Genomic DNA, 69,276 nt, shown 5'->3' with positions numbered 1-69,276 from the left:
AGGCAGCAAGCATCTCACAGAAATCATCAGTATCAGATGGATTTTTGCTTCCATCTGTTTCTAACTGAATATATACAAGAAAGCATAAGCAGATATGAAGCCCCTTTTTTGCTGGCCACTGTGAATTGCCTAAACAGAGTGGAAGCAGAAAGAAATGATAGAAAGAGAGGAAGAGCCTGGATAACGTATCAGCGAGGGAGTTGAGGGAAGAAGCTTTGGTCTTGGATTGCTATTCTTAAATCAACATACACGGTGCCTCCAGAAGAGCGTGAACTTCAAGACACCTTACTCACTCCTTGGCCTTTGAAGAAACCGTGGCAGCTGTGTCTCCTGTACAGACACTCAGCACCATTCCCAGATTGCACAAAGCGCTTGGAAGCTTGAGATTCCCTTAAATGATTCATATTTCTTAGCTGTCTGCACATGGATTAAAATTCCTCAAATAGGTTTTGTTTCTCCCCCAAGCTTTCTTGCATTGTCCATTTCTGGGGTGCGATCCTTGGTGTCCAGGTTCCCTCTGCAGTGCCCTGCGTAGCTGTTGGACGTACAGATTCCCAGCTTTTTGAGCATTAAAGCTTGGCAGCTAAAGGCACGAGGATCAACCTCCCCAAAACGGAGCTTACTTAGGGAAAAAATCATCTCCCAAAGCAACCATAGAATCAGAGAACAGTTTGGGTTGGAAGAATCCTTAAAGCCCATCCAGTTCCACCCCTCCCTCTGGATCCAGTTGCTCCAAGCCCCATCCAACCTGGCCTTGAACCCCTCCAGGGATGGGGCAGCCACCCCTGCTCTGGGCAACCTGGGCCAGGGGCTCCCCACCCTCACAGCAAAACATTTCTTCCTAAGAAGAAATGCTCTTCTAACATTTCTTCTATCTCAGCCTTTCAGCTTAAAACTGTTCCCCCTCATCTTATCCTTGCCCCTCCTCAACCATCATCTATAGCAGCTGCCAAAACCTACGCCTGTCTTCCTCTCCCAAGCTCCAGCTCCTGTACCACCCTTCTTAGTCTTCTCAGAAAACAAAGCAAACCAGAAACTCCAGCAGCCTAGAAATATCAAAAAAAAAAATGAGAGCAGCCCTGCCGAGAAGGTCTTGGGGGTGCTGATTGATAAGAAGCCCAACATGAGCTGGGAAAGCATACTCGCAGCCCGGAAACCAACCGTATAATGGGCTGCACCAGAAGCAGCGTGGCCAGCAGGGTGAGGGAAGGGATTCTGCCCCTCAGTTCCTCTCTTGGGAGACCTTACATGGAGTCCTGTTCTGGAATCCTCAACATAAGAAAGAGATGGAGCTGTTGGAGCAGGTCCAGAGGAGGCTACAAAGATGATGTGAGGGCTGGAGCATCTCCCATACGAGGACAGGCTGGGGTTGTTCAGCCTCGAGAGGAGAAGGCTCCGAGGAGACCTTAGAGAGACCATTCAGTACCTAAAGGGGCTACAAGAAAGCTGGGGAGGGACTGTTTACAAAGGCTTGTGGTGACAGGACGAGGGGCAATGGGTATGAACTGGAGAGGGGCAGATTTAGACTGGACACAAGGAAGAATTTCTTCACAATGAGGGTGGGGAGGCCCTGGAACAGGTTGCCCAGGGAAGTTGTGGCTGCCCCATCCCTGGAGGTGTTCAAGGTCAGGTTGGACGGGGCTTTGGGTGGCCAGATCTAGTGGGAGGCGTCTCTGCCCATGCCAGGGGGGTTGGAGCTGGATGATCTTTGAGGTCCCTCCAACCCAAACTATTCTATGATTCCATGACTCAATGATCTTGTGGAGTTTTAGCAGCCTTGGGCAGTTTGGTGCTAGCAGAACCTACAGCACAATAGAAGAGGGTCAGTTCAGTATTTTCCATGAAACACACTGAGCCAAACCCCAGCAAAATCCATTATTTTTTTGAAGAAAAATTAAAAGAAAAAAAAAAAGAGGGAGAGAAGAAGATTTCCTGGCACTTGAACATCTGCTGCAAGCATTTGAAAAACTACAGCCCAGTGTTAATTTAAACTTCCTTATAACCCGGTTCAACATCTGGAGTGCAAACACTGTTAATAGGATGGGAACCAGCATGATGGTGGTTTGCTTACTATATTGGGAAACAAAGCCAGAGCAAAACTAGCCTGAGATAGAGTTTTTGTTTATATTGCTGACCCATCTGTCTTCATTAATGCATTATTTACAGGAAAAGCTAAAAAATTAGCTTCTGCTCCTGCAGTTTCAACAGCAACAAATAAAGCCTGAATGGTTGACTTGCCATTGACTGAAAATGGAAAATCTTATCAGCACCCTTTGGAAGAAGTTTATTATGAGTGTATTATTGTTGACTATTAGTGCTGGGATGAGGCATTTTGGCCAGAGCTGGGTGGTTCTAGCACAGGCAACACTGGGAGTGAAGAGGGGTCAGGGAGGTGCCGATGTCACAGAAAGCAGAAACCAGCATAAAACCTGGCCCATGCCTTCCTCTAAATCATAGAATCATAGAATCACCTGGTTGGAAAAGACCCATCGGATCATCGAGTCCAACCATTCCCATCCATCACTAACCCATGTCCCTCAGCACCTTGTCCACCCGTCCCTTAAACCCCTCCAGGGAAGGGGACTCAACCCCCTCCCTGGGCAGACTCTGCCACTGCCCAGTGACCCTTTCCGTGAAGTATTTTTTCCTAATGTCCATCCTGAACCTCCCCTGGTGGAGCTTGAGGCCATTCCCTCTCGTCCTGTCCCCTGTCACTTGGGAGAAGAGCCCAGCTCCCTCCTCTCCACAACCTCCTTTCAGGGAGTTGGAGAGATCAATGAGGTCTAAGTTGGCTCTTAGCCAACCTGTTTCATTTTCCCTCACCCCTGCCTTGCAATCCTTCATCCCTCTGTCCCTCTCCATCCATTTTTACTCAGGCTCAACACGTTTTTTGCAAACCCCCATCCCTGTGAGCCGTTCCCCGGGGAGCAGAACTCGAGGCACGTAGCGTGTCCACCCTTCTCACCAAGGAGCCGCTCACTGGGGGAATGCGAGGATGTCGAGAGCAGCAGCAGGAGCAACCACTGGAATTACTGCTTCTTTTCCCAGATATAAGTGGAGGGAAAGTCCACCTTTTGATACCCTTGCCAATAAGATGAATAGTGGAAGGGGATCCAGCTCTCCCTGCTGAGGTCTTGCTAACATCTCCTGCAGAAGCTGAGCCCCATTTGCTTCCAGTGCAGGCCAGTAAATGCCAGTTTGTCCTGCTGCCTCTCAAGCCACTTCAGACATCAACAGACCAGAACCAGAGCTAGCTGCTAGCTGTGAAAATTCCTGCTTGCAGCCCCGTCTTTCAATAGAGGATGGGGGATGATGTGATTGAGAGCAGCCCTGAGGAGAAGGACTTGGGGTGCTGGTTGACTGCCCCATCCCTGGAGGGGTTCAAGGCCAGGCTGGATGGGGCTTGGAGCCCCTGATCCAGCGGGAGGTGTCCCTGCCCATGGCAAGGGTGGAACTAGATGGGCTTTGAGATCCCTTCCAACCCAAATTATTCTATGATTCTCTCCATTCAGTTTGCTGCAAAGCTCGCTAGAATCTGGCTGCATTATTCCAGCAAATGGAGTTATTTTTTAGAGTGGACAATACCAGATGATATAGCAGAGCGCTGCTAACACGTCTGAGCTGTCATACATCCAGCTCTGGGCAGATGAGTTTACACTGGAAATAGGAAGTTTGTTACTCATTTTACACTGTTGGATACGTGCCCGATGTGGTTCTGTCCACGACACAAACTGATCAACCTCCTGCTTGGAATTTCAAAAGGGCTTAGCGGGACCTTTGATTGCACTTTTTAAGTAAACAAAGGAAATATGAGGGATAAAAGCAATCAACATGGTTGTAATAAAGGAAATTATATGAGAGGAAAGGATTTCCATGACATAGAGCAATGCTTCCTGAACAGAGAGTGGATTTTTTCCCTTGCTCCAAATATTACATCTTCTGTGGTGGCCAATAAAGGCAATATGCTCTATTTTATTTTAAATGGGCAGCTGCCCATTTAATTCACTACTAGCATAACTATTCTGCAGAAGTTGCTGCCTGTTGTATCTGCAGTGACTTAAGGATGAGGGGATGCTCACTGCAGCACTAGAGCTCCCCAGTGTCCTTCAGCTCCGTGTGGTTGAGGTTTTCCAGGGTGGGAGCTTCAGATGGTGTTGAAAAGGTATGTGTCGAGTTAAGTGAGAAGGTTTAAATACAGGGTGGTCTCCAAAATCAGAGCAGTAGCTAACTAGCAACAGGGGCTAAACAACAGCCCAACCTTCCAGAGCTCTCGGGTTTATGTTGGCTTTGCTGTAGCAACTCCTTATCTTCGCAGAGATTAGAGCATTTTAGATCAGTTGTTGTGAGATACGGTGGAATCCATTTCCTGACCTGTCACCGCTGGCTAATCAGGCAAAACTGAAACGCAAAGCTTTGGGAAAGTGGGAAAACATCTCCCCCCTCCTCCCTTTATTATCCTACAACACTGAACATGCTCTCTTTGCTCTCTCTCAGCATCTCAAGATGCTGACACAGAGACACCTGGAACACGAACCAGCTGAGCTGTAAGCAGAGCAAATATCTCATTGTAGGAAACTGAGCCCTTTTACCATTTCTACAAGCACTGGAAGTTGGTGTAATCAGTCACCCGTGATTGCTTACCATGCTTGCTCTTCACCAGAACTGTAGTATAATCCCAACCCGAGCTCCCCCATGGGCTACAAAGAAATTGGGGACTCATGGGAAACTTGCAGTGGTTGGTGGCTGCTGAGACAGACACACCACAGCGTGACATCATGCGAAGGCAACCGGCTACACAAAATTCCACTTACAGCTTCGTGCCAATTATGAAGTCAACTGGATTTCAACCACAGTTGCTTTCACACAGAATCACTAGTTCCTTGCTGAACTCCCTCCTTTTCCCCTGGAATTTCTGTAGCTCCCATTGTTCCTTGTCCTTTTGCCCTCCTCTGCCAATCGACAACTCACACCAGCTGCAAATTTGACCCAATAATATTGATGGCACGTCTTGCACTTCCTCTGTTCCCCCTCATTAGCGCGTTAGCGATAAGCAGCGTGCCCTGAGCAGCGAGCTAGAGGCAGAGGGAGCAGGCCATGCCTTGTGGAGCTTCGTCCTTCCCAACGGGACTGCCACACACGTTCCTCCCTGACACTGCTCAGGGCACTGCCTGCAACACTAATGAGCTCCAGGACAGGCAAACAATCTAGACAAGGGCCTCGGCGAGCTCCCCCAAGCTGAATTAACCCTTGCACTTACTGCAAGAGAAAGGAGGCATTTTAAGATAGAGCTGTTGGCTAAGTCGGAGCCTGGGGTCGGCACTCACACGGGAACGCAGCAGGGACTGGGGAGCCACTGGGGAAGCAACCTCTTTTACAAATAAATCACACCTCTATATCTATATCTATATCTATATCTATATCTATATCTATATCTATATCTATATCTATATCTATATCTATATCTATATATAAAAATTTTTCACTGAAAGGGTCATTGGTCCCTGGCAGAGGCTGCCCAGGGAGGGGGTTGAGTCACCTTCCCTGGAGGGGTTTAAGGGCCGGGTGGACGAGGTGCTGAGGGACATGGTTTAGCGTTTGATAGGAATGGTTGGACTTGATGATCCGGTGGGTCTCTTCCAACCTGGTTATTCTATGATTCTATGATTCTATGATCTGCTCTCAGCTGTTCTTCTATCAATTACCATCTGCTTGTGCATCACTCTCCCATTCTTGAACCATTCTCTTATTCTTGCATCATTCTCAGGGAAGAAACCAGTGCCTTCCCCACTGATACCAATGTTGTCAACACTTCTGGTCTGGAACCTCCAGCCTGAAGTTAATAAAGGAAGGGTTATCTTGCAAGCCTAGCAATCTAGTTATTATCGCTAATATTTATAGGGCAGATTGGGATTCAGGACTCCCAAGTCTTTGTCCAGCTCTGCCTCGTACGTGCTCTGCAGACATTCTCAATGGCTTCAGTACTTTTGTGTTGAGTTTTGTAGACCAAAAATCCATGACCTCGACAGCTTGACTTTCATCAGGACAGAAAACCTAATGAGTTTGACTTGAAGGGTGAGGGCTGAGCACTCTGCTCAGACTCCTTTGCCTTGACTGGCCAAGACACTGCAAGTCCTGCACGACTCCAGGCTCCATGGGCAGTGGACTCCTTGCTTGCTGGTACTGAAGCCCAAAGAGGATGAGGAGCCAGCCAATGGGGCAGGTCAGGAAAAAGAAGTCTAACCATATGAGCCCTACTACATCAATGTCCTCAAAAGTCACTATTGATGAAAATCAGGTTAAAGCTCCATCTCCATGTTGTGATGGGATGCTTGGGTGCTTTGTCCCAGCTGGTGTTCCTGCATGTGATTTCTTAACAGCCTTGCACAATGGACGACTCAGCTACAATTTTATTTTTAAAAGCCTTCCTGCTGGCCACCAGTGAGGATTTATATCTGAGGAGCAGAAGCGGGTCAGAGTGGATGACAGCAATTTAATCTGCTGTTACTGTTCCATAACTTCTTGCGCTATCCTTGACCCTAAGCCAACGCCCTCCCACTGCCATCTGGGGGAAAGATCCAGTCCTACGGAGCTGATGAGCTTCTAAATATGCATCCCAGGTCTTCAGCAAACTGTAAATGTGATTTATCCCCATTTCAGGTTTCTTTACACTGGATAGGAGGAAGGTAGAGAGGGAACAGGACATTCCCATTTCCAGAGTGTGACAACAATCCAGTTTCTAGAGGACATTTGGCCTTTCACTCCTCATTGCTGCCTGTAGCTGTTGTGTTGGAAAAAAGCTGTCCTTGGGGTGCTTGGTTGATGTCCTGACTTCTTTTGCATTGGCATTTCCATAGAGTTCATCACTTAAAATGAGCACCAGATTTTTAGTGGCATCAGAAATGTGGACGCATGCAAAGGGAACACTTGGCAGTATTAGAAAACGCATCCTCTGAGCCCCAGGAAGGGACACACAGGGTAAAGGCATCACTGAAAAGACTCAAAACCTGCACTGGACCCACGGATCAGAGCATGAGGAGCACGAGGGGAGCCTCTCCAGCTGGATGGCAGCCTGGGCTGACTCTTACCAGGGAACCAAAGAAGGGAACAAGGCAACGCTGCCGGGAAAAGGAAAAGTTTACCTCTCACATGCTCAGAAGGCAGATGCCAAGCTGATGCTTATCCTCATTTCTTTAGGAAAGAGGTCAAAGCCTGGCCCCTGCCTCGCTGGCAGGTTTGAAAATGCAGTCGTTCGGAAATAGCTCCCTGGATGCAGCAAACAGCATTTCAGCCAGCTGAGGAGATTAAAGGAACATTCCCCTGTTCCCAGTTCCTGTTATCGGTACATTGTGTTAAGAGGGCTGAAATATCACGTTGTGTTTTTACACATGATAAGGCAAATTTTCACAAGCCACACCAGTGGCCGCTGACGGTGCTGGGAGGGTCGTTCCCCTGCTCGGGGCTCCCCAGGGCTGGCTGGGATCGGGGGGGACTTTTGGACAGGGTTAGGTGTGAAAAGGGAATGGCTGTTCTTGAGGCTTCTTGACAATAATTTCTTGCCAAGCCTGACAATATTCCAGAAGCGTTTGGCCCTCAGATACATGGTGGGAATGTTGGGCTTGTCCTGTGCAGGGGAAGGAGCTGGACTCGATGATCCTTGTGGATCCAACTCAGGACATTCTATAATTCGATGATGTACTCAGGGGGTGAATAGGACGTTTCCTTCCCACTGAACTCTCTCCTTTTTTCACCTCGGTAAATTCTCTGATGTTTCCTAAAGGCCGAGCACACCCTCAAGTCCCACAGCAGCTCTACTCTGCCCCACAGCCTTACAGCTAGGAAAATTGCCCCCAGATTCCCACCAGTCCCTTGGCTGCTTTATTTGGCTGAAGTTCTAAGCCTAATTTTGTAAGAAAATATGCTTCCAGCACCTCTATGTATGGGAATTACCTACCGAGAAAAAGCTTGTAAAGGGAAATGTCAAGAAAAGTGAATTATGTTTAGTGGACATCAAGCACGCGGTGAGCTGGTGGTAGTGTGAACTACCCAAGGAAGAAACAGCCCCCACTGGAGCCTCTGTGCAGTATTTACCATGCAGGAGCTAAGGGCATTTATCTCATAGAATCATAGAACTATTAGGTTGGAAAAGACCTTTGAGATTGTCTACTCCAACCATCCCCATACACTACTAAACCATATCCCAAAGCACTTCATCTACCCGTCTTTTAAACCCCTCCAGGGATGAGGACTCCATCATCTCCCTGGGTAGACGTTCCAGTGCCTGAGAACCCTTTCAATGAAGAAATTTTTCCCAATGTCCAACCTAAACTTCCCCTGGAGCAGCTTGAGGCCATTCCCTCTCGTTCTATCACCTGTTGCTTGGGAGAAGAGACCAACACCCAACTCTCTACAACCTCCTTTTAGGCAGGTGTAGAGAGCAGTGAGGTCTCCCTTCAGCCTCCTCTTCTCCAGGCTGAACAACTCCAGGTCCCACAGCCGCTCCTCATATGACTTGTTCTCCAGCCCCTTCTGCTTGAATAACTCAGAATTCCTAAATCTGCAGGTCTTTGAGCTAGGAAAAACGAGCATTTTCTCCAAAGGGGAGCTTATCCAGACAGCTCCCATCCCTGCTACCCTGGCTGCCCCCACACCAGCTCTCACTTTATCAGGAGGCTCCTTTCCTACCAGGTTGATTGTCCTCCAGGGCAGTTTGTCCATCTGAGTTCCCAGCACCCCTGTGCAGCAGCAAGGTGGCAGGAAAGCACAGCGAAAGCAGGATAAGCGGGGCTGCTTCCAAGGCTGGAAGTCTGGGGACTCTTTTTTTTCCTGCCCACCTTGGTGAACCGTTATTCAGACAAGAAGTCTCAGTTTGGTAGGTTTATCTTAGAAGCAGCTGTTTGGGGAGTATCCGTCAGCTCCGGTGTAAAGGAAGGACGGACAGCATTACTCTCTCCTTCCTGGGGAGAACAACATGTTCTCATTACTTTTCTTACATTCATATAAGCCGTCCTAAATAATGGCTCGACTTTCCTGCACGTCCACCTCGCCTCCCAACACAACTTGCTATTTTCTGCAGTAGCCGAGCTAAAAAAGGAAAGTTCCTATCATGCCAAAAATGCAACGTTGATAAAATATGAGGGGAGAAGTCAGCATGAGCGTGTCTGGCTCAGGATCCAAAGAGAATAATGTGGGAAAGATCATTTTACTTTCTTGCCTCTCACGCTTACCAAGTGCCTGGATACGATTAAGGGCAAACAGCAATGATTGTGGTAAATACCTAAGAGGAGCAAAAGAGTTTTGCTGTAATGCAAAGAATGGTGGACAGTGAGAGCTGGACTAAAATCATATCCTAAAAGATGCCCTATTTGCACCCCATAATGCACAGTTTAACAGTTTCTGATGCATTCAGATCTGTGGGTTTAATTGCTCTGATTTGGAAAGCCATGTAATTAATTAAAGGGAGCTGAAAACCTCCTTTTGGGGGGGGAGTTTTGTGGGTTATCCTACCATCCCACCCAGAAGGAGATGCTTTAGTGTCCTCTGGCTGCAGAGTGAGTGTGAAGGATGGAAAAAAATGCCCTTTGGGCAGTATCCAGGAAAGGCTGAAAACGATCTTTACTCTTTATGACAAACAGCCTGTTGTACTTTTATACAACAGCAGTAGTTTCACACTTTCTAGGACATCCAGAATCAATGCTTAAAGCCTGCTGAGCTGAAAAGCAGCCACCAAACAACCCTCCATGAGTTCACAATGCCCCGTGCAGCACAGAGGAACAGCAATCCTTGCTGCAGGAGCAGATTTTTCTTGTTTCTCCTTCCCCAAAAAGCTTCACAGCAGAAAGAGATCGAGGAAGGAACCATCATGCATCAAGGAGTTTTCAAGGCTCTCATGTTCTGGCATCTCCAATGGGAGACCTGAAGGTTCATTAAATCCCAGTGCAGCGCGGGGCTTTCTATGACTGAGCCCAGAGGATAAACACTCAGGGCTGGAAAGGATGCAAGGTTTCCACAGGTCTGGCATGGACAGATCCATGCTTTTCTGTGTCTGGAAAAAGTTCAGTTTTTAAAATAGGAAAACTCTCTTTATCTTCCAGCACCCAACAGCGATACCAGCTCATAAGCTGCACACGTTACTCTGTGTTGCTGGACGCACTCAGGAATTTCCAGCCCACCTGACCTCTATTGGAAAGTCCATCTTTCAAATCCAACCTCTATAAACACTCTGAATTTTAACAGGCAGATTATCTTCAAAGAAGTTGCTCTGATCTTCACAAACAGTCATGGTTCGATAGAGGTCATCCTGCCTATCTGCAGCGGAAGCGGAGGAATGCACAGTTTATCCCAAAATAACGCGCACTTGCCCTATCGCGGAGACTTCTCAGCCTCAGCCAAGCCTGTTCACGTCATTCCAGTCTCCTACGGGCTGTGAAGGAATTATTTGTTTCTTCACAGTTGATCTTTGCAGAAGGGAACATGTGACATTTCCAGCCCAGATGTTCACGGTGTTTCTCCTAGAATTAATAGAGAAGTTTCTTCCCTAAACGACTCCCAAGCTTAGTAATGAGTTCCTTGTAAAGGTAAAAAATGAAACAAACACTGAATCAGCTCTGTCAAGGTCACCTGCAATCACAGAAAAGAATCGTGAATGGGACCAGTTGCTCTGAAATGATGCAAAATGCATCCCACAAGCAGTTTGGAAACCTCTTGTTGGGAAGATGTGTGTCCCATAGGTGCAAGGTGGGAACCTGCAGCTTGGAAGACCCTCAGAAGGTGAGAAATGTGTTGTTTTGGGATGATGTAGCACATGGACATGAAGGTGATGGGGCAGGTGAGGTTTGGATAGCTCAGCTTTGAAGAAGGCTCAGCCCCAAGGAGGTCACAATGCCCTGGGGGCTCCTCTCTGGAATGTCCTCTGCTGTGGGCTCTGAGCTCTGCGCCAGCAGGTTCAGATCCAACACAAGGGGGTACTGCAATCCGCACCGAGATTTTAAATTATCGCCTCTCAGATTAAAACATTTTAATCAGATTTGGTCACTGCAAGAGCAGAGGACTCTGCCTCGGTCTTCTGGAAGGTGGTGTGATTTGCAGTAGCTCCATGCAGGCTTCCAGAAAACCTTCATTCCCCGGTGTGAAGGTTTGTGGGCAGGACAGTGCGTAGTCCGGGGGATCCTATGGAAAGGAAATCTGCCTGGAGTCAGAGCCTACTTATCAAATGAGCTGCTTATGGGTTGGATTCTTAAACGCAGCTCCACTTTCACAAACCTTTCCTTTACCTCTACTTTACATCCACAGCTGAGCAGAGGTAGATTCAATTCACCAAACTGAACCTAAGCCGGAGACTCACGAATCTGGGCTCAGTCGAAGGGCTAGACAAGTCGTGCCAGCAAGTACTAAATACCCAATACTGATTTTTATTGTCTGATAACATTTTCCCAATCCCATCTCCCCTGTTCGCACACAGTTTCCTCTCTGTCCCTTCTCTCACCAGTTCATTTTTCTTCGCAGGCTCTGCCACACACGTCTGCAGCCTGTTTTGAGCTGAATGCTCAGCTAAGCAAAGCCAAATCCTCAGCAGCCGCAACCCAGTGGTCTTGCATTAACCTCACTTTGTCTGGCACAGAGATGTGTGTTTGGTCCTGGACACCTCACCTGAAACCCCCTGCTTTTCCCTTTTCTGCTCCCATGGAGGCTGCAGGCTGGGCTGGGGCTGCGTGCTGGTTTTGCCCCTTCTTAACATAAAATGAGGAGCGAAAGGTTTTCTTGCAGAGTTCTATTATTTTCTTTCCTCCACCAAAGGCTTCAGCAGCATCCTGGCACTGCTGGAAGGAGAAGGTGCTGGCAGCAGCAGGAACACAAGCAGACAAGTTTACAAATAACCAGCCAGGCACCTCGAGACCTTCAGGTCCCATCAGTCTTTATGTTGATGGCAGCAGGTGACAGGGAGGGATCCAGCAGCATCATTGAGATGCAAACCCAGAATTCCACTGAGGTGACGGAGGAAATCCTGTTCTGTGCTGATGAAATGATGAAAAACAAAAGAGGAGGCAGTAAATAAGTCCAGGTTCTTTGAAAACTTGTCTGTCAGGGAAAACGAAGGACCTAATTTTCTCTACCAGGTAAAGCTGCTGATGGACGCTCTGCACAAAGAGCTCTGTGTATGGATGGGTGAAAGTGCTCTCCAAGCCCCAGCAGCAGCTGTGCTGGATTTATATACACACGGCTGTAAGGAACAGTGATCTGAAATAACTGAAAGGTCACTTAACTAAAGCGGTTTTTGTGATATTGTGATTTTATACCTGGAGCCTCGATATCGCTGAGTTTGGGCACAGCACATCAAATGATGCTGCATGAGCGCTCTTCTCAGCAAACCCGATGGGCTGGGCTATCTGGGCTTCTCTTGCTCTATAAGAGCAGTAATCAACGATCTATGTTAACGTGAACACCTCAGCCGGGTGCTGAGAGCACTTGCTGCTCACTGTCCAGGCATATTGCACGATGGGCTGTGCCACCCCAGACCCTGGGGACCTTCTGTCTCCTCAGATCCAAGAGCTGTGGCATTTTTTTTCCACTCAGAAGTGCTGTCGGAACGTCCAGCATGGAGCCACCTCGCTGGCAGGATGGATGCCTGCTGGTTTATTTTTGTAAAGGCATAAGATGTCCTTAACTGAACTCCTGAGAGCAAGATATTCGATTGAGCAGCAAGAAGTCCTGGCCTGGTCTACAATGAACTTGAGCAGCTGAAAGAGGAGTTGAAGTAAACATCAAAAAAAAAGCTAAAGAATATTTTCAAAATGTCCTGTTTCAGAGCATAAACCAGCCTCTGACTTCTGGGCTCCTTCCTCTAAACCAGCCCACGAGCAGCAGCAGAACACCAGCTCTGATCCTGCTTGGCAGTCCCTGTGGATTCATGCAGCTGCATTTTACATCCCTGCACAGCTGGGTGTCTTCTAGTTGGTTTTGGCATCAGTTTTGCTTATGGATTTAGTTAAGTTTTTTATCTCTTCCTCAAGCATCTTGTTTTTCTTCTCCATATTCTCCCGTGAGCGCTCCGCGTTCATCAGCTTCAGCTCCAGTTCCTCAGCCTTCTTCTTCTCCTGCTCAATGTCCTGATTCAGCCTCACCACTTTGGCCCAGACTTCATAGTTTTCCTTCTGGAGACTGCAAAGAGAAACGGAGCATGAAAAAAACTGTATCAGTAGAGAGCTGGGAAGTCATCCTTCGGCTCTTAAGGAGCCTGTCCTCTGTGTCATTAAGCAATAAAATAAGGTAGAGGTCCTGTCCTCATCTCCTGACCCTCAACAGCCACAAAACACGATGCAATAACTCAGTACATGTAATATAAAATCTGATAACAATACATGAAGCTGTAACAACACTGATGTTTACAACTAATAATGTCAAAATGCTAGTGCTGGACTCTGGACAGTAAATGTTGTAGTGATACCAAGAAGTATAAAAGAGTAATTATTGCAGAAACAGATACAACGATGTAGTAAGAACTATGGACTATTAATTTTGTAGTAATATGACATTAGCAATCGTCTTATGAGAGTACACAGCACATGAGCATTGAGATAGTCTGTTCTAATCCTCTGTTTTACCATTAGCTGTTATTTTTATACACTGTACCATACTGGGGGGGTAATAACATGAGCTGAAGACTTCATACTCTCCAGAAAGCAGCATGTTACCTTTTAATTTGTTCCTCGTAATCCTTTTTCTGTACCTCCATTTCTTTTTCCAGCTTCAGGATCACGTTTTGCAGGAACTCCCTGCTCTCCTGGTCGGGCTTTGGGACCTCGATGGGGCTGCTGGTGGGACTGGTTCTTTCCTTCGGCTGCTGGCTGGGGCTGGGGCAGGGCAGAAATTCCTTCTCAGAGCCGCTGCTCGAAGGGCTGGAGCCGTCTCCTTCCCCACTTTCTGCCTGGGAGGTGGGGACGTCATCATAGGTCGAAGCCCGGTGAAGGTCAAGCAGCTTAAAAAGATCATGAGACAACGTTCTCTTATGTCCATCAAGGCCCACGGAGCGCGTGCTGCTCCCAGGGGAGCTCTTCCAAAAGTCACTGGCAAATATGTCACTTTTGTCCTTGGTGCCTTTCTCCCCTGGAGACGTGGCTGTCAGGAAAGATTTCCTGTTCGGTAAAGTCTGAGTTCTTTTCCTTGACTGCATTTTCCACATTCCCAGTGTATCTTTGGACTCGTTATCTACTCCGGCTGCACTTGAGCTCACGGCTGGTCCGGGGACGCTGCTGGAACTCAGGTCGTCTCTCTGTAAAATAGATCCCTGGCATTATCATTGAATCATCAGGTTGAAAAAGCCCTTTGAGATCATCAACTCCAACCATCCCTGTCCACCACTAAGTCATATTCCTAAGCACTTCATCTACCCACCTTTTAAACACCTCCAGGGATGGGGACTCCACCACCTCCCTGGGTCCCCGTTCCAGTGCCTGAGAATCCTTTCTGTGAAGAAATTTTTCCTAATGTCCAATCTGCTTGTGAACGTAAACTGAAAAGGTTTCATCGATTCCACCTTTTAGTTAAAAAAGATTTAGGAGTTTTCATTTTTCCCAGAACAGTAGATTTTCTACAGGAAAGTGCAAAATGTCTCTACATCAATGTTCCAGGGATGACAGTTACAGCTCTTTCCGCTATAAATAGTGCTCTTAGTGGCTCGCTGACCCGTTAGACCCCATAATAATTAATCACATATTTATTAAATGCATGGTTTATGATTTCTCTGAGGATCCAGCTTTACCATTTGCCTTTGGATCAAGCTCTCTGCCCTGGAGACAGCAGGGTCCTCTGCAGCATCCCAGCCCACGGAGCTGCGTGGGATGGGGGCTTTCTTGTCGTTCTTGTGGGCAGGTGAGGAGGGGGGAACATCTTTGGATGGGGGAAAGAGGTCTGCATGGTCACTTATCATCACAGTCATCACCTTCTGGATCTGCGGCGTGCCTGAAAGAGTATTAGAGATGTATCAGCAGCAAATCCAATGCAACTGGCCCTCTTCAAGACACCCTTGCATTTTCTGGTAGGTCTTCCTGGTGTCCAAAATGGAGCCAAACATAGAAATGCAGGTGAAGACAAGGAGCACGATCATAAAACCAAATAAAGGGAGGGATTTTCATTATATGCCACTCTAGAACAGCAGTCGCAGAGCATGCAGCGACCAAGACAGGAGCCTGCTCAGATGCACCAAGCCACAAATTGTGTTTCTTTAGTTCAACAAGCAAGCTACAAGTACCAGTTATACGAACATGGATATATGGACCATTTGCATGTGTTGTCCATAGAACAGAGCAGTCTTTGGTGGTAAAATAATTCTTCTGTTAGCTCTGCTGCATCTGTCCTTGCCCACGGGATCAGTTTGGCTCAGCTAAGCAGTCATTTCCCCCAGTTTCTTTGTTTCTCTAACAAGAATCTCTCACCTTCCTGCTCTAAGCAAAAGTAAAGTGACTTCATCAACTTCCTGAACTGTTTGAAATCTATGGAGGGAGCACGCAGTGCGACTCCTGGGGGAGTTTTGTCACCATAAACATATTTATAGCCCAACACACGGCTTTACTCTGCCCTGCTGTACTTCTTGTGCCCAGGCACATGTCTGGCTTATATCTACGAGTCTACCCTACTTTTATTTCAAAACTGTGGATGCAACTGAGTATTTCAGCAGATCAGGTGCTCCTGGGACAGTTTCTTACCTCTCATAATGATTGCAGGATCCTCTATCTTGGGTCTGATGAGATTCACCCCAATCACTGTTGCCAGGTTATCCACACTCATCTTGTTGATGCTTGAGTTCAACTGTATTTTGTGTAGAAACCTGACAGAATCCAAAGACAAACACTCCAGGTCAGAGAAGGAAGACTACAAAAAGCCTTACACACCCACCATTATAAAATTCCAGCTGATCCATCCAGTTCTTCCTTTTAACCCCAAGGACAGAAACATATAACCACGAACTGGAGCTGAGTCTTATTGGTACCAGTAGAAAAAGCACCATGGGATGAGTTGCTCATCCAAAAGACAATAAAAAAGGAAGGGAAAAACTCCCTTTAATATTTAATAACCAGAGAAAAATCACTCAGGCTGGGTGAAACCCAACAGATTGGTTGCACAAGGCTTTGTCTAGGAAAACTACACTTGATTTCAACTCGCGGGGATTCATAAGTGAGTTTTAGGGCAGGCATTTATGCTCAGACCTCATCAAGGTGTTTATCCCCATGGCTGAAATTCTCCCTTTACAAAAATCAGGATCTGGTGCCTCAACAGGAGCCAAACGATGGCTTAAGAGGCTCTCTCTAGAGAAGCCGCCTTTGCTCACCAAATCTGAGCTGCTTATACCTTGTGCAGAGGACTGACCTGCAGATATAGCTGAGGAGGTTGTAGTTGTCTCTTGGAAGGAGGGACAGTTGATTCAGGAGTTCCTCATGGCCCTAAGTGCAAGTTAAGAAACAGCTCTATAAAGATTCACAGATGTACACGGACTCGAGCAGCTCTTGGTCGCTTCATTCTGGATGGTCTCGCCTCATGGCATTTGCTTGCTGTGGAAATTAGATTTCCCCAGCAGACCAAGCATGGACACGGAGATGTTTTCATGCAGTTCTTAGCAAGAAGAGGCTGCCACAGCAGCAAGGGAAAGAGCGGGGTCCCCTCCAGCCAGCACGAGCGTGATGAGCACTTCAGAAAGAGCCAATCGTGCCCCATCTCTTTGCATTTCTTGTGTACAAACATTTAGGATATTTTTGACAAGCTACAAGAGACATTTGCCCTTGAAATATAGAGCTGAAGGCTGTCATTCACAGAGCTCGTGCTACCAAGGAGAGTTGCCTTGGGGTTTGAGTAGAGGAGCAGCATCATGGAATCATAGAATCATAGAATAAGCAGGTTGGAAGAGACCCACTGGATCATCGCAGGTTCTTCTACCAAAATATATAGTTAAGAAAAGACAGTTCCCATCTGTTTCTCACTTCTCCCTCTGCCAAATCCTCACTTCCTTCCTCCGTCTCTCCCAGAACCCTCCGCCAGCCCCGCTCCCAGCTCGGGTGATGGAAGGGGCAGGAGGCTGTTTCCTTCCTCTCTTGGTTTTCACACTTGCTGTTTGCTGCAAGGGCTCGACGAACAGAGGTGCTGAGCAGCTCTTAGATCTCCTCCAGAAATTTAAGTTTTAAAATGGATAAACCCGTGCTGTCAAGTCAGGAAACCCCACTGGCTTTGCAAGATTTTATCTTCGAATTTCTCCCTCACCCCTCAAAGACTTCGAATTTTACCTAATTACCCAGCTTTTAATGCACAGCTATGAACGCCCCTGGCATCTCCAGCTCGCAAAGCCCTGGAACAGAAACACAGCTCATTTGAAGGCCAGAAGGAGAGAAAAGAAAGCTTCTCTACCTTTCTCTCATCCACACCCAGCACCTGACCGCACAGCAAGAAATCCTCGTACTGCGTCCAGGGTACAACCGGCTCGGGGAGCTCCCGCAGGTAAAGCTTGAGCAGAGAGGCCACGGTGTGAACATCTGTATCCCTGCAACATGCAAAGAGTTGTTCTCATTATATTCATCCCACTCATCAAACCCTACCCAGCCCTGGGAGCGTGGGATGCTATTTAAGCTCTATGTATCGATGCAGGAGAGAAATAAGGAGGGCAGAGCAAGCTGGGGGAACCCACGGGGAAACCCAAGCTGGGGAATGGCCCCAGCTGGCAGGAAAATTAATATTTGGTGGAGGTTTTTCCCACCGTGGGGCTGGCAGGTCCCTTCCCAGCTTGCGTGTGACTCGTGAGGGTTTGCATGCAAATATTGTTGGGGGTTCACGTGTTTGGCAGGTGATTCCCGCTCCGTGCAGAGCTGGTGAAGCTCGCCTGTGGTTTTTAACATTAACAGCAATTACTGAAGATGTTCTGCCAGGTCAGATGTTTGCAGCTTTGCAAGCTGTATAGTTTACAGTAGGTCAAAAGGACATCGTAAAGACCGTGAGCCTCTAATCTGACCTACCTTGAAGTGGCTTAACTGTTATAAACTTCGAGCAAAAATGCCCCAGGTCATTTATTTTTAGGCTCGGTCCAGGTTTTAAAAATATTATTATTTTTAACATAACCCTAGAGGAATTTTTTTCGGAGCTTTTATTTTTGTAAGGGTTATACATACACACCATTAGGCATCCTCGATGCCTGGGCTGCAATAGCAGCTTTCTAATGGTCCCCACTAAAGGCTGCTGTCCTTGTGCAAACCCAAAGAGGCTTCAAAGGTGGCTCTGAAGGTCAAGGCAGCATCTCGCAGCATTCAGGACACTGGAAAAAGAGGGTTCTGGCCTCTTCTCCCAAGGGACATGCCCTGCTGCAATCACAGTTGGGAAAGGGAAAAACAAGAGTCTTCACCTTCCCATGACCATTTGATAGGAATGGTTGGACTTTTGATAGGAATGGTTGGACTCGATGATCCGGTGGGTCTCTTCCAACCTGGTGATTCTATGATTCTATGACCCGCACACAGGTTACAACAGGAAAGTTCTCGGCAGGACTCTGGCACCCAGAAAGCAGGAAACAGCTGCAAACCCAGCAGCCAGAGCAAGAAATATTCAGCAGTTTGGGTGCTCCTCGCTGTAGTTATGGTGAACAGGGCAGGAATTAACCCCAAAAATCTCATTTTAGGTGCCCTGGAAAGGCAGGACCCATTTTTGCTTTATCCCCATGCAGGTGTCATTGCTTCACCGGGATGGTGGGCGATGCTCTGTGCAACCAGGGCCAAAAGCAAGGGGATAAAGCAAGGGCTTAAACTCTCAGTTGGGGTTGGGAAACCTCTTCAGAGCTAAGGAGGCACCTGGAGCTGTGGCCACAGCCGTTCCACCAGCCCTCAAGGGAGGGCATGATGAGATGCACCAGGGTTTATCGCTTTTCTCTGGTTTCGCTTAGGGCATGGCAGAGGCAGCAGTCGCTGGTGTCCCTCTTCTTCTAAAGCCTCTCTGAGACCTCCAGGCAGGGACATGCACCTCTCTCAGCAGTGGGAGTTGGCCCTTTCCTCTTAGTCCTGCAGAGGAATGGGGGTGGGAGGAGGCAGCTTTGTAGCTCCCTTTCATCTCCTTAGAGTGTCACAGCGAAAAGCAACTGGAGCTAAAAATCACTGCTATGGGTTAGCAGGGATAGAAATCACTTCTGCTGTGTGCATCAGGGTGTTCAGCTGACTTGGGCTCCACTACTTGCTCTCCTTTCTCTAAACATCTACTCTTAGCTGATGCACCATGTTGGCTCTTCCCTTTGGCTCCTTCCCTGGCCGCTCCTGCAAATAATAATTGCTGTGCAAGATCAGGATTTTCCTAAATCCTTTACTGCCATGAATCTTCTCTCTTCTCTGATTCTGCTTTTGCCTCCATTCGCGGTTTCTGCTGAAACCTCTCCCTTTGTCAGGCACTTCTGGAGGGTCTAAGTTTCCTGCTGGGCTCTCCAGGGCTGCTTTTTCCCAGATTTTGGGGTGTATGAGACCTAGTTGAGTAGGAGAGGGGGAATCCAGCATTACCGGTCAAATGATGGTCTTTCCCCAGCATCAAAAGCATCCCTGAGCTGCTTCACCAGGTTGTCCTGGCCGGGGAGGCGGAAGATGCCCTCCTCGCTCACGCCGTGCTCCTGGATGAACTCAGCACATTTCTGCACCAGGATGGGGACCTGGTGCTGCCCGAATTTCTGCTCATAGGCCATGGTCTCCACCAAACGCTGGCCAAACACCACTAGGGAAAGGAGAGAGAGGTTAGAGGAGCCCAAAAGCTCTGCTAAAGACCCACGACCTGCCAACGTGCATCATGCCACAGCAGGACCTGCTTTCCTGAGAGCACAGGAGCTACAAAACGCCTGCAAATCACAGGAAAGCAGGACTGCTTCCAAAGAATTAACACCAAAATGAAACCTTGGTCCTTCTCCAAATAATTAACAGTTCTTAAAATGATTAAAACCAAGCAGCGAGCCTCGGGTTTTTGCACCTGCCTTGGAGCAAGAGAGAAGTAGGACAGTAAAAAGGCTGATGTGAAGGCACAGGGGCAGAAGGCAAGCTCGTTACAGACCTGAAGGAGCACAGCAGAGCACCAAGAAATAAGCCTTGCAGAGATTTGGGGCTGGAAGCCTTTCTGGTTTAGTTGCTTTTCTTCTTCCTCCCCTCTTCTGTCACCCTCCGGTGCAAAGGAGAGCAGCACTTTGCAGTAGATGGTACCTTTCCTTTCAAGAAATGGCATTTTCCTCTTGATCTGGCAGCAGCAGAAGAGCTCGAAGGTGGGAAGGCAGCAGCAGGCTGCAACCCAGCTCTTCCACCCTGGAGCCCGGGGCATGGCAAAAGCAGACAAACCCCAACTCAACCTGGCTCTGGGATATTAATGGAAAAGACTCTTAGGGTTCTCTACCATATTTTTTGACCTGGTGATGCCTGTGATGTGTTCACCTTGTGCTCTGAAGGCTGAAACAATTCATGTGTGTCTTGCAGACCAAGAAAATGCAAGGCAACTTTCTCATCTGGGACCAGGAGGCTTGTCAGCACCTGCCCAACCATGGAAGTTTTGCTTTATGACTTGCTTACACTTTTAAATAATGAACATAAACCCGTCACAGGGACCAGTAAAGGCAAACAGCACCCATGTGCTGTTCCTGCGCCCTCACCACAAGAAGGATGTTGAGGCTCGGGAGCGAGTCCAGAGAAGAGCAACGAAGCTGGGGAAGGGGCTGGAGAACAAGGATTGCGAGGAGCGTCTGAGAGAGCTGGGGGTGTTTAGGCTGGAGAAGAGGAGGCTGAGGGGAGACCTCATTGCTCTCTGCAACTCCCTGAAAGGAGGTTGTGGAGAGGAGGGTGCTGGGCTCTTCTCCCAAGGGACAGGGGACAGGACGAGAGGGAATGGCCTCAAGCTCCACCAGAGGAGGTTCAGGCTGGACATCAGGAAAAAGTATTTCACAGAAAGCATCATTGGTCCCTGTCCGAGGCTGCCCAGGGAGGGGGTTGAGTCCCCTTCCCTGGAGGGGTTTAAGGGACGGGTGGACAAGGTGCTGAGGGACATGGGTTAGTGATTGATGGGAATGGCTGGACTCAATGATCCGATGGGTCTTTTCCAACCTGGTGATTCTATGATTCTATTAGAGCCAGGTGGGGCAATACCCTGAAAACTTCTGGCTCCTGCAATCCTAATTTCAGGTGAGTAACGCTGCCTCCAGCAGGGCACAGCATAGAACCATTCAGTTAGAAAAGTCCTTTGAGATCAAGACCTGCCCACTACTAAACCTTATCAAGGAGTTGGTCAGTAGAACCCCCTGGGAAACGGTTCTGAGGCACAAGGGAGCAGAACAGAGCTGGGAAGGATGTTTTCCACAGAGCACAAGAGCACTCAGTCCCCAGACGTAGGAAATGGAGCAGGGAAGGGAAGAGACCAGTGTGGCTGAGTTAAGACCTGCTGGTCAAACTGAAGAGCAAGAGGGAATTGCCAAGCATGGAGAGGTGTCCTGGGAAGAAGATAGAGACACTGCCCAGTTGTGTAGTGATCGGGTCAGGAAGGCCAAGTGCAGCTGGAGCTGAACTTGGCAAGGGAAGTGAAGTATAACAAGAGGAGCTTCTATAGTTCTGTCAGCCAGAAAAGGAAAGTTAAAGAAAGTGTAACCCTACTGATGGATGAAACTGGTGACCTCATAAAAAGAAATGAGAAGGCAGACGTATTCAATAACATGGCAGGGGGTGGAACTGGATGATCTTTAAGGTCCCTTCCAATCCAAACCATTCTGTGATTCTACGGTCTGATTTATAGGAGTTCATCTTTCCAGAAAGTCCAGGAAGGACGACCTGGTGGGTCTCTTCCAACCTGGTGGTTCTATGATTCTATGACTGCATGGCCAAGGCGGAGTCTGCGGAGAAAACAGGGACAGAAGGGCTGGGCTGAGCAAGAAAAGGTGGAAGAAAAGCAAGGCAAGGAAATGAGCAGGTGAAAGGCACACTTCATGTCCCTGAATATGAGTTGTTTTCATTTTCTGGGGTGAATAATTCAATGAAGAAGTTCACCCAAGATGCCGAAACCAACCCAGAAATCTTAATTCACGCCTGGCTACTATTTCCTCAACACTGCCCGTGTTTGCAGTGGATCCAGCACCACAGGGTCTGCTCTAGGAGCAGCTTCGGGAGGCATTAGAAACTTCAGTCATATTATAACTTTGGTTTCCATTTCAAGGACTTACAAGTCCAGCTTTGAAATCCTTGCCCAAAAGTACCACAGAGCATGGGATGGCAGGGAGTCGCCTCCCCCCGAGCTCTCCCTGCTCCCCTTTACCTCCTGATGCTGAACCCAGCACCCGCCGGATGGATTTAACCCATTCCTCCATCTCAGCCTGGGAATTAGCCATGAGCACGCAGGTGTCCTGCCCTGCCCGGTTCTGTTCTCCAGAGACCCCTGCAAAAAAAAACATTTAGACATCATTTATGGAGAGGATCAGAGGAGAAAAGATCCATTCTTGTTTTCTTCGCTGAATGCTTTTGGCTTTTCATTTCCCCATTGATGTCTATTTGGCTGTGAAACAAATCAGTGCTCTTAAGTTTCACCCTTGCAGAAGATCTGCAAGAAAGGAACAGAAACCGCTTAATGTTGCAGCTTGATGAGACTTCTCAGCATGGGACACAGACACCAACACCGGGCCCTCCTCCAGCCCCGACAGGGGAATATTGAAAGCAAGACACGAGCTTTCATGTGCGACGCAGCGCTGTGAGGACCTTGAAAAGCAGTGGGGGCAGAAGAAATTCACAAAATTACATGCTGAAATCGTTTTGGGTGAAGAGTCCCACCCAAAAGTGTCCAAAAAAGAGCCAGGAAGCATCCTCACCCGGGATGATTTCGAAGATAAATTTCCCTCCTTCCTCTGGATTGCTGGCCACCTCCTTGATGGTGCTTCCCTGGAGAGACACGCAGCCCTAGGACAAAGCAGAGCAGGAGCTGAAACACTCGTGTCCCTTCTCGGCGAGGCTGATGCTACCACATGTCAGCACTGAGGATCCAAGTCCTTCTTTCAAGCAGATTGCAGGATCTGGTGACCTCTTTTATATATAATAAAAATGACTTTTCAAACAATAAAGGACGCTTCTTCACTGCCAGTTTCTCTGATGAAGTGATTCTCAGAAAAAGAAATCTGGTTAGTTTGCTCTTTCCTTTTCTCCCTCCCTTCTCAGGCTTTTTTAACATCTGTTGGGAGTGGAAGAAGAAAGTACAAAGGAGAAGGGACTTGGCAGAGCACCGGAGCATCCTGTTTCTGCTGCTCCAGAGCAGGAAAACTGTTCCTTTAACACAGCATCACTTAAACCAAAGACCAAACCCAACGTTTGCAGGAGAGAAATAGAGAAAAAAAAGAAAAAGGGAGGAAAAATAAAGAAGCAAAACGGAAAACAGTCATTTCTTTTGGACCTTGCTTTCCTTGACTATCATGGCAAACACAAGCAGCTTGGTCCCAGCCAGAGGGGTGGGGAGCAGATGACATGAGTGGGGCCGAGCAGGCGTGAGTCAGCCCTGGTGCAGGAAATGAGGCTGTGCCACAGAAATGAAGTTTCTGAGCGATTTCAGCCTCCTGAAAGGCTCCTGCGAGCAGTGGGGACCATCAGTGCTCCAAAAGCCTGGATTGCAGCTGTATCGATCAGAATTGATGGGATCCAAGAGGTCTGAAAAGACCTGGATCAGGGTCACGAACAGCAATCAGCTCGTTACAGCACGTTCTGTTTCTACGTCCCATTCACAACCAGATAAACTGCTCCTCCCGGTCAGCCCTGAAATGGGACAAAAACATTAGGAAAAAATTTGTCACAGAAAGGGTGATTGGTCCCTGGCAGAGGCTGCCCAGGGAGGGGGTTGAGTCCCCTTCCCTGGAGGGGTTTAAGGGACGGGTGGACGAGGTGCTGAGGGACGTGGGTTAGTGATTGATGGGAATGGTTGGACTCGATGATCCGGTGGGTCTCTTCCAACCTGGTGATTCTCTGATTCTATGATTCTGCGATAAAAACCAAGAACAGGACCTCAATCCCTCTGGGCTCAGCCCTGTGCTCTCACCTCGAGGATTTACTGCTCATCTTCCCCTTATAAGTGTGTTTCTATCCTATGGTTAGTTTGCTACCAGTAGCAATTTGTACTGGGAATGGTTTTCGTGGCAACGGGAAGGACCTTTCCCTGAAATTCCTGAAAACAAGGAAAAGACGGTGGATATTCAAAAAGTAAGATAGCCATATAAATGGGGAAAACAACCTGCTTTCTTCCTGGAAAACGTATTACAAATCAGCCCCTGCAGGATGGTTTATAGGGGTGGGACAGAGAGCTGGTTACAGCCCAGGCAGGAGATGGGACGATGCTGCCAGAGGGCTGCGGTCGTCGTGCAGGCATTTAAATCACACCGAGCGAGTGCTCTTGTTCTGTGTAAAAGGTTGGGTTTGCCTTTGCTCTCCTGGAGATCTCAAAAAGCATCTAAAACGACACGCTGCTGGAACGCACACTGGAGCGTTCAGTACATTTCAAGCCTCTCCGCTTAGGGGCAAGGGCAGCAGGGCAGATTTTCTGTGGCTACACAGAGCAGACTGTGGCAGCAGCCAAATAACACGAAGTGCATCGGCATCGCTGAGCCTGCTGCAAAGGATGGGGTAGAGCTGGGCTGGGATGCAAACCTGGAGGCTGGAAACACAGAGATTCCTTTTCCTTATCCTGCCAGCTGCCTTTTCCCACGGCAAGGGTTCCTAAGGCAGCAGCTCGCTTCGCTGCCGTCTCTCCAGCCCCGAGGTCAGTGCTGGGCAGATCCTCCCACCCAGGCTGCGCTGAAAGTCCCGCTTGGTTTCCCCTAAAAGCATCCTGTAAGATGCCTCTTCAACAAGCGCGTGGCTGAAACCCTCCCTCAAAGCTCATCTTGTGCACCCATTTCTCTATCTGCCATCACAAAAATTGCTGCTGTACCGAGCTCTTTTTCTCCTCGGGCTCTTACTGCTGTCTTGGAGAATGACAGCAACTCTCTAGCTGGTAACTCTTTTTTTTCCCAGCACCTTGTGGCTTCGGCACAGAGGGACCAAGCCCCCAGCAGGACTTGCAGGTATTTGAAGAGTTTAAGTGCCTAGATGATTCCGATCAGGATATCTCATCCCTGTCACTGTCCACAGGCAGAAAACCTTTCTATTGCCCTAATGCAGACCCATCCTAAATCATTTCTCTACAAGCAAAGCTGCAAGAATGAGGAGATTGAGGACCAGCAAAGCCAACTGGCCTCATCCTACCTGCGGTTTGACATCGTCCTCATCCTTGTAGTAGTAAAGCTGCTGGCCCTTCAGCACGAAGTAGCGCTGCTGCCAGTTCTTGACGATGGAGCGCTGCTTTTTCAACCAGCCGATCTTCAGCGGCCGCTCCAGCGGGTTGGGGGAGGCTGGCTGGGCACCCGCTGCCTGCTCACCGCTCATCACGCTCTTGGAGCGAGCTGCCAAGGAAAGAGAGGGGTGGGATGGCAGGAAACACGGGGACAAGCCACCAGCAGCCCCGCACCAGCCGTCCCCGGGTCCGACGGGAGCTCCCAAGAGTGAGGGCGGCTGCTCTCTGCCCCTCTGCCTCAGCTGAGCGAGCTGGCTAGAGTTTTAAAGGAAGTGGCTGCAGTATCTGTCAGTGTGTGCTTCCTTTTTCCTGCGTGGGAGTAATTGTCTAGCAAGTGAGAAGCAAATCATTAGTTTGGGGATTTTTTTTTTAAATAGGAGTGTGTGGCTTTTATACCCACCCCGAACAGGCTGCATCGGCGATAGCAGAATGACCCACCCTGGCTTGAAGAAAACTCTTTGGACGTTGCAGGTTTTGCCCTGGAAGAGCGTTGCCTGGTGGTTCCGATGGGGCAGCTCTAATACAATGGGACTGGAAAGTCTACAGGGAGGAGAAAACGATCCCGGGGTGGCAAAGCAACATCCCTTGGATCCTCTTGGACCACATAGAGGAGCCCACCGACTGGCAGCAAGGATCTGCGGCATCTCCATATGCTTCGGTGATAGTAAATGCCTCGTTTCCAGGAGGGATTTTTGCCTCTGGACTGGGCGCTGCAGCACTCCAGATGGGTAGAGTTAGCACTTACGGTTGCAGGGCAAAAATAATGCTATGATTGGAGGGGAATCCAGCCTCACTGGCCTCTGCGCACAGTGATGTCCCAAGGTCACACCTCTCCCCTGCTAAAACAGAGCTGGTGGCACTGGGGCTGAGACTGGACTCTGAGGAAGCAGTTGTGCAACGCCACGAGGAGGGGGAAGCTGCAGCCGACCCAGATCTCTGCCCCAAGACACCCGCTTTTCCCCCGAGCCGGTCAGCAGAGCAGAGAGCGTCACAAGCTGCGTTAGATCTGAGCGTCGATGCATCCCGGTGTGGAGCTGAGGGCGAAGGACAAGCTTAGAAAAAAAGGAGAAAATTAAAAATCGCTTCCTGCTGCCTTGCGACACCTGGGACTGGGAGCATCTCACGCACTGGGAGCTCCCACGGCACTGACACCCGCTGGGAGCACGAGCCCACAAATCACTTTGTGCTCAGTGCCCAGCAGGTGGTGGTTGCTCCAGAGGACACGGGTGCTGCAGCACCAGAGCATCCAGCATCATCCCTGGCTGCAAGAAACACAGGCATTTAGCCTCTTTCCTTCGTAGCCAGGCTCGGGTCGGGCACACTGAGCCCCCCTCCCCACTACAGACCTGCCACAGGATTGCAAAGCATCGCCTAGAATATAAAAACGGATCAGGAATCCAAACATCAGCATTCAAAGTGCAGGGAGGTTGCTGCTCGGACCAGAGAGTGTGCTGAAGTGTGCTCGATGATCCAATGGGTCTTTTCCAACCTGGTGATTCTATGATTGTATGAGGTGGGATGCCCCTCCAGAGGAGGTGGTTGTAAGCAAGGACCTTCGGAAGGGATTTGCCAGCCAGCTCCCCTGAAGAACACTGGTACCGAGGATTCACCTTGTGCAAAACCCAAATGGTGTTTCCAAATCACACCTCAGGCTCTAGGCAGCTTCTTTGCCTTTGCCGAAACATCTGCCTTTCTCAAATTTCATCAACATTAGTATGATTCATAGAAACATAGAATCCCCAGGTTGGAAGAGACCCACTGGATCGAGTCCAACCATTCCCATCAATCACTAACCCATGTCCCTCAGCACCTCGTCCACCCGTCCCTTAAACCCCTCCAGGGAAGGTGACTCAACCCCCTCCCTGGGCAGCCTCTGACAGGGACCAAGGACCCTTTCCCTGAAAAATTCTTTCCTAATGTCCAGCCTGACCCTCCCCTGGTGGAGCTTGAGGCCATTCCCTCTCGTCCTGTCCCTTGGGAGAAGAGCCCAGCTCCCTCCTCTCCACAACCTCCTCTCAGGGAATTGCAGAGAGCAATGAGGTCTCCCCTCAGCCTCCTCTTCTCCAGGCTAAACACCCCCAGCTCTCTCAGACGCTCCTCGCAATCCTTGTTCTCCAGCCCCCTCACCAGCTTCGTTGCTCTTCTCTGGACTCGCTCCAGAACCTCAACATCCTTCTTGTGCTGAGGGGCCAGAACTGACCCCAGGATTCGAGGAGCGGTCTCCCCAGGGCCGAGTCCAGAGGGAGAAGAACCTCCCTGGCCCTGCTGGCCACGCCGTGTCTGATCCAAGCCAAGATGCCCTTGGCCTTCTTGGCCCCCTGGGCCCCTGCTGGCTCCTGTTCATTCTTGACCAACTGCTCACAAGCAGCACTGCTCATCTCTGTAAATCATGCTCCGCTCTGCAGAAAGCAGCACAGCCACGAGCCAGCGCTCCGATGCCTTCCCGAGTTTTGCTGTGTGTCCTCCGATCACAGGACCTCATCTCCCCCTCGGTGAAGCAGCAATGCTGGTATTCGCTCGGTTTAATTGGCGATAACATTTGCAGAGAGCTCTCCACGCCAGGCACCGATGACCACAGGGGCGCAATCCAAAGTGAAGCTGTTGCAATGCAGCTCACGGGGTGGAAATCAGGGATGAGTCTCCATCCACCAACTCCGTGTTCAGCCTTCCCCAAAGAGCTCAGCTCAGCCAATATTCCAGCGGCACAAGACTTGAAAGGAGAAGTCCTGCCTTTTATGATCTTAATCTCCCTCTAAGCCCATCAGGGCTGTGCACCATGGAAAGGAAGCGACCCAGCGGGCACTGCTACCCAGGGGTTCCTTCTGCTCTCAGCCTTCAGCTTAAATCACCTGCTCCTTGCTGGAAATGAGGTTGATTCTCTCCCTCTTTGCAGCTTTCCCCAGGTGCACAAGGAATGTGCATTCACAGGGTGCACTTGGCTCCCTTTTCTTCAGCATCAGCTGTTCTGAAATGCCAGATTCAAGGTGCAGCCGGAGGCTCGCTGTGCTTCGCCACGTTTGTGCACAGAAGTTTGCAGCAGTGTGACCACGCAGATACATTTTCTGTCAGCACGAGGCAGCTCTCCCTGCACCGTGGGCTCATTTGAGGCTGAAACAGCAGCTGGCAGGATTCTTCTTGCACCTACAAATTGAGCGCTCCCCACCCACCGTCCCCACTGCAGGGCTCGTGCGGAGGTGTGGGGAGGGAGTGGCTGTGGGGAGCTTGGCTTTGCTGACCGCAAGGCTATTTTTGCCCAGTGGAAAGTTCTCTGCATTCACAAAACCAAAACGATCAGGGCTGTGGCTCCCTCCCTTTACTGCTTTTCCAAGTTTCTACCTGCTGTGGTCAGTGCGGCACCTGGCACACGTGCAATAGCCACTGCAGACCTTACTCAGGGTAAAGCTTTTTACTTCATTCCCACTAGGGTGGTCCAGCACTTGCAATCACAGAATCATGGAATGGTTTGGGTTGGAAGGGACCTCAAAGCCCATCCATGAGCAGGGACGCCTCGCGCTGGATCAGGGGCTCCAAGCCCCATCCAACCTGGCCTTGAACCCTCCAGGGATGGGGCAGCCGTGAATCCTCTGGGTAACCTTGGCCAGGGCCTCCCCAACCTCACAGCGAAACATTTCTTCCTAAGATCTCACCTCAATCTCCCCTCTTTCAGCTCAAAGCCATTCCCCCCTTGTCTTGTCCCTGCTCTCCCTGATCAAGAGCCCCTTCCCAGCTCTCCTGGAGCCCCTCTCCATTCTGGAAGGCTCCTTCACCAACACATCCCCGCTGCACTCAGCTCTGCTCCTCCTTGCAACACTCACAGGGCAGGGAAGAGCCACAAAGAGCAAACGTGCTGCCCCCAAAGCATTTCCTGAGGTAACCACCTCTGAAGCTGAATATTTCCTCCAAAACACCCTCGCTCTTCCCCCTGCCCGGGGTCCAGCAGGTCGCCTGCTCTCTGAAAAGACTCGCCCTGCCAAGGTGTGAGAATTGGCACTGGGCGCCGCTGTGGTGTCCAAATCAACACTGGCTCCTGCTCCCAATCCTTGTCTTGAGCAAGAGCCCTCCCTGCCGTTCCCTTTCCTCCTGCCACAACAGGTTTCGAAATGAAAACAGCAAACACCATTTTCTCCTTCATTGCAACAAGCAGCCGTGCATTTTTCTCAGCATGAGGAAGCACAGAGGAGCCAACGTGCCATCCCGCGGCTCACAAAGCTCCTTGTGCCACAGCCGTGGCTAGGGAGGAGGAGGAAAAGTGTCCCACAGCCAGGAGGATCCAGAGAGGGGGGGGTGGTGAGCGACCTGCAATTATTTTCCAGAAGCAAAGCGCATCCCTGCCGCAGCCAGAAACCCCAGAGCACAAGCAAAGTGGGTTCACCGAGCTGTGCCCCAACGCATGAGTCCCTGCACAAACAAACACACACCTCTCATCTCACGGCTGCAAAAACCATCCAGAAAAATGCTTGGAAAAAGCATTTCCTGGTAACAACCCAGGTTCCAGCCTGTGTCCCATCTCCATCGTCTCTGCGTCCCAGCAGCCAGTTCCCTTGATCTTTCTTTTCTTGATTTTACTTGCTGCGCCACAGCCTCTGTGTACTTTATCCTAAAAACAAGCAATGCAGAACTCCAGGATGCCTCTACGTTAACCAGAAATTTAACCTCAGTCAAAATTAGAGCCCCTCAGTATTTTTATGCAGCTGAAAGATTAATTTTTGAGTTATTCATTAGAGACTTCTGAACCTTCTCCACTGCTGCCCTGCAAGCTGATGAGAAAAGAGGATGGTGCTGCCTCTTCTGTCCATCTGCAAACTCCTGGATGAGCTGGGGTCTCCTCCTGCACATCACGGTGCGTCGCCGAGCTCAGCCACAGCCGCCAGGGAGCTGCAGGGCTTGGTGCAGGGCCTTGTGTGAAGCAAATGGTTTGGCCACCCTGACAAAAGCACCTTCAGATCCAAGTCGAAATTGCCTTTGCAAGAAAATCCTGGCAGGAGAACCTTGCAAGCTGTCAGAAGGTGCAGGGAGCAGGAGCTCAGCACCACAGAGACCAGCTTGGCCTAAACTCTTTGCTACAAGGAAAAATTAAGTTGTCGATGTGCGCCTCGACCACATCTTGGCACCAGGACCACGAGGGCCTTTGTCTCTGTGGGTGCACAAGGTTGGGCTTGAGCATCCCTTCCTCGACCACAGCATCCTCATCCCCAAAGCCCCTTGCTGTCTGCTTGACCCAAAGGCTCTCCTGGGATATTTTGGCCATGGATCCCACCACAGGGATCCCTCAATCCTTCCCCAAGGCGTTCTCCAGTGGTTTCCATGATCATAGAATCATAGAATAACCAGGTTGGAAGAGACCCACCGGATCATCGAGTCCAACCATTCCTATCAAACACTAAACCATGCCCCTTAGCACCTTGTCCACCCGGCCCTTAAACCCCTCCAGGGAAGGTGAATCAACCCCCTCCCTGGGCATGATGATGAATAGCGCGGCAGAAAAGAGCCGTGCAAAGCCTGGGCAGAGGATCCGTAAGGAAATCACACGGTGAAGCCGTCCCACAGCCCAGAGCCTGGCAGGGGCATCAAAGGGCTCTTCACCACCGGGGAGAGGAAACCAGTGACGTAAGGCCGGGCAAAGAAACCTGAGCAAGAGTGAGATTGCTTCCTCTGCTCCGTCTGCAGCTTGGCCTGCTCTTCACCTCCTGCAAGGCTTCACCAGCAGGATGAGTCTGTGAGGTTGAAATCCCTCCCACACCTGGATTTTGGGTGGGCAGCAGCCCCCACCACCAGGACCCCATTCCCCACCCTCCTGAGCTCCAGCCCCAGAGCCCCAGCCCTGGCCGTGCTCCCATCACAGCGCGTGGGGACAACTTCACAAATCCCTTCCTGCAAACCATTTGCAAACCATCTACCAGCTCAAAAGCTGGGGACAGGTCCCCACTGGGGCCAGAAGCTGAAATCGCAGCTGGGCTTGGCCACCAGCACCCGGCTCGCGCCCGAGGGGTGAAGCAGGAACAGAAGGGCAGAAAGAAACCATCACAGTACCTATTTTTGCAGCATCCATTTTCAAGTTGAAATCCCAGTTCCGTGGCAGCTTGAGGGACATTTTGGAATCAGGAGGGGTTTTTTTTTTTTCAAGGGATGCTTGCTTAGGAGGCAGGTTGAACCGATGTTCTAACAGTCCCGTGGGGATCCTGCGCCCGGGGTGCGATCCCCACCAAGAGCAGCGGCTCGGCAAGGGTTGGGTTGCCAACGTACTTCCTCCTCTGTCGTCTGAGAGCGGCTCTGAACAACCCCATAAAAGTACTTTCCTGCCCTGCTTTCCCGCAAAGCCCTCGTCTTGCTTCCCTGACACCGCCGAGGTGGTGCCACCTTTTTTTGCTCCCCTTTTTGCTCCCCCTTTGGCTGATGCGGAGACGCAGCCTGCACCGCAACGAGCCTTCCCCAGGGCTGCTCCCCACACGCTGGTCGGTGCATTTGAGGAAGTGGGTGTCCTTCTCGGTGCCGTTGGTGCACTAGAAAAGCGCTCGCTGCAGGACACGGCCCAGCGTGGGGTTTTGGGAAATGCTCAGCAGCAAAGCAGAGCAGGATGGCATCTCCAAATGTCCTAACGCATCCCCTGCGCGTGGCCCACACAGCGCAGATGCCTTTTGTGTTTTCTCTGAACTGTTCCCATGGCTGATTTAAGGTTTTTACACACACTTTATAACAGCAGGGCAAGGTGAATAGGGATGAAGAGGCTGCTTTTGGAGGAAAGGCTGTGGGTAGGAGAACAACGAATCATAGAATCACAGAATCATAGAATCACCAGCTTGGAGAAGACCTATCGTATCATCAAGTCCAACCATTCCTATCAAATATTAAACTGTGCCCCTCAGCACCTCGTCCACCCATCCCTTAAACCCATCCAGGGAAGGGGACTCAAACCCCTCCCTGGGCAGCCTCTGACAGGGACCAATGACACTTTCCATGAAATATTTTTTCCTAATGTCCAGCCTGAACCTCCCCTGGTGCAGCTTGAGGCCATTCCCTCTCGTCCTGTCCCCTGTCCCTTGGGAGAAGAGCCCAGCTCCCTCCTCTCTACAACCTCCTTTCAGGGAGTTGCACAGAGCAATGAGGTCTCCCCTCAGCCTCCTCTTCTCCAGGCTAAACACCCCCAGCTAAATGAGGGCCAGGGGACGTGGGCACAGACCTCACCAGTGCTGCCGGATCAAGCACAGCCCCATTCCCTGCTCACAAAAGCAAATGGATCTAGTTTTGTGTCACTTCAAGCTGGTTTTCCTCAAAAGAAATGGCTGTGCATCCACAAAGCTGACCACAACACAGTGGGACTGGGATGCACATCGTGAGGCACAGGATAAAGACGAGGAAAGGTGCCTTCACAGACACCCAAATGGAGCAAGAACGCAGCACGGGAGGCAGCCAGACACGGCAGCGCATCCCGAGGGACTAGCAGAGACTCCAGCCCTGTTTCTCTGTACTCAGAAAGCTTGGACCCTGCAGACAGGGCAGTCGCTCTGAACAGAAGCAGAATCAGCAACGGGGAGCACAGATGTGGCCACTGGCTCCCATTCGGACCTGCAGCTCAGCCGTTGTGCCTGGAATGCTCCGAGCCTCCCAGGGGATGAACAGGAGCTTGTGCTGATGCCTGGGCACAGTACAGCCAGGGAGGACCCTGCTGGGCTCACATGGGTTAATCGCAGCTGAACACAGGATTTGCCACTTCTGGAGCCAGCTCAGAGATCCCCACCTCACAAATTCCACTGCTGAAGGCACAGGGAACATGACAGTATGGAAAGCGGCACTACCACAACAGAGCAACCCAGCATGTTCCCAAGCATGAACCACAATAACCCCACGTCCAGCTTTGGACCCAAACCACTTGAATTAACTGCGTTTCTGCTGCATCCTGAGCAGAGAGCCCCGAATGAGCCCTGAATGCAGCATCATTTTACCCTCTTATTAATAACATCTGCAGAGAGCTATAGGAGCTCCAGGAGTCAGGCATTTGAATCCTTTTTTTTGCTTCTCAACCTGTTTGTTTTTTATTTTTTTTTTCACAAAAGCCCAGCAGCGGGCTGTGAACGGCCGCCTTTCCCCACCTGCCTGTGAGAACAGGATGTCACATGGCACTTTCTGCTCCTCAAGAAAGGAAACAGCAAGCGCTCAAGCCCAAAATCATGCAATGCAGCCCGCTGCTGTAGCTCAGCTGCCTCTGGCACCCCAATATAACCCTTCGCAAGAGCCCAGAGAGCTGTTTTGGCTGGCACCTGCTTGCTCCCATCGCATACCTGGTGGCTGCCTCTGGGTTTGGGAAAGGACACCGCAAGATTTGGGCTTTTTTCTTAGCCATCAAGCCAGGCAGCCTGTTCCTGAACCACATGCCCAGGGGAACTTTAAAAGAGCAAACCTCAGCCCATAAGGTTGTTTGGTTTGTTTTTACATCCCCCTTCCACGTTCCCATGGAAAATGTGTCTAGACAGAGGGCTGTGCGAGCCCTAGAGGCACAGAGGCAGCCTTGGTTTGAGGCTTACTGTGTCTCTGGGTGTGGAGCACAGCATAATTCCCACTGAGAATCTGCAGGTTTTGATGTTTGATTGAATTAAATTGGCTCGGGATGAGGAGAAACAAGGAGGGTGTCCAGCAGCACAGCTGAAATGCAAGCAGCGATGCAGATACACCAACTGCAGTGGCTGTCAGACAATGGATCTCACCACATGGCACAGGCAGACACAGCCCCCCTGCCCCAAGATTCCAGAGTCCCTTTTCCACAAGACTGAACACCACAGGATCTTTCAAGACCTCTTGGTAAAGGCATCTGCCTGCTTCCCAGCACTGCTGAGTGTTGCACAAGGCTGCTCTGCAATTCTCTACCGAGCCAACTTCCCCAAGGGCAATTGTGCTGCAATGCGAGATTTGGGGCTCTAGAGGGGTTCTGCATGGTTGCTATAGAGAAAGAGAAGGTGTAGTTGGAGGATTAATTTGCCTGGAAATGCCCACACGGCGTGAAAGGAAGCAAAAATAGGCTGTGGATGGGTTGGATGGGCTTAGATGATCAGTCAAAATCGGTCAAACACGAGACAAAACCAGCCTGTTTTGCTGGGTCAGGAGGATTCTGTCCTCCCAACCCCAAGCAAGGCAGAAAAAAAATGGATGAAACGAAGCAATAGTTTATGCCAAGGGGAATTCCAACCATTTTTCACATTCCCAAGGAAATCCTTATGGAAAAATGAGCAAACTTGCAGGGGGCAGCAGTGCCAACGCTTCCCTCATCTCTGATTAAGATAAGCCTGCAGGATCTGATCACAGCTTCCACTGCAATACACCTTGGAAACAGCCGTTCACATCCCTCAAGCAGGACATGTAGGGTCCAATCCTGCCTGCATTCTCAGCACATAAACAGCCTCCAGGGGCAGCTTTGCCACTGCAACATCTGCTCTTGGGAAGATCCCCGAGGAAGGAGAGCTACAGGGCAAGGAAAACGGGAATCAGAACTGAAAACAGATGGATTTGCCCTACAGAGCACAGAAAGGAGATCTTCACCATCTATCCCATCTGCCGAGAGTACCAGATAAAACTCCAATGCAGATAAAGGAACTTATATTTATTTAACAGTAACACAGAGTATATAAACAGGGTAAATACTTTAAAATGTACATCACATTCAGTCAAAGAAAGGAAAATCTACACGCATGGCTAAAACACTAATCAAAAGAGCAATGCACAGAGGATTAAGCTGGTTAGAGGAGGCAGGGGAAGGAACAGATGCCAGGATGCCAAAGAGGGAGGCAAGAAACCCTAAAGGGTTCTGGAGAAACACACACAGGGACCTACCCCTGGGGTCATTACACTGTTATGCTTGCCATAACCAGGCTCTGCAACCGACAGAGAGCTTTACTTCTCCTTGGTTGAGAAACATCCCTGTCATTTAAGCCAGCAGCTGCATCACTCAGCTCCACTGTGCAATGGATCACACCATTCCGGGTCAGGTTTGGCCTTCTGAAGCATAAGAACTTCCTCCTTGAGGTGGCACTCACTCCTCAACAACCTCTGTGAGCCTGCACATCCTCACAGAGACAGCTCTGGGGATGCTGACAGTGCTCCTGTCCTCCGCCCAGCCCAAGGTTCACCGGTTTCGCAGCCACCTAAAAACTTCCCTTGCACCCAACCAGAGCTCTAGTGGTGACCAGAGCTCCCAATGCTGTCCCCCCACACCTCAGGGGATTCAAATCTCTGCGCTTCCTTAACAACAGGAGAAACCATCTCAGTACAGGCTCTCTAGTGACATTGATCTGTTGGGATTTGGGGCTCTGCCTTCCCATGAGCTGCTCACACAGGACACAGGCCAGCACAGAGCAGGTCCGGGGCTCTGGTTTGGCGGTCGCCAGCTGATCCCCTCACTGCCTGCCTGCCTGCAGCAGGAGGAAGGGTTCCTGCCACACTTTCCTCATGGAAATAAAAAACATGCACGTGCAGAGCAACAGACACTTCAGCAGTCGCTATCAGTGTGGCAGGGGTCTCCTGATCCAACAGGGGAGGCTCACTGTGTGGTTTTCCCCTCCTCTTTCCTCCACAGGAGGTTTTTAACAACCCCTTGGACTGGTTTCGGTTGCAGCCAAATGCTGAACACCAGGGCAGGACCACACAGACGCCTTCCAGGTCTCCTCACCTGGTTTCAACCCAGCAAGCTGCGTAAGAACCTCTAAAAGGAGGCTCTGAGCTTCCCACCCCTGCCATTGTCCCAGAAATCTTCCCCACTATTGCCATGAACATCAGGGCATCTCTGAGAAGCACTTGCAATTGTCATTAAGACCATGACTCCCAAGTAGATAATGATGGTGATCAGCACCAGTGTAAGGATGCCTCTTACCCACCAGTTCTTCCATCTAGGCCACAGGCAAGACATTAAAGAAAGTCAAAACAAAGCAAGGAAGTAGCATAACATTTCAGGAAGAAAACTGAGGCCTGGAATCCCCAAGTTTCCTTCCAGTACCACAGAGGGACCTTGAGCCACTGAGGAAGGCCTGGCTGTGGCAGAATGGTAGGTTGAATAAAACGGGGCCATTGCATCTACTTTGAGGATGGCTCTGAAAGTGCTTTGTTCAGGACCTCTGGAGCATCACCCAGGGACATCCTCCAAATCAGGTTTCTTCTCAAACTCCAGCTCTGACAAGTTAGACAAAGAGCTTTGCCAGATAGCGCTGATGCTCTTTGAAGGAACTCAGACCAGCCCACAAAGAGCATAAGCCCACAAATCCTTTTGAGCTCAGTGCTCAGCAGTCGGTGGTTGCTCCAGAGGACACAGGTGCTGCAGTGCCAGAGCACCCAGCTTCACCTCAAACCCCTGCCTGCAAGAAACATGCTACATTTTGCTTCCACCATTCACAACCAGGCTTCAGTCGAGCACCCAGAGCTCACCTCCCCACTACAGACCTGTCACAAGGTAGCAAAGCACCACCCAAAACAAAAAAACGGATCAGGAATCAAAAAAACAGTCTTCAAAGGTGAGAGGATGCTGCCTGGACCTCGCTTGGTGCTGAGGCGACCCTCTGGTGCAGCCGTGTGCCCGACAAGCGGGGGAATCCCTGAGCCAGGGAAGCTCCCAGGCAGCGCAGGGACCCGCACCACCGAGCCAAGAACCGGCTGCTCACGTTAAGGGCCCGCGGGGATGAGGAAACCCCCCCACGGAGCGGCTGAGGAGTGGGGACGGGGCCCTCCCGCCCCGCGGAGCGGCCGAGGAGGCGGGGACGGGGCCCTCCCGCCCCGCGGAGCGGCCGAGGAGGCGGGGACGGGGCCCTCCCGCCCCGCGGAGCGGCCGAGGAGGCGGGGACGGGGCCCTCCCGCCCCGCGGAGCGGCCGATGAGGGGGGGTACGAGGCCCTCCCGTCCCATGGAGCGGCTGAGGAGGGAAGCGGAGGACGGGGCCTTCCCGTCCCCCCCAGAGCGGCTGAGGCGACGCTGCGACCAGCAGCGCGGACACCGAACCGGGCAAATATGGCGGCCCACATCTCGCGAGATTTCGTGCGGCAGATCGCGCGGCAAAGGAGCTAAAATCTCGCGAGATTTCGCGCGGCCGCTCAGCTCTCGCGAGTCTCCGTGCGGTAGCTCGGTCCGCCTGTCGTTCGGATCTCGCGAGATTTCTCGGGGCGGTGGCTCAGCTCTCGCGGGATTTCGTGTGGTAGCGCGGCCTTCCCGCTGCTCAGATCTCGCGAGATTTCGCGCCGCGGCTCAGCGTTCCCGCCGGTGGTCAAATCTCGCGAGACTTCGCGCGGCAGCCCAGCCATCGCGGTACGTCAGATCTCGCGAGATTTCGATTCGGGCGGGCATGGCGGGCGCCGTGAGGGGACGGGGGGCTCCTCATCTCTTCGCGTTCCGCCCAGCCCAGGGATGCTCGCCCCGCGTTGTACCTGCTGCTTCTATTCCGGCCCCAGGGCGCCCCTCTGATCACACAATAAACATAAAATACTTAAGAGTCTTGTGGGCTCTCGTTTTTCAATAATAAGCATGACAGGAGAAGGGAAAGGGAATTTAGGGGCTTGGACTGATACCCTTTAAGTAACTGAAAAGAAACCCCTGCCTGATTGAAATGGAGATTTGTGAATGGTGAGGTGGAATGTAAGCTGCAATGTGTTAAAAACCAAGATTTACAACTAAGATAAGGATAAGGACCCTTATCTTGTCACCCAGAGTCCTTGAGATGGACCACACAGATACAGCTACGCTTTACTGATCTCACCCCCCCTGCATATGCAATGAGGTTCCAGGAATAAGAAGTGTTTATCACTTCGTAGAAAAAGATGAAAACACTTCCTGTGGACATAAAGTTCTCTGAAATCACTGTTGGGTAGAAGCACTCAGAGGACAAATCCCAGGTCTTCACCAGCGCTGTAAAGTGTACCTGCCTTAAAGTATAAAATGTAAGTTTCTTTGTTTCAGATTCAAGCTGGAAGAGGACAGTTTCCACAGCCAGTCCAGAAAAACCACCACGTACTGCGCTGACATTGAGCACAGGCAATCCTGAACTGGTCCATCTGGCAGTCCTGACTCCTGCCACAAGCCAGCAGCTTTGCCAGCATCATGCTGAAAATGCTTTGTGGAAACAGACCCTTCTTCTCCACAGGCTGTGCTTTCAAGCAAATCCCTGTATGTGCAGCACAGTGAGCACAAACTTCTGCCCTGCCTTCCTCCTTAGGGAGCTGAGGCAGAGTTTACGCACAGAAGAGCCCAAGAGCGGTGGGGGAGAGGGGCTGGGATCTGATAACACATCTACAAACGCACGTGCGCTTTCCTGCTCATGCAGGGTAAATGAAAGCAACAACAGAATCTGCACTGGTGCAAGAGCTGGGAAGCATTTCAGGGGGTATTTTCCATCAATGCTGAGCCAGCTCGCAGCACGTATGCGTCTCCATAGAGGGGGGTCTGTGTATGGGCTCTGTGTCAGCAGAGAACAGCAGAGCAGTTCAGTATTCTCTCACCCTGTGCCTCCTTCCCCAGTCTAAAAGAAGGTCAGGCTTCTCTCTCCCATGCACAAACTATGGAATGAAGCAAAACCAGAGTCACCTTGTACCGGGGAGCAGTGCACACAGGATAAACCAGGGCTATGGTCACTGTCTGACCACAAAACAAAAATAAAAGATTTACAATCTTGAGGGTTCTCCTTTTTCAATAATAAGAAAGCACAACAGAAGAAGGGAAAGGGCTGAGATCAAGCAGGCAGCTGTTCGGGGTTTTGTCTCCCATGCACCAACTGTGGAAAGAAGCAAAACCAGGGTCATAGTCACCTTGTCTGGATGCAGAGTCCAATCCTGCCTGTGTCCTGAGCACATCCACAGCTTCCATGGGCAGCCTTGCTGCAACCGTGTCTGCTCTTGGGAAGATCCCTGAGGAAGAAGAGCTATGGGGAAAGGAGCGGAGGAATCTGAACTGAAAACAGATGGATTTGCCTTACAGAGCTTGGAAAGGAGATCTGCAGCATCCCCCCACCTGCTGGCAGGGCCCGGATAAAACTCCACTACAGATAATGGAACTTATATTTATTTAACAGTAACATAGAGTATATAAATAGGGTAAATACTTTAAAATGTACAATATATCACATTCGGTCAAAGAAAGGCAACTCTACATGTGCAGCTAAAACATTAATCAAAAGAGCAATGCACAGAGGACAAAGCAGATGGTAGAAACCCATCAAGTCTGGAGAACCGGAGCGCGCACAGATGGCAGCAGTAGAGAATGCAGCTCTGAGGCCGGTTACAGAGGGCACAACCAGGAGGAACTTCTCCAGCCACGAAGCCCACTATGAAAAAACACTGCTGTGTAATACCAAGTTCAAGCCCTGCAGCTGGAGAAACTTCACATGGGCTTCCCCACATCACCTTACCTCCACGTCCCTGGTGTTGGTTTGGCCTCTCCAGCAGCTCTGGCTACCTCAGCCTCCCTCGAAACCCGGAATGGCAGAGAGCTGCAGCATCACCAAGGTTGTGCAAGGCTTAATGCGATGAAAAGCATCACAATGTGTCCTGCTACAGGTCCCTTGGCAGCGCAGTTAATGCCTTTAGGGACAGCCAAAGCCAGCAGCATCAGCTTTTCATTTCCTCTAACTCTCCAAGTCTCAGGTGAAATACCCCCAACTGGTTTTCCCCCCAGGACGTGCTGTTAACAGCTGAGGAGCACTGTCCCATGGATTCACAGTAGCAGGGTAGCAGTGGGTTTGCCAGCCGCAGCTCCCAGCCTGATGGAGGACACGCTGAGCTGCTCACAAGTATTTCTCTGCCAGCTCAGCTCTACAGCCTACAACTCATCATAATGCCCCCATCTCCCTCCCTTCCTCTTCCAGTTCTCAAACAGATGCGCTTTCCCACAGTTTACTAAACTCAGTGCTGGATGCTAAACCCTTTCCTCAAAGCTTTACTCTGCAGGATCAAAACAGGCTTGGAAGCCCAGCCTTTTCCTGCACTGCTGGGAAAGAAGCAAGAATAAAGCTGCAAGCTCACTAGGAAAGCCACCCATGGGCATTAATGCTGCTGCTTCTCTGCTGGCCCCAGGGAGCCCCTCAGCACAGCTGCGATTCCCTCCAGCGCCCACAGCCAGCTCTACACCCTGCAGAAAGGCCCAGGTGCTGCTTCCAATCCAAAGCAGGCGGAAAAGCTTTGCACTGGATTTTTGCCCCACTAATTAGAGCTAATGACATACAAAAGGTTTAAAGCCAGACGAGCAGGAGACTAAAGACCCATATGAAATGTTTCTTAATATAAAGAGCATTCACTTCTGTTAGATTTATCAACACTGTCGCTTCTTCTGATAACGGACTTGTGCCCCAGCAGTGCGCTGCCAGGGACTTTGGCCTGTGTTGGCACCAAATCCAGAAAAGCACCAGCTTGTCCAACCCCACAAACTGCTCTTCAAGACTACAGACACCCCATCACTCCTACACCTATTCCCGGCCCGGGTGCTCTGCACAGGGGCCCTCACTCTGCCTAACGCAACTCCAACAAATTGTTATGGAACTCAGAAAAAATATTCTCCCTGGGCAAAGCAAGATGGAAGCACCTTCATTCTGTCCCCCAATTTTTCCATTTAGGGGCTTGGGCCGATATCCTCAAAGTCAACAGAAAAGACATCCATGCCCAATTCAAGCTGGAAGGGGACAGTTTCCACAGCCAGTCCAGGAAAACCACCACGTACTGCGCTGACACTGAGCACAGGCAATCCTGAACTGGTCCATCTGGCAGTCCTGACTCCTGCCACAAGCCAGCAGCTTTGCCAGCATCATGCTGAAAATGCTTTGTGGAAACGGACTCTTCTTCTCCACAGGCTGTGCTTTCAAGCAAATCCCTGTATGTGCAGCACAGTGAGCACAAACTTCTGCCCTGCCTTCCTCCTTAGGGAGCTGAGGCAGAGTTTACGCACAGAAGAGCCCAACAGCGGTGGGGGAGAGGGGCTGGGATCTGATAACACATCTACAAACGCACGTGCGCTTTCCTGCTCATGCAGGGTAAATGAAAGCAACAACAGAATCTGCACTGGTGCAAGAGCTGGGAAGCATTTCAGGGGGTATTTTCCATCAATGCTGAGCCAGCTCGCAGCACGTATGCGTCTCCGTAGAGGGGGGTCTGTGTACGGGCTCTGTGTCAGCAGAGAACAGCAGAGCAGTTCAGTATTCTCTCACCCTGTGCCTCCTTCCCCAGTCTAAAAGAAGGTCAGGCTTCTCTCTCCCATGCACCAACTATAGAATGAAGCAAAACCAGAGTCACCTTGTACCGGGGAGCAGTGCACACGGGATAAACCAGGGCTATGGTCACTGTCTGATAACAAAACAAGGATAAAAGATTTACAATCTTGAGGCTTCTCCTTTTTCAATAATAAGAAAGCACAACAGAAGAAGGGAAAGGGCTGAGATCAAGCAGGCAGCTGTTCAGTGCAAACTATTTAGGATAAGATTTAGGAAGCAAAACAGGACAGAAACCAGCAAGCAAATAAAATGAAGCCAGAGTGAAATGCGACACAGACCGTGATCAACTCAGCAGCACGACATCTGGAACTCAAGTAACACAGCGGTGATAGACATGATCCCTGAAAGAAACCCAAACCCCCCAGCTGACAGCACCTGCCGAGGGCGGGAGTCTCAGCCAGCAAACATCAGAAAACAAACACGGTAGAAACTGCTCTCCAAATGAGTGACAATATCCCAGCGCAGCGCTTACAGCCACTGAGAAATGAAGCAGTGTGGTTCAGAGTCTCTGTAAGGTTATTTGAGGGGAGGAAGAACTAAATTAATTAAGGGGTTGTTCTTACTTGGCAGGAATTATTCAATGAAACTTCCATGTTCTTTAAAACCTATTGACTTGGCTCAGTTTTGAAGCCACCTAAACCTCCCACAGCTCCGACAGCAATTGCCAGTTTCTTGACTCCTTGTCCCCAGTCTGTTTCTGGTTTAACTGGTTCTAAAAATTGTATTTGCCAAAATATCAGCCATAAGGGGGCAATGCGAGAGGCACTGCAAAAATCAGCATGTGGAAAGAGATGCCCATGCCTTCTGGGCAGAGGAAATGTGGCTGGACTGGGAAAAGATCCTCTCCCAATTAATGGAGCCTCGTGCTTGCCGTGCAGGCTGCGAGGAGACCATGCAGGCATCAGCATAGCTTTGGGAAAACTAACATTGCATTCACAGTCACCACCGGAGAAAAGGATGGTCCCCAGAGCTGCTATCAGGAATGCAGCCTGACACAACCAGCCAGGGCAGCTGCACAGCTTCACCTTCCCTACTGGCTCCCTCGGGCCGTACGGGCAGCGCTCTGTGTGTTCCCTGCGGAAATACCCACACAGGAACAGTGCAGCTCTGCCCATGGGCACTGAAGTTCAAGAACAGACCACGCGGACAGTCGTACACTCCTGCTTCACCCACCAGCCCTTCCAAGCCTGAACTCCTTTTCAGCTACAAACCCAAGATTTGCACATTTGAACCAAAACTAGATAAATATATTATTTTAAAAAAAACACAAATGCAAACATTTAACAAGAAAGGAGGAAAAGTTACAGTGAAACGAGGCAGATACAGTGAAATTATTGTCTTCACTCAGGCAGACCAGGAATTTCCTCAAAGAGGCTTCTCCGTTTCCAGTCCCTTTCTGATTGCCCAGCTGTCTATGCATCCTCCAGACTCCCTAACAAACCTTTGTCAACCAGGTGTGCTTTGAGTGTGTTGAAGATGTGGAGCTGCTGGTCTGGCCGCAGGGTTAAGAACTGCTGGATCAGTTTGCTTGGGTTGGGGCCTCTGAAACAGAAAATGAGATCATCAGCGAATCACATCGCTGAGCCTTCAAGGGTCTGAGAACCCAACTGCAATTTCATCAAAATAACAGGTTTAAAGGAATGGCCACGCTGCCCCTTCCTTTGCTGGTTCTACCCAGGCAGCTCCACTCCAGAGATGTGAAAACGGATTCAAAAGGCACCAATGCTGAACTGTAAACAAGCCAAAAAAACCCACCCCACACCCAATCTGGTTCAAGAGGGTCGTGCATCTTCCCTTGGCAGCCGATTCTCCCCCTCACAAATGAAAACAGCCACATACAGACAGTATCAGCTCCTTCAGACCATCTTCTGTGCACCTGCAGGCTTGGCTACAGAACACTCATTAATGCTTCAAAATCAGATTTTTCTGTTCAATCAGCTCTGGAAACCCTGCCCAAGAGTCACGGGGATGCAAAAGAGCCACAGAGGAGTTTCAGAGGGACTGAAATACCAGACTAAGGGTTGTTTCCAGCTCTGCACTACCCTGCTGAAAGATACTTGTCTTCTTCCAGCCTCCATTTCCTCCCCTACTTTATCTGGTATTTTCAGACATTAATCTCACGGGGACACAAACTGTCTCTTGGCATGAGCCTGTCTATCACCCGACTTTGACAGGGCCCCCACCCTCCAGTGCAAAGCAACAGATACCTGATAAAGCTTGCGATGTACACATTAACAAAGGTAGCCATCAGGTACTGACAGTCAAAGCGGTCCATGATGCCTCCATGCCCTGGGATCGTGTTGGCAAAGTCCTGTGCGAGGCAGAAGGAATTGGATGTAGCATCTCAATTAAAGCCCATTACCTCTACTTGCTTATGCACCTCATGCAGGACGCTCACACCCTTGCTCTAAGTCTCCCCAGAAGGCAAAAGGCAGACTAAGAAGACATTCTGCTTCATCTCTCCCTGGTTTTAAAAGTTTCTCCTTCATGAAGGCTACTGGTGCCTGAGGGACATCCAGGCTGCACTCAGATCTGTTACTCAAAGGCCGAGGAAGGTGAATGTTTCTCTCATGCAACCCTGTCTTGCCTTTCACGGCCTCATAACCCAACACAGACTCTTTGTACATAAAACCAGCCTGCAGGACATCAAGGAAAGCCTCAGGCTGCAAAACTGCCCAGCTGAATCTTTCCTCCTCTACGTCAGGGTCCGCAGCAAAGCAAGGTTTCAAATATCACAGGTGAGGTGGGAAGGGCACTCCCCATTCCGTGAAAAAAAACCCAACCCTGATCCAGCTTTTTATCTGGGATTGAACAAACCTCCTCTCCCTTCCCAATGCTCACAGCCTGCCACTCCCTGGGGCACAGCGACTGTTCAGAGGGGTAGCAGCTATTTAGTCTTTCCTCTCTAAGGTGTCGATTGCTTTGACCATCCTCACCTTGATTTTGAAGGCTCTCTTAAATCCACTAGCAAAGAAGCCTCCAAACGGCCCAATGAGGGAGGCAAAAGTAGAGAGCGCGATGCTGTGGATTTGGAAGGGGTACATCCGGACTGTCTTCTGCAGAAAGAAAAACATGTCAGAGAAGGATTGTCCACGACAATAGCCCTGCCAACCACTTGCCCCTCATTCTTGTGCTCTCCAGGCTTTACAGCAGTTGGTTTTCTAGCGGGCTCCTGTCTCACCAGACTTGGGACAGTTCTTCTGAGTCTTCAGCCAACACATGCTAAATACGAGAAAGACCTGGGGGTGTTGGCTGACAGCCGACTGAACACGAGCCAGCAGGGGCCCAGGTGGCCAAGAAGGCCAATGGCATCTTGGCTTGGATCAGACACGGCGTGGCCAGCAGGGCCAGGGAGGTTCTTCTCCCTCTGGACTCGGCCCTGGGGAGACCGCTCCTCGAATCCTGGGGTCAATTCTGGCCCCTCACCACAAGAAGGATGTTGAGGCTCTGGAGCGAGTCCAGAGAAGAGCAACGAAGCTGATGAGGGGGCTGGAGAACAAGGATTGCGAGGAGCGTCTGAGAGAGCTGGGGGTGTTTAGCCTGGAGAAGAGGAGGCTGAGGGGAGACCTCATTGCTCTCTGCAACTCCCTGAAAGGAGGTTGTGGAGAGGAGGGAGCTGGGCTCTTCTCCCAAGGGACAGGGGACAGGACGAGGGGGAATGGCCTCAAGCTCCACCAGGGGAGATTTAGGCTGAACATTAGGAAAAAATTTTTCACAGAAAGGGTCATTGGGCACTGGAACAGGCTGCTCGGGGAGGTAGTTGAGTCACCTTCCCTGGAGGGGTTTAAGGGATGGGTGGACAAGGCGCTGAGGGACATGGTTTAGTGTTTGATAGGAATGGTTGGACTCAATGATCCAAAGGGTCTCTTCCAACCTGGTGATTCTATGATTCTATGAAATTCCCCCTTTTGACAGAGGTACCACCATCCCTTGTCATGTCCCTTCAAAGACCACAAAAATCAAGCCCCGATCTCATTTCTTGGCATTCCTGCCCCAAGGAATAAGATCCAGGAAACAGCGAGAGCCCTACCCAGCCCACCACAGACTGCAGCACCAAGGGGATGTTGTACTCCTGCAGCTGGAACAGCTCAGACGGCTCACAGTCCACGGTGAAGCTGTTGGTGTCATTGTTGAACTCCACTGGGCAGGTGAAGCACCGGTACCCAGACATCACGTAGGACAGCTTGGAGGACACAGAAAAAGAGATTCAGCAGGAGACAACAGGGTTAATATTTCCCTGAGCAATGGGGCAGAGCTGACCTCAAGGGAAAAGGGCACTCGGGGAGACAGGCAAGGAGGCAGCCCCATTCCCAGCTTCATTCAGAAGAGACTCTCCAGAGAAGCAGGAATTGGCTGAAGGCAGAGGGCATGTTTTCATTTAGTAAGTGCATCTGATACAAGAAGTATTTACTATTACAAAAAGTGGAATATTTTTTATTTAAGCTAAAGCAGAGTTCAGTTTCATCTAAGTAATTGTGTTCTTTGAAAGTTAGATGGAATGTCTCTCTGATAGCACGTTGTCTTTTAAAGTGGTGTTTTTCCACACACTGTTCATTCTTTGGAGATTATAACACCTTGGATGAAGCATGACCTGTGCTGAAAAGATGTGTCTTCTTCTGCAATCACCTTTGTTTGGAGTTTTCTTCCTATTTCAAATCCAAGGTCAGGCAGAGAGCTGGAGACAGCTCCAAATGACCCAGAGTTTTGATTGTTGCAAAGTTTCATAACAACATTAAAATTAGACCTTGGAAAGTAATAGAATATGCATAAGATTTCCAGGAAAATCTATACACGTGCATGTGAGTGGGAAATATATTCTGTAACCAGCTTTTGTCTCTTTGCATGTGATTGATGGAGATCACTCCTGCATGTTGCCCAGGCCTGATAAAGGGTGCTCGCTTTCTAGAACTCCAAAATGAGTCTTAGAGAGTTTTATTTGCTGTTATTTCTTGTATCACATCTGTTCAGCAAGCGGTGATCAGAGCCCCATGCCAACAGGCTGAGCAGATGGAAACACGCAGTCACAGAGATCGTCATCAAAGCAAATATGAACATCCTGAGAGTGCTGGATTTCCCACACAGCCCTTCAAACAACACACAGCATGCAGCCAGCAGCAGAGAGAAAATGGCAAGGCTCATCATTGGAATTAATGTGCCATATGGTCTAATGGATTAAAACCTTCCTCCAGCCCCCTGCTGCACCTGCAGGATCTGCACCCAGCACAAAGCACAGCCCTGGAACAGTTCATATCCTGGTCAGGAAGGAGAATGGGAAGGCTCTGACTAGAGCTGGAAGAGCTTCAAACTTGCAGGCATTTCTTTAGACAAAGCCCCGTCACTCTATGAAGGGAAAAGAGCAATGCAGTTAGCACCACGACTGCCACTTACCAGCAATCCAAACAAAACAGTAGCAAAGAATCCTCCAATAAACCCCTCCCAGGTCTTCTTTGGGGAGAGCTGCCAGAGAGAGAGACAGAATTACAACCTGTACCTCTCCATGCCACGCCACACACACCTACGCAGCCTTTCTTCACTCATCAGTTGTTGAGGCAAGTACAAATTGGTGCCAACAAAGTGAGGGTTTGCTCAGAACCTGACATTAACACCTCGGGCTGAAACAATTGATTTCACTTAACAGCCTCAATGACTGAGACGTGCACCACGTTTCATCTGGAGCCTTGCTTCAGACCCACAGAAAGCTGAGGGAACACAAGAACTAAGAGCCAAAGAAGCCAAAATGCCCATTTTGTCCACCAAAATGTTACAAACCTTGATGAGTGGAGTGCGGCCGAAGAAGAACCCGAACATGTACGCCATGATGTCATTGCAGATCACACAGGAAATCGGGACAATGAACCTGGATAGGAGAAGCATCCAACCATTGGAAAGTGCCAAGAGCAGATAAATCCATGACTTAAATAAAAGAGCAGCTGCTTCACAAGGTGTTCAGCAGTGTCATCACATCCACCCCTCCAGTGCAATGCAAGGAGCAACCTCTGGAAGCTCCCATGGAAATCTGTGGTCCCTCTGGTGCTCTGCACTCAGCAGCAGGGCCTGTGCCCAGAAAGGCCTGTTCCAAGCCCATTTTTTTCAGCCACACGGACATGCAGTCAGACAGCTGCCCCCTTGCCCCCAAAAGGGGCTGCGTGTGAGCTCTGGGTGGCTCCCAGAGTACTCGGGGCTGGTTGTGGTGGCAGAAGCTGCAACCTTAGAGCAGCCAAAATGGGTTCCTGGCACTGCTACTACACTGCTCAAGTAGCATAAAGCAAGTCCTAAGCCACTGAGGCCTCGCTCAGTCTTTAGCTTTTCCGCTCCCAACAGTCTGGCTCCTCACAGAAAGCCCCTTCTCCTTGGCCATTTGTGTTTTGAAAAGAAGTTTTAACTCCAAAGTCACTCATCTCCGGCTGCAGAAAGCAAAGCAACTCAGAACAGAGGGCAACTCACCAGATCATTCCTTCAAACAGGTTGTGAATGATGAGGTGCGACTGGGTAACAATAATTAGCAACGTCACGTGGGTCCATCCAAACTGGAAGAGAAGACAGCGTGCAGTCCAGCCTGCCTAGAGACACTGCCCACACGCATCACTGGTGGAGATCAGACGCTGTTAGCTACCTCTTGGACAGAGAACGGCTCATGCACACGTGCATTTCTAGCATGCACCTTCCCCAAAACAAACACCAAGAGTTATAAAGAGCAGGGAAAGTCATCAACAGAAATGTGTGAGCATTCTTCAGCTCAAGCCCCACAGTGGCCTTCACTGGGGACCCTCTGCTCAACCCAGCCCTGCCCCACACATCCCACTCAGCCTTCGGACTGCAGAAGAAGAGCAGAAGACTGATGGGTATCCAAGACATTTCCCTGCGTGCTGAAAATATTGGAAAACCAAAGTGGCTGCGGTGACGGTCACAAGCGCTGCCTCGCTGATGTTTGGGACAGGAGGGACACAGACACGTAACCCTGGTGGCCATCAACCCGCAGGACAAGAGTCAAACAGCCTTGTGGCGCCCTCTCAGCTTGCAGGAAGGTTCTTAACAGCACCCAGAAGTGCTGAGAGAAGGGAACACGGGTTTGCTGGGAAATACGGTCAGAGCCACCCCGCTAAAAACAGGCCTGCTCACGGTAACTTTTGTCCCAGGCAGCACTGCAGTGCACAGCCAGCACTGAAGAATCTACTGACACATATTCCTCCACACAACATTCTCAAGCAGCCTACGCTGTTCATTCTTCTGCCTCCAGCTGGGGGCAGCCGGGCCCTGCGTTTGACCTTACCATGTAGAACTGGAGGCGATAGTGTTTCTTCACCAGGCTCAGGACAAACATGCAGAAACCTGATGAAGGACAGAAGGAAAGGAAGGGGTGAGAACAGATCTTCAACAGGATGAAATACTTTTTCCCTGTGAACCTCCCTAGGTTCTTTATTTGAGGAAAGCAGCCATGTGGAGTGGGAAAACGCACCACTTTGAAAGTCACAGAACAGCTTTGCCTTCCAGTAGCATTTGGACAGGGGAATTATCCAGCCCAGCTGTCCCACACAGATCAGGGAGTTTTCTTCTGCAGAGCCTCACGTAAGAGATTTGCCAACACTGCCCTAACCGTGCAGCCAATTCCAACATCACTGAAGAGCAGAGACAATGCGCTACAGATACTGCATCAGAGCAGCTCAAAATTTCTTCCCTCCAGCACAGACAAGATTAACCAACAGAACATGTAGCCTCTACCTGTTAAGTACAGGGCGAAAGAGATGAAGCGGTGATATTTGCTGAGAATTCTCAGGGGCTCCTCTCTCTGAACCAGGGTGAAGAAATAATCCGTCACCGTCTCGCCATAGAAAAAGTAGTTTACACAGAGCAGAAAGTACCTGTCAAGGATACAGATCCTCGTTAACAGGAACCCTAAAAGGTTCTGGAGAAAGACAGACAGGGACAAAACCCCTGAGGTCATTATATTGTTGTGGTCGCTGCAAACAGCTCTGCAGCTGATAGAGATTTATTCCCCTCAGTTTAGAAATGTCCCTGTCATTTAAGCCAGTGGCTGCATCACTCAGCTCCACTGTGAGATGGATCACACCATCCCAGGTCAGGTTTGGCCTTGTAACGCACAAGGACTTTCTCCTTGAGGTGGCACTCGCTCCTCCCACCCACCCAGCCCCATCTGTCTCTCAGTTGTGACACCCACCAATGCTACCCTCTCACACATCTCGGGATTCAAATTCCTGCGCGCCCTTAATAACTGGACAAAGTTTCTCAGTACGGGCTTTTTCGTGACATTGCTCTGTCAGGATCTGTGGGGGCTCTGCCTTCCCATGAGCTGCTCACACAGGACATGGGTCAGCACAGAGCAGGTCTGGGGCTCTGGTCTGGAGGTCGCCCGCTGATCCCCTCATTCCTGTTTCACGCAGCCTGGGGAGGGGAGCAGCCTCCGCACTCACCAGCTGAGCGTCCGGAACCAGGGCAGGTCGTACGAGTGGTACACGTTATAGCCTATGGTGATGATCTCGTGGAAACATTTGATTTGGACACACATCACCTGCACAAAAACACATCCAGAAGTGGTGGCATGTGTCGGTTAAACATCCCTTTCCTCACGGAAATAAAAAACATGCATGTGCAGAGCAACAGACACTTCAGCAGTCGCTATCAGTGTGGCAGGGGTCTCCTGATCCAACAGGTGAAGCTCACTGTGTGGTTTTCCGCTCCTCTTTCCTCCACAGGAGGTTTTTAACAACCCCTTGGACTGGTTTCGGTTGCAGCCAAATGCTGAACACCAGGGCAGGACCACACAGACGCCTTCCAGGTCTCCTCCATGGAAACACATGGCAAGCTGCATAAGGACCTCCAAAATAGAAGGCTCTGAGCTTCCCACCCCAGCAATGGTCCCAGCAAACCTTCCCCACTACCACCATGAACATCAGGGCGTCTCTCTGGAGCACTTACAATTGTCATTAAGACCATGGGTCCCAAGTAGATGATGATGAAGAAGAAGGTGATCATCGCCAGCGTGAGGATGCCTCTTACCCACCAGTTCTTCCATCTAGGCCACAGAGAAGGGAAGACTTTAGAAAAAGACAAAACAAAGCAAAGAAGCAGCACAGCACTTCAGGAAGGAAACTGAGGCCTGGAAACCCCAAGTCTCCTTCTAGCACTGCAGAGGGACCTTGAGCCACTGAGGAAGGCCTGGCTGCAGCAGCTCCAAGGCTCATTGAGGTCAGCCTTCCCTGCTTTGAACCTTGCTCAGTGCAGAAAGCAAAAGCCCAGTGCAGAGCATCTCCAAGGGCACTGATGTGGGCCAGGAGAGCGTCTGGTCCTGTTGCGCTATAGGTTTCCCACACCTTGGACACGCTGCATGATAAGGTCAAATAAAATGGGGATCACTACACCTCTCTACACGCCTTTTCCTGAGGAGACTTGCAAGGCCCTGGCGTGTGGTACCCTGCCTTGAGCCTCTCCCATCCTCACCCAGGAGAAACCCTCTCACCCGTGATGGAAATAAGATGCTTTTCCCCAAAGCGGTCTGCGGGGAACACTCTGTTCTTAAATCTCACCCTTATCAGCCTGCTTTTCTCATGCATTCCTGCAGAAGTCAGTCACCCTGCTGGTCAAAAACCGCTGCCATGAAGGTCTTTGCGGAGAACGCTGTCAAAGCTAAATGCAACAGTCTTCTGCCTAAGCCAGGCCTCTGTTGCCCTGCTCCCACATCGCTGCTCTGCCCAGCGCAGCTCTGATCCCTGCGCTCTGTTCATCCTGCCAGCATCACCAGCAGTTTTTGTGCCTCAGGCACCTTCCCGCTTGCACCCCAGGGCCAGGCAGCAGCACTTCCGAGAGCAGCTGATTGAGCTTCCAGCAGCCACGGCCACACTGCTGGAGCCAGGAAGGCCCCAGTGAAGATGCAGGGGAAGGGGGAGATGCTCAGTGAGTGCTACCTTGAGGACAGGTTGGAGAGAGCTCTGTTCAGGACCTCTGGAGTGTCATCCGATGTTGCCACGGGGGGAGACCCTCCAAATTCCGATTTGCTTTCGCTGTCTGATGCTGTCTCTCCATCTAGCTTGTTCTCAGACTCCAGCTCCTGCAAGTTAAAGAGAAACAAGGAGCTTTGCTAGACATAGCGCTGACACTCTCAGAAGAAGCTCAGAGCAGCTGCTGGATGTCACACCAATCACCACTCTGCTGTTGCAGCCATGACAGAAAAAGGAGAAAACATCTGAGCGTTCCGTGGGGTTACACCCATGAAAAACAACAGCAAGGGGTTTGAGTGACACACAGGATGGGGTTTACTCTCCATCAGTCTCAGCAGCATCCACAGAAAAGGATCTGTTCCCTCTGAGCACTTAACAACACCTCGCAAGAGATTAATAAGGACCTCCTAGTGCAGCAAGTGCTGAAGGGACACAGGCTTGTTAGCAGGAATGTTTAGGAGGTCTCCCAAGCCTCGGGCAGATCTCCATGGACACAACGCTGCCCAAATTAGACAGAAAGGCCTCCAAGTAGACAGGCTCAAGGCTTCCAGAACAACTTTTCAAGCACATGTGGGCAGCTAAAATAACACTGAGCCCTTACTCAACTCACTGAAGAGGAAGAGCGTGGCTTATCGCTCAAGCCCAGCCATCCCCTCTGACCACAGCAGAAGCCTGAGGTATTGAAACACATGTGCCTTCCCCACTCCTTGTGCTGCTCCAGCCCCACGTTCAGAGCAAAGGGGGTGAATAAATACAGGCAAGGTGGGAGGTTACTGAAGGCTCTGCCACAGCCAGCACTGGAAAAAGGATTGCAGATGACCTCCTGGCTCCGAGGCAGTGCCATGCTCTTTCCCTAGACACAATTTTTCCTCCAGTCCAGCTCCTGATCAGATGAGAAATCCAAACTGCTTCCTCCTACTTCAGCCCCTGAAACTCAAGCCAGAGGATACTTGCAGCTAGTGACTCCAGGAACCGTGACATGTCTCCTTGCCCAGCCACCAGGCCATTCTCTCTCCTTTACCTTTCCAGGGATCCTTCTTCTGCCTTTTTTTGGTTTTGAGATTCTTCCTGAAATCGAAGCTATTTTATCACGGGCTGACGCTCACATGTATCCGATCACACCTGCACCATCAATGACTTTGAGGCAGGAGCTAACACAGCCTGACCCCGGGGCCTGAAAGCTCCATTCTCGCACCGCAGCTCGTTGAACCAGATGCTGCCCAGGCAAATGGAAACGCAGCCCTGTCCCCTTTTGGTGATCCCAATACTTCCCACTGGTGCTCCTGCCCTGCGACATCACTTTTTTCCAGCGGTATTTATTCCATATTCTCTTACCACACCTTTCCCTCACCGATTTTTCCAGTTACTTCATCTCTGCCTCTCTCCTCCCAGGCAGGAAGGCAGAGTGCTTAGCGCAAACATAAGCTGTGATGCTGGAAATCTGCATGGCACAGAGCCAGGAAACAATTAAAACCCCACGATAAGAGTAGAGCCATCTTCCCCTCCATTTTCCCTGGAATTTGGCTTTATTTTCCCATTTCTTTTACAGTGCAAGCATGAAGTCTCTTAAAACACAGCCAGATGCAGCAGCTTTTCCCGGTTGTTGGTACCAACATGGACCTGAAAGGCTCTTTTTTGTGCAAGTCTGCCTGTCTAAGCCCCTTAGGAGAACAAGTCCTATAAGGAGCGGCTGAGAGACCTGGGGTTGTTTAGACTGGAGAAGAGAAGGCTGAGAGGAGACCTTATCGCTGTCTACAACTGCCTGGAAGGAGGTTGTAGCGAGGTGGGTGTTGGTCTCTTCTCCCAAGTGACAGGCAATAGGATGAGAGGGAATGACCTCAAGTTACACCAGGAAAGGTTTAGATTGGATATTAAGGAAAATTTCTTCACCAAACGGGCTCTCAGGCACTGGAACGGCTGCCCAGGGAAGGTTGAATCACTATCCTTGGATTGATTTAAAAGACAGGCAGACGAGGTGCTCAGGGATCTGGTTTAGTAGCGAACAGGTATGGCTGGTTGGATGAACTCAAAGGTCTTTTCCAACCAAGTGATTCTATGATTCTTCCATTTATCATCTCAATATCGAAGGCTTCTTAAAGAATTGAGAGAATAAGTAATGCTGGCGTAAAACCAAGATGGCAACATCCATTTTATCCTCTCTCATTCACTTCGACACAAATCCCGATGAGCAGAAACAGTAAAACCCAGCGACCTCTGTGAGGGCCGTTTGTCCTGGGAATGAAAAAGCCAGACAGCTCCTTGCTTGTTATTATTTGTAAAATCAGCAATCTAAGCAACATTTGTGCACAAATATTTTATCATCCTAAGAAAGATTCATATAGATAAGATTCAAATAAGCTGTCTTAGCTTTCCTTAAACACCTTAACACCTGCGAGCCTGTGGTGAGACATTGGTGCTCCTGTGGGAAACAGCTTTGTGGCAGCGGAAGCTAGAAGCACTTGGAATTTTGCCTAAGGATCCATGACATGATCCCAGTTGTCATAGAAACAAGTCAGTTATCTCCCCACCAAAAATCTTCTGCCCAATGCGGAGATCCAAGAATGCACCGACAGCTCCTCAGCGCTGGGAGATTAAATTAGTCCAAGAAATCCCATTGTTTGTGCACCTTTCTTGGAGCAAGGCACTGGTTTATTTAGAGCTCCTGCCAGATTTTAACAAAAAGCAGTGACGTAAACGCTGATACAGAGCAGCTACAGAGAACACCATCATTGCTTTTTCAGGCAATAAAGCTGACAGCCAGAACAACAGGGACCGGCTGTGCTGGAGCCTCTGCCTTCTCCCCCTGAGAACATCTGTGGGATCGAGGCCGTACCGCCTCAGGTATGAAAGTCCCAATGGTTTTCATAAGTGGGTTTACTTCCTATATCTAGAAAACTGCCTGCTCTGGCCCCCTCTCTCCTTCTTCACTGCTCAACCTGCACGGCACCTGCCCACCTCAGACAGACCACGAGGCAAAAGCACGTCCTGTTATTCCCTGGTTACCGGGAATTCTCTTGGAGAGGTTTGCCAGCTCAGAAGGCGGAATGAGGGAGATATCTGGGGACCACAAACACAAGAAGGAAGAAGCAAACAAGAACCCAGGCTGGATTTGTGCTAAGGCCCCAAGAAAGCACTGGCTCTTGCACAAAGCGGCTCACATCCTGCTGCTGGGCTGGGGAAAGTGCTTGGACTTCTTGGGCTGTGAAGTCATCTGCAGGGCAATTCGAGTTTCTCATGTCCCTCCATCAAGATATCCCATCCATGTGGTACCGAGTGGTGCCTGCTCCATTTTGTTGTCTAACAAAAAACAAAGTTTGCATTTATGTTTATATGGGACTCTCTTTCCCACCCCAAAAAAACCACATTCCAGTTGAAAGCACGCACAGAAGTGAGGGCATGGCTAAAAATGGAGACCGTAAGCAGATACCACCACAAAAAGCATAAATGTTTGCGTGGCTGTGATAAAAAAGAAAACTCCCATTATTATCTCATGTTCCTGAAGCCACCGCTTTGTTTTGAACACAAGCAAGCTCTGCTCGCCTGCGGGATGTGACCGGAGGTGGCTCCAGTTTGCACTGCACAGGACAACAAGAAACTGGTCTCAGCATCAGCAAATGACTCACGTGGTCCAGTATCCCTGTGACTCACTCAGCAGGAGCTAATCCTCTGCCTGGCCCCCCAGCGCAGCACCCACTGCTGTTTATTCCAGGAAACCAAGAAGGTACATGCAGCAGGCTCCAAGTCCTTTTGAGAAGCTAATGTATACAAAAGAGCACAAAAATAGGCTGCAGGCTCTGGCATTCCCCCAGAATTTCCCACTGCTAAGAAAGGAACCTGCCTCCCCCACTGAAAAACACGTGATGGGGATGTTTTGAAGACAGGCTTCAGTTCAGGATTCTCCTGGATCTAACTGGCATCCCTCTGCAGGGATTTCGTTGTCCCTGCAGAGACAGAAAAACACGTACAGAAAGGAGAAAGCAAAGCTCCAAAGTGCTTCTTGGAATCACTGCCTGATCTGCACAATCCCCCATATAGACATTTCAATCTCCTGCTCTTGATCAGGGAGTGCAGGGACAGGACAAGGTGAACTGTTTGAAGCTGCAAGAGGGGAGATTGAGATGAGATCTTGGGAAGAAATGCTTTCCTGTGAGGGTGGGGAGGCCCTGGCCCAGGTTGCCCAGGAAAGCTGCGGATGCTCCCTCCCAGGAGGTGTTCAAGGCCAGGTTGGATGGGGCTTGAGCAGCCTGATCCAGTGGGAGGTGTCCCTGCCAATGCCGAGGGGGTGGAACTGGATGAGTTTTAAGGTCCCTTCCAACCCAAACCACTCTGTGATTCTATTGGAAAGACCTGTGAAAAACAAGAGAGAACGCACAGTTCTGCAGCAATAGGCGCACTGTTCACATCAGGAGGTCAGTGCATAAAAACGCTGGGTTTGTCCTCCAAAATAAGAGCTTGCATCACGCCAAGGCCGATGGTTTCTGACCCTGCGCACCCCTGGAGTTATCCATTATTCTTCTAAAACTTGATCATAAAACAATCCTACCAGTCTGTGTAATTTGCTGACTATAGAGTGGTACCACAATCGTGTTTCCATTTCTTTAACAGTCAATCCCGCTGGGTTCATCTGAACTACTCAGGGAAAGGAGCCAGGCAGGATTGGCCCAGGATGTTTCAATGTTGTCCTGGCAAACACACATTGGTCATTTTCTGAAGTCAAATCTACCATCCTAACCCTACCACCTGTCTCACAGCTTGTTCTAGGGAGAATCCTACCAACCTCCGTGGTCCATTACAATCCTGGAAAACAGAAATCAGAGAAAACTCCAGTGAAGTCAATCACCAGGAGGGACACGTGCTAACACAGATCACGTTTGGGGAGAAATAATAGAATCATAGAATCACCAGGTTGGAAGAGACCCATCGGATCATCGAGTCCAACCATTCCCATCAATCACTAACTCATGTCCCTCAGCACCTCATCCACCCGTCCCTTAAACCCCTCCAGGGAAGGGGACTCAACCCCCTCCCTGGGCAGCCTCTGACAGGGACCAATGACCGTTTCCACGAAACATTTTTTCCTAATGTCCAGCCAGAACCTCTCCTGGTGGAGCTTGAGGTCATTCCCTCTCGTCCTGTCCCCTGTCCCTTGGGAGAAGAGCCCAGCTCCCTCCTCTCCACAACCTCCTCTCAGGGACTTGGAGAGAGCAATGAGGTCTCCCCTCAGCCTCCTCTTCTCCAGCCTAAACACCCCCAGCTCTCTCAGACGCTCCTCGCAATCCTTGTTCTCCAGCCCCCTCACCAGCTTCGTTGCTCTTCTCTGGACTCGCTCCAGAGCCTCGACATCCTTCTTGTGGTGAGGGGCCAAGAGCTACGGACAGTGATATTTTCTGTCCCAAAGCCCTGCAGATGTGTCCTGGCCAATATAAAGAAAAGTGGCAGCATTCCTTCCTTTCAGGAAGGAAATATGGATTTGCTTGGAAGCACTGCATCATCACACAAGTCCTAAGGCTGTTCTCTCCAAGGGTAGCCAGCCACTGGGGCACATCCCTTCTCCTTAAAAGCAGGCAGGAGCATAAAAAGGTTTTCTTGCCACTTAGTGTGGTTAATGGGCAGGGAAAGTGCTCCTCAGCTTTTCTCCCTGCTGGGAAGAAATCTCATCACAACCGCCCTCTTCCTAGCACCAAACATCCCTCCATCTACAAGAACGAGGCCCTGTAGATCGTTGCAGGTTTGGAAGTGCGAGCAGAGACAACACTGACCTTGCAGTACAAAGTAACGAGACACAGGTAGGTGCGAGGATTGGAACAGCAAGAGGAAACTCAGCAGGAAGCCCAGGAAAGCCAACCATATCCTGGGCTGCATCCAAGGCAGTGGGACCAGCAGGGCAAGGGAGGGGATTCTGCCCCTCTGCTCCTCTCTGGTGGGACCCCACCTGGAGTCCTGCGTTCAGTTCTGGAGCCCTCAGCACAGGAAGGACACGGAGTTGCAGGAGCAAGTCTAGAGGAGCTTGTTCTCGTATGGGAGGTGCTCCAGCCCTCGGATCATCTCCATGATGATCTCAGGGCTACAGCACCTCCCATATGAGGACAGGATGAGAGTGTTGGGGTTGTTCAACCTGGAGAAGGCTCCAGAGAGACCTTTAGAGCAGCCTTCCCGTATAGAAAGAGGCTACAAGAAAGCTGGGGAAGTGCTCTTGAGCACAGAGTGCAGGGATAGGATAAGGAGGAATGGTTTAAAGCTGAAAGTGAGCAGATTTACATGAAATATTAGGAAGAATTCTACACTATGAGGGCGGGGAGGACCTGGCCCAGGTTGCCCAGAGCAGTGGTGGCTGCCCCATCCCTGGAGACATTCAAGGCCAGGTTGGACAGGGCTTTGTGCAACCTGTTCCAGTGGGAGGTGTCCCTGCCTAAGGCAGAGGGTGGAACTGGATGAGCTTTGAGGTCCCTTCCAACCAAACCATTTTATAACTCCTTGACTCCAAGCTTCCCAGACCCACCACAACCCAGCGAGAATACGGTAGGAAACCAGTCAGCCCTGGAGGCAACAGCCACTTTTCCAGTACTGCCAAGCGACACAAGCTTAGGGAATGCAGCCCTCCAGACCAGACAGAAATAAATCAACCAGTCATTAAAGAAGGATGGGAAACAGCAGCCAGCTCTGACCTGTCCAGAGGGCTGAGTAACAGGAGAACAATGTGCACTCGGTGGGATTTCACCTAAGCAGAGACTTTTGTATCATGCCAAAGGACCTCCTCACAGCCCGAGGTGGAATCATCCTGCTTTGAGAGTTTCCAAATCTTTCAGGGATCAAATTTCTCTGGCATCACCACCAATGAGCAAGAAAACAGACACTCAAAGGAGAGCCCACGCATCCTGCAACACCGAGTAGCACTTGAGTCAAACACTATCCAAAGGGAAGGAGGAGCAGCCTGCAGCTCTGTCATCAGCACCAGGGCAAGCCAGAAGCTGGCAAAGGTATTAAGTTCAACAGCCAGTTACAGTCAGCTCCATCAGAAAAGCAATCGGTCCCATTCTTGTTGCCACCATTAGCAGTAACTGATAACAACGCACTCCTGGGGGCAGGCACGGATAGGTCTGAGCGCCAGACAGCAAGAAAGGCTGGGACGTATCCTCACATGAGCCCCAAGACTGCTGGCATGTATCAAAAGTAAATCAGACTCGCGCTCCAGCAGACGCCAAGCAAACCGATGGTATTGAGCCTAAAATCATGTTCGGAGCTACTGAAAAAACAAGCCTGGAGGGGTGTGTCTGGAAGCAGACTTGTACTCCTGCCTCTCTTAGTCATAGAAGATGAAAAGAGGCATCACTGTGGTAGGTTTTGGTCCTACGAGAACCTCATCCTGTTATCACAAACTCCCAGCCACTGGAGCTCTCCTGTGACCTGGGCCGCAACAGGACTTGAAATTGCCTAAGGCTCCAGAGAGCCTGCGCTGTCACTGCTTTATGAGCAGTTTATGCCCTGAGCCTTCTCCCGAGCCAAACACCAAAATCAGAGCTGCCGCAGCCCTTGCAGCGCGCAGCAGGCAGCCGCATACCTCTGCCCTTTGCCCTCCCGAGCAGCCTAAGGGACAGTTACTTGGCAGCACTGGCATTCAAATATCCAGCACTTACATAGCTCAGCATCTTCAAAACATTTTAGATCCCTAGGGAAGCCTTGCAAAATATCTGGAAGCACAAGAACTCATGAAGCTTGGAAGCCAGTCCTTCACTTTTTGTATCACACGATACACATGTTGTCACATCGAAAAGCCACATCGCCAGTCCAGTGCAGAGCTGGGCCGGGCAAACCACGAGTTCCCATCCCTGAATTCTCTTTGAGCATGGAAACATTCGCCCCTTGCACCCCCCCACGCCTGCTCACAGCCTCGTATGGGCAAAGCAACACTTCTTGCGATCACCATCGCCCCTTCTCCCACAAGAACAGAGCACGCCCAGCAGCCCAGGGTGCCACGAGGTGCCCAGCACTGCACGGTGGGAGAATTCACCTGCGTGGGCTCCTGCAGCTGCACCTCCCCGAAAAGGGCCAGCGTTCTCCAGCAGGACACTGACTGCCAGCGACACAGCAGGGGGAACAAAGCCTCCAGTGACGTGGTGTGATCTGCAGCCCAGATAAGCCTGCCTCAAAATAGACTGCTCTCCTCTCCTTCCGTGGGCCATGGGATGTCCGAGGCTCCCCCAGGGATTTCAGACAACCAGCGCTACGGCTGAGCTGGAGGGTGGAAAAGGAAAAAACAAACCATGTGAAGTACAAACCACTACTGAGAACCAAGCTTTAAGCCATTAAACCAGCCGAAGCCCTCAGGAGCATTGCAGCATCCTGGAACGGTTTCCTGTTCTCTTTGGAAGCTGAGAGAAAACGTGACTTAGTGGGACACACACAATACAGGAGAGAAGGCATCACCCTCTCGTTTTAGATAACAAATGAATCTACAAAGCAAAGGAACAAGACTACAGAGACCAAGGGAGAAGAGGAGCTGTGAGGCAACAGGAAACCCGAACTCATTACAATCACCTCATCTCAGGCCTCCATGCACCAACACCAACAGTTAAGAGTATTTGCGCCTCTGGCTGAGGAAACGGGTACCAAGCCCCAAGAGCATCAGCACAGTTCCCTCGGGTTTGCAGAAATCACAGGGAGCGCACTGACCAGGGCAACCAGCTGCTGCCCCGGTCCCTGTGCGACCAAGATCGGGTGTTGCACAATGGCTTTAACAGAAATTGATTTCAAAATGTGCTGGCACGACAGCCTCAATGAAGACATCGCATCTCCAGGCGTGAGCGCTGCCCTGGGCCACCAGAGCTGTGATGCTGTGCAAGGGCTGAGGGACCAGAAAGTGAAACCAGCCTCTCCTCCCACTATGGGAACCGCAAGCGCAAAACACAATTTACTGGGTCTACACTTAAAACCGGTCCGGATGTTGACATCTCGCTTTAACTTGCACCTTTGAATACTCCGAGAGCTCTTTCCAAATGGTTTCTGCTGAATTCAAAATGCACTGCGTTCGGTTTTGGAGCCCTTGTGGGCATGGATCTGTTGGAACAGGTCCAGAGAAGGCCACAAAGATGATCCCAGGGCTGGAGAACTGCCCAGACGAGGACAGGCTGAGAGAGTTGGGGTTGTTCAGCCTGGAAAAGGCTCCAGAGAGACCTTAGAGCAGCCTTCCTGTACGGAAAGAGGCGACAGGAAAGTTGGGGAGGGGCTCTTGAGCACGGAGTGCAGGGATAGGATGAGAAGGAATGGTTTTAAGCTGAAAGTGAGCTGATTTACATGAGATAGTGGAAGAATTCTACACTATGAGGGCAGGGAGGCCCTGGCCCAGGTTGCCCAGAGCAGGGGTGGCTGCCCCATCCCTGGAGGGGTTCAAGGCCAGGTTGGATGGGGCTTGGAGCCCCTGATCCAGTGGGAGGTGTCCCTGCCCATGGCAGGGGGGTGGAGCTGGATGATCTTTAAGGTCCCTAACAACCCAAACCATTCCATGAGTCTATGATTCAATGATTTTTCTCGGCCAGGCTAACTGAATGACAAAGCAGAACCAGGAATATCCCCTCTGGAGAGCGATATGTGCAGGCAACGCGCAGGGCAGGCTCGTATCTCCGATAAACAGGATGTGCACGAGCAATTTTGCTGCATTAGCTTTATACTGATGTTATTCCCAAGCTCCGCCAGGCATTTCCCGAGCATGAAAACACAAAGGCTCGATCTCAGGGGAGGAAAAAAGAATCTGCTTATGAGGTCTACAGCCATGGAAAGCGCGACACCACAGGGTTTCACCAGCAGCAGGGTCGCTGTTACCAGGGATCCTCCTGCCAGGCTTGGTTTGAACAGGCTGGGGAAATCCTCGGCCTCCCGTAACTGCTCCCTATTGTCAGGAGACATCACATTCAGGACCTCAGAGAAGCTGTTTAGAAAACACCTTTTCTGTTCCTTTTTTTTCCCCCTGACAATTCATCGGAGCTGCTACAGGACGAGCAGCACGACAAAAGCCTTCCTTCTCTCTGGTAAGGACACTTCAAGTCCTTGACTCAAAGGAAACATTAGAGGAGCCCTGCAGAAGGCTCGCTGTGTGTAAAAAGCACACTTGCCTGGAGATAACAAGATTGCACTCAAAATAGCGGCCCTCTGACCTTCTTTAGGAACACAAGCAGCTAAAGCGAGATCGCGGCTTGGCCCAGGGAGTGTCTGCACAGGGGTCAGGCAGTCCCAGTCCTTCCCAGCTGCTGAGGGACGTCTTCCAACTCCCACAAAAGTTCTGGGATATAAACGCCCCTGAAGATGTTCTGCTGCAAAGTAAATTCCAACTGAGACAAACGCACTGATGTGGAGGTTAACGGCTCAGCCCTAGGCACAGCGACAACAGAATAGCAGCCATCTTACTGTTCTCTGACAGAGGCCGCCAAATCCGATGTCTGACGGCTTCGTGTTATCTACAAAACCAGCAGAAACTTCACATCTACGTCACAGCAACCCACCCCAACACTGCCTGCGATTTCTGTCCCAGTCGCTAATCCCATCAGGACAATAAAGCTCCCTCAAAGCCAACGGCACAGCTCCCGGCAGGTGCTGAACGGACGTTCACACCAGCATTAAAGGCAATATTTAAATTGCAAATGGCATTTTGCCTGATGATCCCACACCTCTCTGAACTGTGCGCATCATCCGTTAGCAGAGAAAACATCCATGTGATGCTGCTAAAGGCAAACAGACAAGTAGCGAGTGGCCCCAAAGTGTCCACACTGAGCACCAACGATGCGAGGAACCAACTTTCCTCTCCAGCTTTGGCTCCCTGTGACCCTACAAATATCATTTACATTGTTTTTCTTGGCTGTTTAGTCCTCTTGTTCCTCTTTGGGGAGGAGTACAGATGACAGGGGTGACGACATGACTCGTGGAGCGACGGCCAGGCTCGGAGCATCCAGCGAGGTTTGCAATACAGCAGGGTTGGGGTTTGGATCCAGCAGGGCTTGGGTTTGCAATCCAGCAGGGCTCAGGATCCAGTAAGGGCTTGGAATCCAGCAGAGCCTGGGCTTGGAATCCAGTAGGGCTTGGGTTTGCAATCCAGTAGGGACTCAGGTTTGGAATCCAGCGGGACATCAAAATCCAGTAGGGGACTCAGGCTCGGAATCCAGTGAGGCATCAAAATCCAGTGAGGCATCAAAATCCAGCAGGGGTCTCAAGCTTGGAACCCAGTGGGGGGGGCTCAGAACCCAGCTCGGGGCGGGCTCGGAACCCAGCAGAAGGGCTCGGAACCCAGTAGAGGGGGGGGCTCGGAACCCAGCTCGGGGGGGGGGCTTGGAACCCAGCTCAGGGGGGGCTCGGAACCCAGTAGAGGCTCGGAACCCAGTAGAGTGGGGGGCTCGGAACCCAGTAGAGTGGGGGGCTCGGAACCCAGTAGAGGCGGGAGCTCGGAACCTAGTAGAGGCTCGGAACCCAGTAGAGGCGGGGGCTCGGAACCCAGTAGAGGGGGGGGCTCGGAACCCAGTAGAGGGGGGTTCGGAACCCAGTAGAGGCGGGGGCTTGGAACCCTGTAGAGGGGGGCTCGGAATCCACCTCGGGGGGTCTCGGAACCCAGTAGGGGGGGGGTCTGGAGCCCAGTAGAGGGGAGGCTCGGAACCCAGTAGAGGGGGGGGGCTCGGAACCCAGTAGAGGGGGGAGCTCGGAACTCAGTAGAGGGGGGAGCTCGGAACCCAGTAGAGGGGGGGGCTCGGAAACCAGTAGAGGGGGGGGCTCGGAACCCAGTAGAGGGGGGGGCTCGGAACCCAGTAGAGGGGGGGGGCTCGGAATCCAGCTGGGGGGGCTCGGAATCCAGCTGGGGGGATTGGAACCTAGCGGGGCTCGGGCTTGGAGCAGAGGAGCCGGTGCAGGAAGAGCCGGTGTTTCTGCACCGGGGCTACCGGCACGGGAACCTCCCTGCGAGCTGCGGGTCCCCTCCCCTTCCCCCCTCGCCCCTCAGGACCCCCCGGCCAGGCCCCTCCGCGGGGTCGGGGCTGCCGAACGCACCCTGCGAGCCCCGGCAGAGGCGGCGGCCCCGGCCAGGAGAGGCAAACGGGGAAGCCCCCCACCCCCATCACCACACGCACCTTCTCCCCGGGCTCGGGGCCCGGCGCCCGGCCCAGCCGCTGCCGCACCTCGCCCATCGCGGCCCCGCGCCGCCGCCGCCGCCGCCGCCAGGGGTCGCTGCGGGGCCCTGAGGGGCGGGGCGAGGGGTGCCCGGCCCCGCCCGGCGGTGCCCGGATGTGCCGCCGCCGCCATGACAGGCGGGAGCCCTCGGCGCCTCGGGAAGAGCCCGGCTGGGCGGGTGCCGCGGCGGGGGCGCCCTGGGAGGTGCTGGCCGCCTGTTTCCACTCAGGCGCGGAGATCCGGGCAGGAACGGGCGGCGGAGGAGAGGCCCGGGCGGAGGGAGGGCGGCGGCGGCGGCGGCGGGCACGGAGCGCACCGGCCCCCAGCGCGAGCGTTGATTGGCTCACGCCGAGCGAGGGGGAGGGACCTAGGGCAGCGACGGCGTCTAATTGGCCGCGTCGCGCACTGGGCGGGTCTGGCTCGAGCAGCGTTGAACGCTGATTGGCTCCCTGCCGAGTGAGGGGGCGGGGCTTAGAGAGAGGTCGGCTTCTGATTGGTCGATTCGCGCAAGTGGGCGGGGCGGACACTGACCCCTCGGCCGGGCCCCGCGCTGGTCAAGCCGCGCCGAGCGCTGATTGGCTCCCGCCGAGCGACGGGGCGGGGCTTAGGGCAGGGGCGGTGTCTGATTGGGCGCCAGCGGCAGCAGCCGCGGCTTTCCCGCAGCCGGGCCCCGCGCCATGGCGACCTCTGATTGGCTCCCGCTCAGCGAGGGGGCGGGGCTTAGGGCAGGAGCGGCACCTGATTGGTCGCGTCGCGCAGTGGGCGGGGCGGTAGCGGGCCCCGCGCGAGCTCGCTCGAGCCGCGCCAAGCGCTGATTGGCTCCCGCCCAGTCAAGGGGCGGGGCTTAGAGCAAGGGTGGCGTCTGATTGGCCGCAGGCCGCGCTGTAGGCAGGGCAGTCGCTGCCCCCTCGGCCGGGCCCCGCGCCATGGCGACCTCTGATTGGCTTCCGCCGAGTGAGGGGGCGGGACTTGGCGCTAGGGGCGGCTCCTGATTGGCCGCGCCGCGCGGCGGGTGGGGCGAGGCGCTATAAAAGGCGCGGGCGCCCCTCTTTCTGCTCCTCCTTCTCCGTGCTGCCGCCGCTCGCTCCGCCGCCGGGATGTTCGAGGCGCGGCTGGTGCAGGGCTCCGTGCTCAAGCGCGTGCTGGAGGCCCTCAAGGACCTCATCACCGAGGCGTGCTGGGACCTGGGCTCGGGCGGCATCAGCCTGCAGAGCATGGACTCCTCGCACGTCTCCCTGGTGCAGCTCACGCTGCGCTCCGAGGGCTTCGACACCTACCGCTGCGACCGCAACATCGCCATGGGCGTCAACCTCGCCAGGTGCGGGGGTCGCTTAGAGCCGCTCCCGGTCGCCCCTTCCCATCCCCCCCCGCCCTCCCCGCCTCTCGCGCCGTTTTTCGCGCGCGGGGCCGCGGTGACGTCACTGCCGGCGCGCGGTGGCGGGAAAGGCTGGGGGGGGGGAGGAGCCAGGGCCCCCCTTTTCCTCCCCCCATGGGGCTCCCCCTGCCCCGTGTGCCCCCCTGCCACCCTCAGGGCTCCTTCTGTGTGTCCCCTGCCCCGTGTTCCCCCCTCCACCCCTCCTCGGGGCTCCCTCCGTTCCCCCCTACCCCCCCCCGCCATGGGGCTCCTTCTGTTTCCCCCTATTCCCCCCGCTTCCTCCTCGGGGCTCCCTCTATTTCCCCCTTATCCCCTCCTCAGGGCTCCCTCTATTTCCCCCTTATCCCCTCCTCAGGGCTCCCTCTATTTCCCCCTTATCCCCCCTCCCTTCTCAGGGCTTCCTCTGCTTCCCCCCCCCCCTCTTCGGAGCTCCCTTTGTTTCCCCCCTCCCCTCTTCGGGGCTCCCCCTGTTTCCCCCCCATCCCACTCCCTCTCCTCGGGGCTCCCTTTGTTTCCTCCCTCCCCTCTTCAGGGCTCCCCCTGTTTCCCCCCCATCCCACTCCCTCTCCTCGGGGCTCCCTCCATTTCCCCCTGTCCCCCCCCTCCTTGGGGCTCCCTCTGTTTCCCCCTCTGTCCATGTGTCTCCCCCTCTTCCCAGCTCTGTGTCCCCCCTAAACCCCCTGCTCTTCCCTGGCCTTGTTTCCCCCCCCTCTCCAGGCCCTGCGTGTCCCCTCATACCCCATTCCCCTAGCTCCATGTCCTTCTCCCCAGCCCTGTGTGACACCCTCCCCAGGGGCTCCCCCTCTGCTGTCCCCCTTTGGGGGCTCCTCCTTTCCCCCAACCTGGCCCTGCTACCCCCAGACCCCATGTCGTACCCCCTCAGGGGCTCCCCTAGCTTCTCCCTGGCCCCATCTTGTCTTCCCACCCCCGGGGGGCTTCTCTTTTCCCTCTCCAGGCTCTGTATGTGTCCCTGTTTTTCCCCCCAGCTCCATGTGTCCCCCCCAGCCCTGTGCCTCCCGACCTTGTGCTGGCCCTGTCACAGGCTGGTGTCACCCCTCTCCCCACCTTGAACCCCACCAGTGATCAATCTCCCCCCGCTGCAGCATGTCCAAAATCCTGAAGTGTGCTGGAAACGAGGACATCATCACTCTGCGAGCAGAAGACAACGCAGATACCTTGGCTCTCGTCTTTGAGGCACCGAGTGAGTGTTGGGTTTGGGAGCTGCTGTGCCCCCCTTGTGTTTGTAGGGAGCCTTCGGCACCTCAGATGCTGGGAGAGCAAGTAGCAGGGTTTGCTTGACAGGGAAGCTCCTGAACCAGGCTGGAGTCAACATGAAAAAAGCCAATAGTGCTTTTTTTTTAACTCTTAAGGCCACAAACAGATGCTCTAGGCGGGTTGCCATCCTCTTCCAGCCTACAAGAGGCAATTGGAGTAATTTCTGGGTTTCCAGCTCTGATAAAACAAAGTGGAGCTTACTGAGGTGGTTTTACTTTGCGGGGAGAAGGGGCAAAATTCAAAATTGGGATCGTAGATACTCAGAAACACTTAGTCAAACGGTGCTTTGTTTCTTTAGATCAGGAAAAGGTCTCGGACTATGAGATGAAGCTTATGGATCTCGATGTGGAACAACTGGGAATTCCGGTAAGTGAATAAGCTCAGGTGACTGCAGACACAGCCTGTGTTCACATCAGATTTGGAGTTTTAATGGAATTGACAGTTGGACTTGGTGATCTTGGAGATCTTTTCCAGCCTTAGCGATCCTATGTAATTCCTTTGGGAAGACAAAACTCAAAGGCAGTGACTGCACCAGGCTGTTTGGTCGAAGTTTAACTGTGATGCCGCCTTTGCAGGAGCAGGAATACAGTTGTGTCGTGAAAATGCCTTCAGCAGAATTCGCACGCATCTGCAGAGACCTCAGCCACATCGGTGATGCCGTCGTCATCTCCTGCGCGAAAGACGGGGTGAAGTTTTCAGCTAACGGGGAGCTGGGCAATGGGAACATCAAGCTGTCGCAGACCAGTAATGTGGATAAAGAGGAGGAAGCTGTAAGTTAAGCCTTCTTGCTTACTCTGGTGTCTTCAGTGTTGAGGCTTCTACTGCTGTGACTGCTTCTCTGGGAGCTACAGCGGGATGACTGGGTTTCATATTTCTCTGGTTTGCTGATTAGAATGAGGCCTGTGTCCCTGGGGCATGTGGGTAGTGCTCAGTGGGATGGGGTGGGGGCAGCAGTGACCACCTTTCTCAAAGTTTCTGAGCTCGCAGCACACGGTGTGGTCTAACCTGGCTGGTGGGCCTTAGGTCACCATTGAGATGAACGAGCCGGTGCAGCTGACCTTTGCGCTGAGGTACCTGAACTTCTTCACCAAAGCCACTCCGCTGTCGCCCACAGTGACCCTCAGCATGTCTGCAGATGTGCCCCTGGGTAAGTAGCCGCAGCAGCTCTCCTCGAACGCCCTCGTAAAACCCTAAACGGCTTCTCTGAGGAGCCTGCTAAGTGCCCTTTGTTCTCCCCCAGTGGTGGAGTACAAGATTGCCGACATGGGACACTTGAAATACTACCTGGCTCCAAAGATTGAGGACCAACAAGAAGGCTCTTAACTGGAGTCGGACTGAGGGGAGGTCCAGGCAGCCCTTGGATGTGGGGAAGGAGATGGTGGTGTTAGCAATTCCAGTCCGCTGGAGCATCAACGGGCGCTGTTAGGCATCTTGTGTAGATACCTCTGTAAATATTTCTCAACTCCTTTGCTGTTTTTGGTGCCATTGGAAATAGGAAGGTTGTTTGGTTTTTTTCTACTCTGTTCCTGTACCTCCCGTAACCTCTTGGATGTGTCTTAAGGCGAAACTCCTTATTCAGCTCAGCTGGTGTTGGAGAAGAGGTGCAGCGTTTAATGTGAGTAGAGTTGAGTCCCGGAGTTTCAGCCGTGGAGCAGCAGCTGACCGGGGCCGCTGTTCCCTTGCGCTACCAGTTCATTTAACCTGACTGTCCACTTATTTTTGATGCTGATATTCTAACTGAAATTTCAAAAGAAGGAAATAAAGAATATAGCTGCGTGGTTTTTATCCTGTTGAATGGCTGAATCAGTGATTTGTCGAACTTGCACCTATATACCCTCCTCCCTTTTCCAAAGGGGCTGCAGCAGGGCCACTGCTGGGCTTTTTCATGCTGGAGATTCCAGCTTTTGCTTGAACCTGGGAAAGACCAGGGTGGCTCACGGTGCTGTAAATAATCCCTCTGTGGTGCAGCTCCTGGTTTTCCCATTAGCTTGGGCAGAGGAAAGAGGGCTCTTTCTGGAGCTGCTGCTGGCTCTGAGTGGAGCTTGAGTGCAGCCACGGACTTGAGGACGGTGGCTGAAGGTTCCTTGGCACAACTGAGTGCTGGCTTTGCTCCTCCTGGCTCACTGAGGCCAGGCTATTCCTCCAGTGAGGACAGCCACAATCACATTCCTCTTTATCATAGAACCACCAGGTTGGAAAAGACCAACTGGATCATTGAGTCCAACCATTCCCAGCAATCACTAACCCATGTCCCTCAGCACCTCAACCACCTGGCCCTTAAACCCCTCCCTGGGCAGCCTCGGACAGGGACCAATCACCCTTTCTGTGAAGAATTATTTCCTAATGTCCAGCCTGACCCTCCCCTGGTGGAGCTTGAGGCCGTTCCCTCTCGTCCTGTCCCCTGTCCCTTGGGAGAAGAGCCCAGCTCCCTCCTCTCCACAACCTCCTCTCAGGGAGTTGCAGAGAGCAATGAGGTCTCCCCTCAGCCTCCTCTTCTCCAGCCTAAACACCCCCAGCTCTCTCAGACGCTCCTCGCAATCCTTGTTCTCCAGCCCCCTCACCAGCTTCGTTGCTCTTCTCTGGACTCGCTCCAGAGCCTCAACATCCTTCTTATGGTGAGGGGCCTAAAACTTATTATTGGTAAAGGTTTGATCGCTAAAAGTACGATTTGAAAGCAGTTTGGCTCACATACTGCCTTGCTACCCGTGCACCATAAATTCTTCTTCTGGGTCTGAAGCCTTGAGTGGCTGCTCTGTCTTGAGTGAAGAAACCCTGGGTAGTGATTTTGTCAGAGTAGGAGGTGGTGGCTTGTGCTGCAGGTGCTTCCTGCTCTGCTGCAGAAACCCAGTGGGTGGAAGAGTTCACGGGGTGGCAGCACTGATTAAGGAATTAAGGTTCTGCTGTGTCAGTGAGGTGGCTGCTGTCCACAGGAACCCAGCCCTGACAACCTCTGAGGAAATCTTAGCAACCTTCCAGTGCCTGAAGGGGCTA

General features: G+C 51.4%; 3 protein-coding genes across 4 annotated transcripts; 1 reads left to right on the top strand and 2 right to left on the bottom strand.

The window, feature by feature from the left end:
* Positions 1–10,603: 10,603 nt before the first annotated feature.
* Positions 10,604–31,739, bottom strand: ARHGAP25 (Rho GTPase activating protein 25). 2 transcript variants are annotated; one of them, XM_069877726.1, is made up of 11 exons: positions 31,357–31,739; positions 25,239–25,435; positions 22,826–22,913; positions 22,279–22,398; positions 19,509–19,716; positions 17,389–17,521; positions 16,360–16,433; positions 15,699–15,820; positions 14,756–14,955; positions 13,689–14,281; positions 10,604–13,155 (listed from the first exon to the last, which is right to left on the bottom strand). In XM_069877726.1, the coding sequence occupies exons 1-11, from the start codon at positions 31,415–31,417 to the stop codon at positions 12,945–12,947; spliced, it is 2,007 nt and encodes a 668-aa protein (XP_069733827.1). In that variant the 5' UTR covers positions 31,418–31,739; the 3' UTR covers positions 10,604–12,944. The 2 variants fall into 2 exon arrangements, with proteins under 2 accessions (XP_069733827.1, XP_069733828.1); XM_069877727.1 differs by having other exon boundaries at positions 13,689–14,266; positions 31,357–31,737.
* A 7,589-nt stretch (positions 31,740–39,328) lies between these two features.
* Positions 39,329–63,670, bottom strand: CDS2 (CDP-diacylglycerol synthase 2). The gene is made up of 13 exons (XM_069877735.1): positions 63,596–63,670; positions 51,462–51,604; positions 50,476–50,572; positions 49,971–50,068; positions 49,261–49,400; positions 48,812–48,870; positions 47,986–48,068; positions 47,311–47,398; positions 46,930–46,998; positions 45,572–45,724; positions 44,478–44,597; positions 43,749–43,852; positions 39,329–43,083 (listed from the first exon to the last, which is right to left on the bottom strand). The coding sequence occupies exons 1-13, from the start codon at positions 63,650–63,652 to the stop codon at positions 42,954–42,956; spliced, it is 1,341 nt and encodes a 446-aa protein (XP_069733836.1). The 5' UTR covers positions 63,653–63,670; the 3' UTR covers positions 39,329–42,953.
* A 973-nt stretch (positions 63,671–64,643) lies between these two features.
* PCNA (proliferating cell nuclear antigen) lies at positions 64,644–68,070 on the top strand. The gene is made up of 6 exons (XM_069877355.1): positions 64,644–64,953; positions 66,114–66,211; positions 66,584–66,651; positions 66,861–67,055; positions 67,309–67,432; positions 67,526–68,070. Exons 1-6 carry the CDS (start codon positions 64,733–64,735, stop codon positions 67,606–67,608), a joined length of 789 nt encoding a protein of 262 aa, XP_069733456.1. The 5' UTR covers positions 64,644–64,732; the 3' UTR covers positions 67,609–68,070.
* Positions 68,071–69,276: the final 1,206 nt, after the last annotated feature.

This window comes from Phaenicophaeus curvirostris, chromosome 27 (assembly GCF_032191515.1).
Source record: "Phaenicophaeus curvirostris isolate KB17595 chromosome 27, BPBGC_Pcur_1.0, whole genome shotgun sequence".
Classification (NCBI taxonomy): Eukaryota; Metazoa; Chordata; class Aves; order Cuculiformes; family Cuculidae; genus Phaenicophaeus; species Phaenicophaeus curvirostris.
Note: the sequence above shows the minus strand (reverse complement) of the source record. Positions and strands in the feature narration are given on the sequence as shown.

Excerpts from the sequence above, each read along its gene's own strand:
- CDS2 (XM_069877735.1), bottom strand. The coding sequence starts at position 63,652 with ATGGGCGAGGTGCGGCAGCGGCTGGGCCGGGCGCCGGGCCCCGAGCCC. Across the intron at positions 51,605-63,595 it reads GCCCCGAGCCCGGGGAGAAG|GAGCTGGAGTCTGAGAACAA; the intron begins GTGCGTGTGGTG and ends TTTAACTTGCAG. Across the intron at positions 48,871-49,260 it reads TTTCGCCCTGTACTTAACAG|GTTTCTGCATGTTTGTCCTG; the intron begins GTAGAGGCTACA and ends GTCCTTCATCAG.
- ARHGAP25 (XM_069877726.1), bottom strand. The coding sequence starts at position 31,417 with ATGTCCCTCAAGCTGCCACGGAACTGGGATTTCAACTTGAAAATGGAT. Across the intron at positions 17,522-19,508 it reads GAAAGACCATCATTTGACCG|GGATACAGATGTTCACACCG; the intron begins GTAATGCTGGAT and ends TGCATGTTGCAG. Across the intron at positions 14,956-15,698 it reads TCCTGCAATCATTATGAGAG|GCACGCCGCAGATCCAGAAG; the intron begins GTAAGAAACTGT and ends ATACTCTTTCAG.
- PCNA (XM_069877355.1), top strand. The coding sequence starts at position 64,733 with ATGTTCGAGGCGCGGCTGGTGCAGGGCTCCGTGCTCAAGCGCGTGCTG. Across the intron at positions 64,954-66,113 it reads ATGGGCGTCAACCTCGCCAG|CATGTCCAAAATCCTGAAGT; the intron begins GTGCGGGGGTCG and ends CCCCCGCTGCAG. Across the intron at positions 66,212-66,583 it reads TCTCGTCTTTGAGGCACCGA|ATCAGGAAAAGGTCTCGGAC; the intron begins GTGAGTGTTGGG and ends TTGTTTCTTTAG.